Consider the following 72,089-nt stretch of genomic DNA (forward strand, 5'->3'; position numbering starts at 1 on the left):
CAATGATCAATAAACAGGCGGTTAGCTTGCAAGTGCTAGTCTTTCAGGGTCTGCATTACAAGCAACTGATAATGTTAGCCGGAATAATACAATAGACACCTATTTTCAGAACTTAGCAGCCATCAGCTAGCTGTAAGGCTAGTAGAATGGCTAGCCGTTAGCCATTCACGCAAGAGTCACACAAACACAAAGCCCTTCTCACCATTGCCCAGTAAACATGTAATCTGTTAAACCAACATTTTTGTAACAAATGGAAATAAATCATAACGTTAATCAAAATGCCACTGAAATATTAGCTAATCAACACAGAACGGCAAAGATCAGTTTATCTGATATGTTCCCCCGTATGACGCTTGCATAAATGATACTGTAGTGTCTCCCTGCAATCAACTAATCAAGAGACAATGACTCGCATCTGATGACAATGAGTTTCACCTGTGAGGCCAGAGGAGAGAGAGACATTCAAAAGGCAGTGAGCCTTTGACTCCTATGTTGCTGGTGGAGCGTTCTGCCTGTTCACGGCTGGTGACTCTCGGGACGGGGAGGGAGCGTTCGCAGCTGTTAGTGCTGCCGGCGCAGAAGACAGCTAGTGAGGTGGAGGTCTGCTGCTTGGTTGCTGTAGGAGGGGAGGTCAGCCGCCTCCTGTAGTTTAGGGATAGGGCTGGGCTATAGGAGTGTCACTGGCCGCCGCTCTCCAGCCGATCCTCAGCAGTGGCACACCGCCGCTAGCTGTTTCCATGCCACTCATCTGACTCTGCCCAGCGCCGCCGCTGAAGCGGGGAGTCGGCCGGCGCCACAAGCGTAGACCCCGGGGAGGGTCTCGCCACACCCGGCGAGTTGAGTAGCCCACAGACTTTAACCTACATGTTGTTTCAATGTTGACGTTTATGTCCTGTCTCTGTATTATTTTGTATTAGCTAGGTTCTTAATAAGGTTTTATGAATTGCATACACAGCCAGCTGTCTATGAGTGGAAGTAGTGGGGAGGGCCAGCCTGTTGGTGGGATTGGGGTGTGCGGTCTTCCTATTAGCCAAAGTGTGCAGTGACGTCACGTGTGTCTGCAGCGTTTCCAGTGCAGTGTTTGCAGTGCTTAAAGCTAGTCCATTCTATATCTAGCTCTCTAATGTGTGGGGTGTGTTACAGTTGCACCAACTATCCAGTGTGCAGTGTCTAAGCTAAACGGGTGTATATCTAGCCTACGCTTGCAGTGCTATAAAGTGTGCAGTGCTATAGACCACAACGTCCCAGCCAGTGTTGGGAAAGTTACTGAAAATTGGTAATTAGTTACAGTTACTAGTTACTTCTCTCAAAAGGTAATTTAATTACTTTAAAGTTACCAGTTACTTCAAAGTAATTAGTTACTAGGGAAAGTAACTTTTGCGTTACTTTTAAAAGTCCGGTTCGATTGTTATTAATGCACACATTATGTTAGTGTTGCTGTGCCACAGTGTGGCATTGAACATTCGCTTATTGGGGAGGCTTATAGCCTATCAAGGTCCTTAGCCTCTGGGGCTCTGGCTGCAGCTCTCTCCCTGGACTAGGTCTGAGGATCAGAAACTGGGTAATCCTCTGAAGTTGTCCGTTATTTTCATGTCCTAAAGTAACTAGTAACTAGCCCAGTTACTATTTTAGTAACTGTAACTGAGTTACTGAATTTGAAAAAGTAATTAGTTAGATTACTAGTTACTGAAAAAGGTAGTTAAGTTACAGTAACTAGTTACTTAGTAACTAGTTACTCCCAACACTGGTCCCAGCCCATTGGCTGTGTCAGCTTTCCTCCTGTTTTGACCATGACCTGGTTGCAATTGCCTTAACTTATTTTAGATAATAAAGTGACCTTTTTGTATTGCCCCCCTGTTTCCTGTGTGGGATTCTTTCAGCCTCTTTGATTGTGACATTGAGCCAATTACTGGTTTTATCCAGGTGGCGGCAGCATTTAACTGCCCGGGGACACCCCGGCATTCCGAAATGTCGGCACTCCGAAATACCGGCATTCCGACAAAATTGACGGAATGGAGATCTGTCTCGCCATTGCGAAAGAACCCTAACCCTAACCCAGGGGACCGGCTGGAGCTAACCTCTCCCAGCCCCCACGTCTAAACCTAACCTCTCCCACCCCCCATGCCTAAACCTAACCTCCTGCAGACCCTAACCCTAACCTCTCCCACCCCCCACGCCTAAACGTAACCTCCCCCAGAACCTAACCCTAAACCTAACCTCTCCCACACCTGTAGGCTAAATAACTCAAGATGCTATGTCGGAATGGCGGACCTAATATCTTTCGCAATGGCGAAACTGTTAGGATGATGTCATCATTCCTACCGTGATGTCATAGTTCACTCACTGATGATGTCATAACACAAGGTGATGTCATATTCGGGACCTATAAAGGTTTGGGTCTGCAGGTCCTCTGCAGTTGTTCATACTGTTAGGGTCGCTGTGAGACTGGTGGATTTACGTGCGGATAATTGATGGCCAAGACAAACTTGGTGAACTGAAGTCTCGATAAGTAGGAACGCTGTGGAACTTGATAGCTGGGTCTGCAAGGTTAGAAGGTTGGGAACTGTTGCAGAGTGTTGTCGCGAGGTTAGTCTAGTCTATGAACAACTGCAGAGGACCTGCAGACCCGAACCTTTATAGGTCCCGAATATGACATCACCTTGTGTTATGACATCATCAGTGAGTGAACTATGACATCACAGTAGGAATGATGACATCATCCTAACAGTACCCTCCCCTCTACGGACGCGTCCAATGAGACTATCAAGGATGATATCTGGAGAACAGAAATTCTGCAGACTCCGGTGGATCCTCTGGAGTCGGCCATCCCCCAGGGCACCATCCAAACATGGGAGACTGGAGACCATCAAAAGGGTCAATGTCACGGTCCAGTGGGGACCAACAAGAACTGTTCTCCTGACGCAACACCTCAAACTCCGCGGGCTCCGAAGGTGGGGAAGAAGGAGCCAAAGGAACTGCAGGGGCCGCCGTCTCCGAAGGCAGAGCCACAGGGGGCCGCTCCCCCTCCTCCTGAGCAGATCGTTGCCACAACCCAAACACTGGAGGTTCCCAGTGCAGCCATGCCTCTTGCTCCCACTGTGCCTGCTTCGCAGCAGCTGGTTGAGCCACAGCACGAACCCCTGCTAGGTGCTGCTGAGTATGGAGACGATTTCAAGGAGAGGCTCACAGGTTTCCTGCAGGCCGAAGGCATGACGGTGGATGACCTCCGAAGGTCATTCCCTACTGCTCCCGTGCCTCCTATTCCTTCTGCCACTGCATCTGCTTCCGAGCGCACCGTCGTTCCGGAGGTTTCCAGACCTGCTACCCCCCCAGCTACCGCGGCCGTTGCTTCTAGCCCTGCCTCTCAGCCGCCTCCAGCTCCTAAGCGCATACTCTGGGGGGGAGTTTGTGTCATCCCAGAGCAAAGGCAGCCACATCTGAACACCAGCAGCCATCTGTACCGTGATCAGACCGGCAGGGTTCGCATCACACCAGAAGAGAGGCAGCGCCGTTTGGACACCCGGAGCTGCCTGTACTGTGGTCGAGCTGGGCATTACCTCTCCTCCTGCTCCCGGCGTCCAGTAAGTGGGTCCACCACTCGCCGGCCCATGAGACTCTCAGCGGGTCAAGGCTCTAAGAGTTCAACCCCGAAACCCATACGGGTGGGCAGCGTTCACATGGCTGAGGCAGTGTCTCTCCAAGAGGGTTAAGGAGTTGGAGAAGACTGCCTACTGCAGTCTCTCCAAGAGGGTTAAGGAGTTGGAGATCACTGCCTACTGCCTGACTGTGCAGCCCAGTCCGACCAGCCCCGTCCCCCCGCAGGGGGCCTCCCAGTCTGCTGGCCCTGAGGCCCGACCTGTGGGCCTTCCCCTCGCCGAGTCCCAACCCGAACCCCAGCAGCAGCCAATTCCAGTTCTTGACCTGCACGTAGGTTCCCGTTTGACGCTGGGAGGTCCCCGTAGTGTCGTCAGCCTTCGGTCAGGAGCAGCCTCAAAGAAGGAAACTGTGGGTGTCCTACCCAAACTACAGGTCGGGAGGGTAGGCCTCGCTGAGTTGGAGCCCGGTCCTCAGCAGCAGTCTAAATGCAGGTCTAAGCGTCGACGTTCGGGTCCTGCTCAACACTGGGACTTATCGGGCCTTGGAGGAATTCGGTTCTCCTGCCGGCCTTTTGCCTAGGCCGCCATCCCCCTGTGGCTCTGCCTTCGGAGACGGCGGCATTGGTTGGGGCTCAACCTTTGGATTGTGCGGAGCCTTCTGGTGCTCCGCTCTCTGAGCTTGCGACACCCCCCCCCCCTGCAGTTCCTTTGGATCCTTCTTCCAAGTTTGGGGCCCCACCTTCGGAGCCCGCGGAGTTTGAGGTGTTGCATCAGGAGAACAGTTCTTGTTGGTCCCCACCGGACCGTGACATTGACCCTTTTGATGGTCTCCAGTCTCCCATGTTTGGATCGTGCCCCGGGGGATGGCCAACTCCAGAGGATCCACCAGAGTCTGCAGAATTTCTGTTCTCCAGATATCATCCTTGATGGTCTCATTGGACCAACTGTTTCCCTGCATCTAACCACCTGCTGAAGAGCACCTCCACTGTCTGCCTGCATCTAACCACCTGCTGAAGAGCACCTCCACTGTCTGCCTGCATCTAACCACCTGCTGAAGAGCACCTCCACTGTCTGCCTGCATCTAACCACCTGCTGAAGAGCACCTCCACTGTCTGCCTGCATCTAACCACCTGCTGAAGAGCACCTCCACTGTCTGCCTGCATCTAACCACCTGCTGAAGAGCACCTCCACTGTCTGCCTGCATCTAACCACCTGCTGAAGAGCACCTCCACCGGAGTCTGTGGCATTTCTGTTCTCCAGATGTCTTCTTTGAGGGTCTCATTGGACGCCGTCCGTAGAGGGGAGGGTACTGTTAGGATGATGTCATCATTCCTACTGTGATGTCATAGTTCACTCACTGATGATGTCATAACACAAGGTGATGTCATATTCGGGACCTATAAAGGTTCGGTTCTGCAGGTCCTCTGCAGTTGTTCATAGACTAGACTAACCTCACGACAACCCTCTGCAACAGTTCCCAGCTTTCGAACCTTGCAGACTCAGCTATCAAGTGCTTCAGCGTTCCTAGTTATCGAGACTTCAGTTACCAAGTGTGTCTTGGTCATCAGGTATCCGCGCGTAAATCCACCAGTCTCACAGCATGCCTAACAGAAACCTTTTTTGGAGATAAAAAAGGGCCGCCTCTCCGAAAGCATAGAAGTCAATGATCGGAATGCCGACACTTCGGCGAGAGGACCCCTAACTGCCCTATTTAAAGGTTTTATTACAATACTGTGAAGTGTGAATATAGCTCTCACAAGCATATTGTAGTCCTTTCTGTCTGATATTTTGGAGCTGTTACTTGAGAAATTGGCCGTTAACACCATTGAGATATAATATGTCTATGTCGATGTTAACACCGATACGCCCTTTTCTTGCATGCGTGGAGGTTATTACGCCAAGCTCCGTTAAAATCTGGCAATTTAATGTGTTACTGCTGATTGGTAAATATAGTTTATTGATAGAACATAGCTTAAGATTTTGCACTTGTACTTTTGATAGGGGGTAAACAAACGGCATGGGAGCCAATACTAGGAATAAATAAACAAGGAACCATTCTTAAAGTTTGAGATTATATCCAACTTAGTTCCACCTCTGCGCAGATTCCTCCGTAGTGGCTCTCCCCCCTCTCTCTCTCCTCCTCAGGTGTCCTTCACTGGCCTGACACCCCCGCCCGCCCACCGACGCCGACGCCACCGCAGCCCTCGATCCGATCGTATAAATAATAAAATAATAATAAATAACCTAATGAAGAGGCAAACAATCTTCTTATCACAGAAGAAGCTGGCTCCGATGAGACCATCTGCTCCAGGGAAACGTAGCAGTCAAACGTCACATTTTCCAGTCACACCAGGCCTCACTGAACACATTTGGTTCCCTAGGCAAGCTTCCCCTAACATTGAGAGGCAGCTGGATTCACGTGAGATCATGAAATCATGATCCCACGACAAATCCATCTTGTCACGCTTCAATCTTTTGGTTTGAATTTGAACCACCACCAGTGGTTAACACCAATCAGCATCCAGAAGCAGCTATGGGCGGGCTTTTGTGTGACAACAGCACTAGCGAGCCCATGATAGACAGACGGTTCATCCAATCACTTTGAAAGTGGCCGCCCTTTGAAACGGTTTCCCAACAACTCGTTCCCTGATGGTAATGTGATAACAAAAGATCTGGCAGTGTCAGGTTAAGCTTCTCCTTCCCATGTTCTCACTCTTATTATTATTAAATCTTGTTAGTTGTAGTTAGAAGCACATGGGAAAGATCAAAGCTGACAATGATTTTCACACCACTTCTGCTCGAGTTTCCACTGCTGAGAATTTTTTACCTTTGATGTGAAGCAGCAGATTTGGAGCGCTAAGACAGCATCCTGCAGAGCTGCGGTGGATGACTCACTTCCTGATGACTGAGAGAGAGAGAGAGAGAGAATGGGGTTCATTTTTAAAGCTATAGAGTGAATATGCTTATATCATATCATGAAAGTTTACAACCACAGACTAGACCTAGGGCATTCTGGGGAAGTATGGCTTTCCTACTGTAGGTATATTGACAATAAGGGGCAATTTCAGAACAGAAGTGCTTGCCACCCAAACACCAAAAAAAGCTATTGTTCATATTTACAAGTAAAAATGCAATTCTTCCAGAAATGTCAAAAGTTTTTGATAGCAATCACGACATGCATGTTTCTATTGTATTACTCAAGGTCTTGGGGCCCAATATCTTGGTACAGGCCATATCCCCTGTAGCTGCCCTTGGAATCATTCGACGCAGGAGAGTTTCTGACCGGTGCTTTAATTATTTTAATTGTCTCTTTGCACTGATGAGCACCGTGAAAACTATAAATGGAAAATACAGAACAAAGGACAAATGCTTAAATTTGACAGTTTCACAATGAAATGCATAATAAAAATAAACATGTCTTAATGTACAGTTTCAGTTTTTTTAAGTGTGTAGTATTTTAAGCATATTTAACACACTCCACAACATGACATTACTAAACAAAGTCACATTTTAGCCCAAATACAGACACATGACAATTTACTGCTGTTTGACCATGACATGTAGAATTACTGATCTCAAGTTAATTAGAAGCAACATTCTCTTTGAACAACACTCCAAAAACAAACCAAAAAACCACATGCTTCAAGCTTGACTCATAAACTGAGGGAACATACCTTGCTCCACTTTACCAAGGGTGCTATTATGTAGGAAACTCGTTGATATCGGCGTATTGTGAGACAGTAGCTTTGCCTGAATGAACCAACAACAACAATAGCAGATCTCTTTAGTAAGATAAATCAAATGGCACAATCGGTCACAATGCAACAACACAAAGCCAAGAATACAGTCAAAGGAAGCAAACTTACTCTGTAAACTCTTGGTGACAGCACTATAAAACAGTTAAAAGAGAAGAGAGGGGAAGGAAAGGCAAAAAGACGTGGCCATCTCGCTTCCCGCAAATTCTGCAACAGCGCGCTCTTCCGCTGACGTCACTGTGGCGACAACTGGTTGCTACGTCAACACTGGTTGTTGCTATGGCATTCTTAAAGCGACAGGACCTACTGTCGTTTACACTCCCACCAATCATGTTATGATGAATGAGTGTAGTTATGACCATAAAGACTACATGAATCATACATGATTTCCAGATGATAATGAATGTCTTAAGGCGGCACAATTAGTTTAGTTTGTAATGCCTACATGTTATTGCTTATTGATTTTGCAAATATTTACAGGTTTGGCAGAAGGGAATCACATAAGAGAATCATGGACTCTCGAGAAGGAGCACTAACTTTTGGATGGGCCGTTCAAGGATGGAAGGCTTGGAGGGTCTATCCACTTTCCTTGGTGCTTTCCGCTCTCCAACTTGTACCTTGACTCTGCGCACTAGGCCATCACCCTGTTCGACTGCTTCAACCACTCTCCCTAGTTGCCACTGGTTTCTTGGAAGAGTGTCGTCCTTGATGATGACAATGTCATTTACTTTGAGGTTGCGCCGGGGTGCATGCCACTTCTGCCGTGTAGAAATGTTCAGGAGGTATTCCCTCTTCCAGCGGCTCCAGAACTGTTCAATCAAATATTGCACCCGGCGCCATCATTTTGTTGCATACATATCTTCCTTCACAAATTTCCCAGGAGGTGGTAGAGCAACCTTAGACTTCATCAGGATGAGATGGTTGGGCGTCAAAGGCTCCAGTGATTTAGGATCGTTGATTCCATCTACATTTAGCGGACGGCTGTTAACGATAGCCATAGCTTCGTAGAACAGTGTTCTAAGTGAAGCGTCATCAAGTCTGCCTGGACATTGAGAGAAGGTGGCATTCAGCACGTTTCGCACAGTCCTGATTTGGCGTTCCCAGACGCCGCCAGCATGACTTGCTGAGGGAGCATTAAAGATGAATTCACATTGTTTATCAGCCAGGAAAACCTCAAGTTCCTCGGTGTTACATTGCTTGAGTGCTGCTTTGAACTCGTTCCTCGCTCCCACAAAGTTTGTGCCATGGTCACAGTGGAGTTGACGAACGGCCCCTCTGAGGCTAATGAAGCACCTTAAGGCATTGATAAAGGTGTCTGTTGACAGATCGTCGAGCATTTCGATGTGAACAGCTCGAGAGGAGAGGCAAGTTAGGATTAATCCATACCTCTTGTATTCTTTACGGGCTCTCTTGATGATAAATGGGCCAAACACATCCATACCGCAGTATGCGAACGGTGCTGAGGCTTCAACCCGTTCCTTCGGGAGCTCGGCCATTTGCTGTTCCTCTGCTGGTCGTCGGAGTTTTCTGCATCTCACGCAGTTGTGTATCAGCTTGGCAACAGATTTGCTCCCACCAATTATCCAAAATCCATTGGCTCTGAGCTCCATTTGAGTCTGACTTCGGCCTTGATGACAAATTCTGTCATGGTAGTGTAAGAGAATGAGCTTGGTGATGTGACAGCTTTTTGGAAGAATGAGCGGGTGTTTTAGTTCTTGACTCAGAGATGACTGCTTTAGCCTCCCGCCAACACGAAGGAGTCCCTTATCCACAAAAGGATCAAGGCGAAAAAGAGGACTAGTGCATGGAAGACTGCTTCCCTTTTGAAGTGTCTTCAGCTCTTGGGAAAAGGCTTCATGCTGGACAAGCTTGATTACCACCTCAGCCGCTCTTTCGCGTTCTTCGATACTCACAAGGTCACTGTGATGTTCTTGCTTGGATGCCAGCCTCTTAATTCTCGCAACAACCTTCAAGAGCCTTGTCCAAGAGGAGAATCTACTCAGACAGCTGAGGATGTCGATGCAGTCACTGGTCGTGGTCGCAGTTACCTGAACTGCTCGGACTTCAGGATCACCAACCAGTAGTTCAGTAGAGAAGGTAGGTCTTGGTTTCACTTCTCGCTCCCACAGGAACTTGGGTCCTGACATCCAGATTGTTGAAGAGATATCTGAGGCATGAAGACCTCTCGAGGCATGATCAGCTGGGTTTTCTGTTGTGTCAACATAATGCCACTGACTGGGATTTGTTATTTCTTTTATCAGTTGAAGGCGATTTGCGACAAATACATGGAACCTTCTTGCATCATTGTTGATGTATGCCAACACAACCTGAGAGTCTGTCCAAAAGAACTCCTCATCGATTTTCATTTCAAGTTCAGTTTTTAACATAGCACTTGTTCTGGCAGAGACTACAGCCGCCGAAAGTTCCAATCTTGGAATGCTTGTGATTTTTGTTGGAGCAACTCTTGCCTTAGCCATCACAAGGCTGCAGTGGACCTCATCATTGTCAGTTATGTACCTGATATAGGAACAAGTACCATAGCCGACAGTACTAGCATCCGAGAAGTGGTGCAGTTCTGTCCTCATGATGTTGTTGAAGTCTTGTGGGTGGTAGCATCTTGGTATTGTGACTTCCTTCAGTTTCTGGAGACCATCTTTCCACTCCTCCCACCGTGGGTATAAATCCTCAGGAAGTGGATCATCCCATCCAATGCCCATGCGACACAGTTCCTGTAGGATGAATTTCCCACGCAGGGTGAATGGGGAGACAAACCCCAGTGGGTCATACAGTGAGGCGATGACCGACAGAATGCCACGGCGAGTAGGAGGCTGGTCCTTCAAGTTGACGTTGAAGCTGAAGGTATCATTTTTTATTGACCATTGGATACCAAGTGCACGCTCTACAGGTGCTGCATCCAGACTGAGGTCAAGAGGTTTGGCAGTTGTTGCCCTTTCTGAAGGATCCACACAGTTGAGCACTTCTTCCTTGTTCGAGTTGAACTTATGCAGACGTAGACCTCCCTTTTTGCACAGTTTTTGTGCTTCAAAGATCAATTTCTTGGCTTCATTGACTGATGGCACGCTGGTGAGCCCGTCGTCTACATAGAAGTCCTTCTCCACAAAGGCTGATGCTGAAGGGTGGTCAGATTTGTGTTGCTGTGCCAGATACTTAAGGCCAAAGTTGGCACATCCAGGGGATGAGGCAGCGCCAAAAAGGTGAACTGCCATGCGATATTCTTGTGGCTCTGTTTCCAAGTCTGCGCCATCCCACCAGAGAAACCTCAGGTAGTTCCGTGCTCCAGGCGAAACAAAGAACTGGTGAAACATCTTTTCAATGTCGCAGATCACAGCCACATCTTCCTTCCGGAAACGACAAAGAACTCCCACTAGGGGGTTAATTAGGTCAGGGCCGGTTAGAAGAGTGTCGTTTAATGAAACACCACAGAACTTTGCTGAGCAATCGAAAACAACTCTTAGCTTGTCTGGCTTTTGCGGGTGGTATACACCGTGGTGGGGAATATACCACACAGTCTCTCCGTCAGGTGTTGTGGGGACTGGCTCTGCATCACCTCTTTTGATCATTTCCTCCATGAAGGTCTTATAGTGATCGTAATACTGTTTGTTGGCTTTCAGTTTCTTCTTCAGATGTTGCAGGCGAATAGTGGCCAATTTCTTGTTATTAGGTAGTGAGGGTGGAGTGCTACCTTTGAATGGGAGGGGCATCTCATAGTGCCCATCCTCCTTCTGCTTGATGTTGTCACTAAGGAGCTGTATGAAACGAACATCGTCTTGTGACACATAATTGTCCTCATAACTCTTCTCATTGAAGTCTGACTCTAGGATTTTGAGGACATCAGTGGCTAATGGGGCTGGTATTTGCTTCACTGCAACACGATGTACAAAGCTCTGGCTTCCCTGTCTATCAAGATGGGGATTAGATGACCCAGTTATGCTCCAGCCGAGCTCAGTTCTTTGTGCGAACGGTTTGTTCTCACCACCTGTAATGGCCTCCAAGGGTGCTAGTGCCGACGGGCAGTCATATCCGATCAGCAGTCCCACGTCGCAGTCTTGGAGTGGTGATAACTTGTCAGCCAAGTGTTTCAGGTGTGGCCACTGCAATGCTGTCTTGTCAGTTGGGATGTGAGATTTGTCAACTGGGATGAAGTCCCTAGTGTATGCTTGGCATAGCTGAATGTGGGTTTCAGAGTTGGCTCCTCTGACTTGTAGGCCACGGGCAATCTTACTTGGTATGATGGTACCAATAGCAGTCATTGTACTAAGCTTCAGTTGCACAGGTGGAGCAGTCACATTTAGCTCATTGAGTAGATCTTCCAAAATAAATGTAGAATCGCTCTGTGTGTCGAGTAGAGCATATGTGAGTATTTCTCTGTGTGGCTCTTCCACTGATGACAGAAACACTGGGACAATACTGGATGTGGAGGATTTAAATTGACTCACTGCGTGGGACATTACCTTGTGGACTTCTTGCTTTGCACAGTCTTCTTTGGGAGTGTGGCTTTTCTTAGATGCTTCCATAGACGCACTGCCTTTCTCTTCGTGCAGACAGGTTGGATGACGACGTCCACATGTGCCACAAGTGTGACGCCTTTTGCAGTCTTTGGTGACATGTCCCTTCCACAAGCAGCCAAAGCAGAGACGGTTTTCATGTATGAATGCCTTTTTGTCTTCAATAGATTTTGCTGCAAAAGTGGGGCACCTAGCCACACCATGCATTTCATCTTGACATGCTAGGCAGGGTGATTTTGGCTTAAAGTTGGTTGTTTTTGTTTGTGATCCTGAAGTGTGATTTTTTATTTGAGTACTTGTGTTTAGAGCCTTGGCTCTTTTGGGGAGCCTATCATCTGTGCTCTTGAGGTTCAACAAGAGTGGGGAGGCGATGGGGTTACAAGCTATCCGGGCTTCCTTTTGCATGAACTCTGTGAAGCGTGCAAAGCTTGGGTAGTCTCCAGATGCATCTAGCTCTCCCACAACAATTCGGCTCCATCTGTGTACAATCCAATCCGGTAACTTTTTAAGCAGCTTGTGATTTTCCTCACAGTCGTTTAGGATGGCTAATCCTTTGACATGAGGCATAGCCTCAACACAGCCTTTTAGGAAGTCTGAGAATTCCCGAAGTGCAAGAGGATAATTTCCTCCGATCTTGGGCCATTTCACAAGTCTGTCTCTGAAAGCCTTTTGTACGACAAACTGGTTTCCATATCTCTCCTGAAGCACTGTCCAGGCGCCCTGGTATGCATCTTCAGAGTTTCTGTAAAAGAATCCCTCCACAGCTTTACGTGCCTCTCCAGCAAGATAATTTTTAAGATAGAGCATCTTTTCACAAGCTGGGATGGGTTTATTGTCAATAAGGGCTATGAAGGACATCTTCCAATCTATAAATTTTAAGGGGTCACCAGTAAATGTTGTTGGTTCTGGGGGAGACAACCGGCTTATGCTTAGAGAGCTTGCAATAGCCTGAGCTAGGTTGACTGTATCCTGATTTGTTGATATTTCAGGGAATACTTGTTGAGGCTGGAATGACATAGCTTTTGGGTTTAGTGATATTTTGGATTTGGACTTTTGGTGAACAGAGTAAGTCTCATGATCAGTCTCTTTATCGTAATTCCAATCATCACCTTCAAGACTGCTGTAAACCCGTACTCTGGCTGCAGCTATGTCAACCTCCTTTTCTGCTTGTAGCACTTGTAACCTTGTCTTCTCCTCTTCCAGCCTTAGTTGCATCTGGGCCTCCTTTTGCCTCATTTCCGCCATCATTTTTGTTTCACTTAGTTTCCATTCATTCTCCAGTTTAGACAGTTTTGCTTGTTGAGCATGGATTTTCTGCATAGCTTTGGCCTGTTCAAGTTTTGCTGCAAGTTCGGCTTCTGCGTCTGCTCGTTTCTCAGAGACCGTGGAGGATTTCTTTGATAACTCTGAGTGGGCTTCGGATTTCTTTGATGAGTTTGAGATTATTGTCTCAGTATCTGTGCATCCAAAGATGGAGCTGTACTCATTCTTATTTAGTGTCATCCTCACCCTTTCTTTCTCGAGTTGATCATTATAGGCCTCTTCAATCGACTGTAGCCGTTTACTCACAAGATCACAGATTTCTACTGTCAGGATGATACAGGCATCCATTCTCTTTACAATGTCTGGAGTGTTGGCAGTGGCACGGTTGCGTTTAATGGACTCATAATGTTGATACACTAAGTCATGTTTGGCTTTAATGTTATGTTGGATTTCGACGAGGTCATTGTGTGAACAAAATGCCTTTAATTTTGTCCTGAATTCTCTTGCTATTTGTTTCCAGGAATTGTAAGTCTTGTTAAAGGCCTTCTCATGTTTTTTATTTTCCTGTTCATGCATCTCCAGGCCCTTCTGTGTTAAAGATCTCTCACGGGAGCTTGCTCTGATTTGTTGTGTGTCGGCAGAGTTGCTCGTTTCACGCTCGTGCGATGGCTTTTCCAAGGCTTTCTCATGTTCTTTAGCTTCCTGTTCATGTATCTCCTGGCTCTTCTCTGTTAAAGATGTCTCACAGGAGCTTGATCCGGTTTGTTGAGTGTCGGCAGGGTTGCTCGTTTCATGCTCATGCAATGACATTTTAACTGGTTTGTGTAACTGCTTAATTAACGGTGCGTCTGCTTTATATTTTCAAGTTTCAGTAAGCAGTAAATACCTTTAGCACTGAGCAACACAATTTCAGTCTGAAATTTACGGTTAGGATATTCAAAGATTTTAACAGAGATGTTAAATTAAAATTGTGAAGAGAAAACATGTAAATTATCAAGAATCAGACAATTTCCCCTTTGTGAAACGTTTTCAATATAGCAAGGTTCAGGAAATATGCCTTTATGAGATCATATTCTTCTCTGTCTTAAATGCTTAACACGTTCAGTGCCAGCGACGCCATATGGCGTCATTAGAAATTTACCGTACAGTGCCAGCGACGCCAAATGGCGTCATAACTCCAAATTGTTTTTTTGACGGGGGGGTGTCGATCTAAGCTTCTTACGTCGCCTCTAACAATATTGTAGCTATTGGAGGTCGATAACCTATTTTACAAACCCATTAGGTGGCGACAGCACTCTCCTGATCAGAGAAAAAGGAGCCAAACACACAGAAATAGTCACTGGGCAAAATGAGGAAATCGCATCGCATCCGTCCGTATGCATCGACGTGCCTCCATAAACGAGCACAACGCCAGCTGTGCCCCCAGCAGCAGCATCCGCTGTCACAACTGAGCACTTCCATGTACGCTGCAACAGCACATTCACATAATCAGCATTATTATTCCGAACTGGAAGCATGCCAGCCCGTGACAAACACACGCGGAACCAAAAAGCTGAATGTCGCGCACCATTCACTGTGTGTGCGCAGCAAACTCAGCAGAGACTGAGAGCCACCAGACACATAAGACACACCCAGGAGGCGTGTGCAGTTGAGGGGGGGGGGGGGGGGGAGCACGGAGAGCAGCAGAGCAGCATACACTTCACCCAGACAGACCCAGACATCAGAAAATTCGCTTCAGAGTCAGAGATGTGCTTGAAATGTTTAATTTCACAAAAGGCTCATTATCTCAGCTCGTAGAAAAAAAGGTAGGTTTTTCGTTCAATCAAGCTATCTTCTCCGGCTCATAACTAAAGAACGGAAAATGGGATCAATAAACTTTTTTTTGCAGGTGATAGAAGAGAGTCTCATCGTTATTTGTGCGTGTTCAGTGTTTACATAGTAATTATTAAAAAAATTATATGACTGTTTTAAAATGCATTGCGGCCTATGTGGCACAGCAAGCAACCTTTTGCCCAAGGGCCGTGGCACTGAAAGTGTTAAAGTGCTCTCAATGTAGGCTACTATATATATATATATATATTTTTTTTTAATGTTATCCAGCCTCACTGCATCTGTAACCTCTGTACTTTGGTGTGCAGTCCGTTTCAAATCTTCCCGGGGGATGGTAGAGGATCTTGCAACCATAGGCGACGATGGCACAGACGTGTTGGATGGCTCAGATGTCGGGTCAAGTTTTCACTGTAGCTGCCCTTGGAATCATTCGACGCAGGAGAGTTTCTGACGGGTGCTTTAATTATTTTAATTGTCTCTTTGCACTGATGAGCACCGTGAAAACTATAAATGGAAAATACAGAACAAAGGACAAATGCTTAAATTTGACAGTTTCACAATGAAATGCATAATAAAAATAAACATGTCTTAATGTACAGTTTCAGTGTTTTTAAGTGTGTAGTATTTTAAGCATATTTAACACACTCCACAACATGACATTACTAAACAAAGTCACATTTTAGCCCAAATACAGACACATGACAATTTACTGCTGTTTGACCATGACATGTAGAATTACTGATCTCAAGTTAATTAGAAGCAACATTCTCTTTGAACAACACTCCAAAAACAAACCAAAAAACCACATGCTTCAAGCTTGACTCATAAACTGAGGGAACATACCTTGCTCCACTTTACCAAGGGTGCTATTATGTAGGAAACTCGTTGATATCGGCGTATTGTGAGACAGTATAGCTTTGCCTGAATGAACCAACAACAACAATAGCAGATCTCTTTAGTAAGATAAATCAAATGGCACAATCGGTCACAATGCAACAACACACAGCCAAGAATACAGTCAAAGGAAGCAAACTTACTCTGTAAACTCTTGGTGACAGCACTATAAAACAGTTAAAAGAGAAGAGAGGGGAAGGAAAGGCAAAAAGACGTGGCCATCTCGCTTCCCGCAAATTCTGCAACAGCGCGCTCTTCCGCTGACGTCACTGTGGCGACAACTGGTTGCTACGTCAACACTGGTTGTTGCTATGGCATTCTTAAAGCGACAGGACCTACTGTCGTTTACATCCCCTATTTGCGCTTGTGCACCTGTTTGCCTGCCTTAAGACAGACAAGATAACAGTCCGCCTTTTGCATTTGTCGAGTTGTTATGCCGAGTTTTGTACCCCCGCCTGGCAGCAGGTAAACGCATCCCCACCTCACGTGAGCATAATTGTAATTATTAATACAGAAACATAAGTGTTTAAAAATTATATAATTGTTTGGGTAGACGTGACCTCCCCATTTTAAGTTAAAACTGCCCCAAAAATATTGTGAGGATGCAATACTCGCGGGGAAGCATAACTCATCACAACAACGGGCACAAGCGCAGATTAAATCTTTTATGCACGGCGCAAACGGGATTTGGGTGGTGCACCAGAATTATTCACAGGTGTGACCTGGCAATGCCTGGGTGTTACATCAATCAAACCAGATTTCCGTCTTGCTGTCCATTTGCGTGAGGCATGCTGTAATTCTCCCCATGCGTAATTTGGATAAGTGTAGGCCTATTGACTATGTATTATCCCCATCTCATAACGACACCATCACATCATATACCTGTTAAAAACATCTGAGTTTTGATGCAATTCAGGTTATTTGTTGACTGGGGTGGGACAATAGAAACGTGTTTGCAGCGGGTAAACGGCGGAGACAAAATAAAAGATTGGAGGATTTACAGTGGACTCAATTAAAACACGACTCGTGCCGAGGCTTGTGCCAGATCGGCTGTGATGCCAACGACCGTCCGGGTTATAGCAGGTGAAGGTGAATAGCCTATTGGTACAAGTTTTCTCAATTCACCAATTCACCAATTCACCATAACCCCTCCTTGTGATGTGATAAAAGCTTCTCAGTGAATTATAGTTGATTGCCTCACTGAATAATCTGCTGGTTACCCAATTTTAGCAGCAGAATTTGATGTCCTGGGGTGGCACGTCCGTGGTAATGATGTTTCTGCGCTGTGCAGTGTGGAGATTATTATTATTACCGCTTTTGCGAAGATATAGCCCTTGGTATTGTGGTATTTTGGAGGGATATCAGTTGGCCTGCACCAATAAGTAGCCTACAGTTTCCGTCAAAATACATGAAACACGAATTGTCCCCCTTTTTTATTTCATATAATAATATTGCATATTTTAATGATTTATTGACTGCCGAACTGGAAATGTCCCTGATTTTAATTTAGAGAGACCAAGAGATTGTATAATTGAGGGAGAGGGAGAGAGCGGTGGAGGTAGAGAGAGAGAGAGAGACTGTAAGAGAGAGAGGGGAGGGTTGACATACTGAGAAAGAATAGGCAGAGCCAAGCAAATAAGGTAGAGAGACACCAAGAAAGAGTGCAAGAAAAAGAGTGAAAGAGCTGCAAAGAGAGAGTACCAGAGAAAGAGTGGGGGGAGAGAGAGAGAAGCAAAAAGAGCAGAGAGAGAGAGAGGAAGTGAGTAGAGAGGGAGAGGAAGAGAAGACGAGAGCAGAGACATTTTGATGAGAACGAATGAGGCGTTCGTCCACCATCTTTGAGAAAGTAAATTTGAGAGAAGACAGACAGGTAGAGAGAGAGAGAGAGAGAGAGAGAGAGATACCCCATGATGAAGATCTGCAGCCTCTTCTTCACATTATTTGGTAAGTTGACTTTAACTCACTGACTGATGTGAAAATCAGAATCACATTTCACCTGTCAGTGTCTACCTGAGGCCTCTCTGCCCAGGGAGCAGTGTTGAGCAGTAAATTAGATACCGGGAGTTATACTTCGCACTGTTCACAGAGGCAACCACGTCGCCTCCTCGTCATGCACACCTAGGAGTTGATTATCCCCTATACAAGTTACTAGTTAGCGTATTGTTTGGTTATTCAAATATGTATATAGCCTACCTGTAGAGATGTTTGTGAAGAAGTATAAGAAAAAAAGATAGAAAAAAATACGTGCAATTTGAGCTGTGCAATTTGGAATGAGAAATTCACTGTACATTTAAATTGTTCTCATTGTTTGTTTACTGCCTTCTGCTCATGTCGTCACACCACACACACACACACACACACACACACACACACACACACACACACACAGGTCAGTAACCCTTCATGAGTACAAACAAGGGCAAATTCGGGCCAAGACCACGTGCGGCGTGTGGCAACCGTGGGGGCAGGCATCCCTGGGTGGGTTGTGGCTAGATGGGGTCCAGCCACGGATGGAGTGATGTGAAATTGTGGCAATTGTTATTATTCCATGTAATTTGTGTTACTGCTTGTATAGTGTCATGACAAAAGCATAGATACAACAGGGTGAGATAAAGGATACATCCCGCCAATATTCAAGTAGCGTCTAATTGTGTGCGTGTGCGTGTGTGTGTGTGTGTGTGTGTGCATGCGTGCGTGCGTGCATGCGTGTGTGTGAGTGAGAGTCTCCCCCTTCAATGATGATCACACAGGTAGCCTACCCAATAGGTTGCATGCGTTTCTGATCACCATTATTACTAGTTTTTAGGGCTTTATAGCATGAATGAAAGATGAATAGAGGGGGGCAGCTATCGTTTTTGTAAAAAACAAAAACAAAAAAACAATTAAATTAAAACAAGCATGCGTCTGTGCACATTTGGCATAGGTGGGAGAGGAGGGGATCATGGGGCACGCCTCGGTGCTGCAGACTGGGAAGTGAATACAGCGATGAATAGCTGTAGCCTACATGTTTCAGGTGCAATGTCACACCAAATGGCGCTTTTCGCCCCCCCCCAATCAAATCGGACAACTTTTTTTACTTTGCCCTCTGTCGCGCTCACTGCATTCACCGCAGCCAGCAACATGTTGCCACTCTCAATTTACTTTTGAAGTGATAATCAATGGCTCGTTTGTAACGTAATGTGGTGCTTTGCATTGACTGATTAAATTTGAGCATGCAGGGGATATGTGGGCAGATCCCCGTGCATAATCACTGTGGCAGCTGCGCTGCTGTAAAGCTGTGTTCACACGGAGATATTTTTCTCTCTGTCGCTCGATTCAACCCTTTGGAATCACTCTGTCGCTCTGTTTAAATCGCTCGTCAACAGGCACAATAATATTGACGGACATCTGGGGGCAACGTTACGCAATGTCATATTTGTCCACTACGATGGCTGATTAATAGTGGTTTTCTTTCAGTCCTTGGTGTTTAGCAGTGGGGCGACTCTACAGGTCCGTGTGTGTGTGTATGTAGGTGCGCTGCTTGTAATTCACGCTGCGTCCCAAGCGGGCAGGGTCAGGCGTATTGAAACACACCCCTTCGGGAAACGAGAGTGAAACTCATCGAGCGTCCACAAGAGTGAAAAGCGTCCTTTCCGTTCCTATGACTGACGACGTTGAATAAGTGGCGTGTTGACCAGCGTGCTATCACATGGTAAAAACAACGCCTCCTCCATATTGAGTGGCTATCCAATAATAGCAGATATTTTGAACAATGCCTCGCTAAGGCCTCTCACAACCAACCAACCAACCAACCAACCACACACACACTACAGTGCCCCGTCTAAACTAACCTCTCCCACATGTGTTGGGCTGTCCTCACTGCGGGTGGTCGGCATAGCGGGTGGACCCCACACGCCACACCTCTTCTTCACACATATGAAACAATGCACCGTTACTGATAACAAAAACACCAAAAGACAAAAATGTGTTATTTCCAGAGAAGGGTTTGTCTCTGTTATTTCCCTGCAAAAATATTTAGTTAGTTTAAATCAATGGGACGCTGCATAAAACAGTGATGTTAAATCATAAATAAAACAATCAGCTTAGAAAAGGAGAGTAGGCCTGAACTCTAGTTGAGAAATAAAAACCTCTCTCTCTCTGCTTAACTGTATCTCTCTCCCTCTTCCTCTCACTCAGGTGTTATAGCAGGTCAAAGGTTTGCACCTGAACTTCGTAGACCTACACGTGAACCTCGTACAACAGATGCAGGTACGGTGATGACTGACTGGATTAGTGGCTGAGTTCTCTTATCGATTTGTTGTTGTGTTGTTGTTGTTGTACTGTCACGTTGTGCCATCTCGTAGTGTTGTCCTGTTGTGTGTTGCCGTGTGCCTGTCCTGTTGGGATGTGTTTTGTCATCATGCAATCTGGGAACCCAGAGTCTATTTAGACTCTGGGACAGCCGTACCTTCCGCCCGGGACTTCTCCCTCCGCGCAGTGTTGTACCGGCGAATATAAGAGTTGTGGTCCTGAACGCTAGTGAATATCTAGCATTCAAAATAAAAGCGACGCAATGTATGTTTTTAAAAGGCACCGCTGCGCGGAAGTGGAAGTCCCGCACTGAAGATCGCCGCTGTACAGGAAGCCTAAAAAAAATGTACGGCTGTCCCAGAGTCTATTTACATGCTGAAATAGACTGGGTACCCAGATTGGTCATCATGTGGTGTGTTGAATTGTGTTGTTGGGCTGTAGTGCATTGTTCGATTGTGTTGGCGCATGTTGTTGTGTTGCGTTGCATTGTTGTATTCTATTTTGTGCAAAGAAAACATTTCTATACATTTATGTATATATAAATATATAAACATATATATATATATATATATATATATATATATACAGTATAGGCTACATAAAGTCATTAACAAGTAGATGACCCGTGCACAGCGCCGTCAGCCTTTAATTCCTCGTGCAGGTGCAGCAAAAATTTACAAAAAGTAAACAAACAATAAATAAAGGGTCAAAAAGTTGTTTGAGTTAACCTTGTGCTGTTTACACAGATTACATGGTATTGAAAATGCCATGGTAATGAAGATACTGTACATATTACAAGCAATAATACATTTAATAGTAGAAGAGAAATAAGCTATTACATTGAGTTGTGTGTTAGAACAGCCTAGGAATATAGACAATACCAATAGACCAGATTCTTCTAAAAGCCAAATACTGTATCATAAAACAATATGGCCCAGACTCTATTCAAAACAATATTTGGTTCAAACCAGCTTTAAGACTCGTCTTTTTTGCAGCTGTTGAGGCAGCAATAATCATTTGTTTCACTGCGCATGATAGTATAATATTTGGGTTATGACCAAAAAGCCAGAGGGGAGGGCAAAGTGGAAGATCTTTATCAACAAAATATACTAGTGAGGTTTCCATACCGAATTTCAAGCTGAGAGAGAGGCCGGCATATCTGTATTACCTGATCAGCCCGTGACGTCAGTCAAGCCCAAGCGTGACGTCAGTCATGACATCAGTTGTCCTCAGTTCATGACGTCAGTCAGTTCAGTATATATAGCGAGGGTCCTAAATCACCCCCCACTCTGGTGGATCATAGGAGCAGCTGACATCGCAGCATTCATTCCCCTTGAAACATCCTCTGAAGCGTCATTTTACCCCACCCACCTCCCTAGTCCACCACCAACGAGTCTTGACTCCCAAAGAATCCCCCACGGGGGGGGGGGGGGGGGGGGGGGGTCTCTTCTAGCCCAAATAGATGCCGCCCTCTCACCTATAGAGGAGCGCCATCTTTCAAGGGAGTCATGCGCCAAAGTACTTGCCATGCTTGCCATCTGCTAAATAAAGTATCTTGTTAAACCTTACCAACCGGTCAGTGGCGTGTCCAGACTTTTTTGACCAGAGTAGTTATGTAGGATACGTACCCCTGAGTTCTATGTCAAAAATGTCAGGATTAGGGTGGCGTGTTTGGGACACCTCGTAATCGAAGGGGGCGTGGCTTCTAACTTTTGTACAAAGTCCAAATTTCAGGTGGCCTAATATGGGACACTTCCTCATTTGTCTGTGTTTATCGCTTTTGTACAAAAATGGCTAAATTCAGCTGCGTGTGTAGTGCACTTCCTCTTTTTAGCCATATCAGTATAGACCAGTTTGTAGGCTTTTGTAATGTTTTTTTTTCACGACTTAATTTCCAGCGTAGCAACAACCCACAGCAGCCCGTGAGGCAACGCGCTTCCTGTTTCATGCATCTAACAGTCACGACTGAGTCTGCGAGCCCACAAATTGATTAAATGACGAAATTCAAACTGTTTTGTGTTTAGGGGCATTGTAACAAACTGCTATCATTTATCAGACAGGCCCAGTTTGTGTGATGTTGAAATGGCCGTCACGATTTATTTTTCAGCGTAACATTTTTGATCACGACCAAATACAATTTGGTCATTTTAGGAACTGAAACTACTATTTGTTAACACCGGCGACCATTTGTTTGTACCCACGTGAACTACATTGCTTTACATTGTAAAATGTTGGCACCATAGGTGACATGGAGGTTTCGTTTAATCATTAAATATGTAGGGTTCCCAGGAGCGCACTCCCCAAGTTGGAAGTCGATCAAATGAATGGCTATCGAGTTAAATGAAGTCAATCGGATGAATGTTACTCGAGATAAATTGCTTTTTGTGTTGCCAGTAGGTGGCGCAATGTAAAATTGCAAGAAATTCAGCACTGCACTAAGTTGAGTTGCCAGCAACACACTTCCCAAGTTTGAAGTGAATCGGATGAACGGTTGTCAAGATGAACCGCCTTTGTGTTGCCAGTAGGAGGTGCTGTGCCAAATGGCACAGAATTCGACACTGCTCTATGCCGCATTCCTTGCAGCGCACTCCCCAAGTTTGAAGTCGATCAGATGAATGGCTATATGGAGATAAACCGCTTTTTGTGTTGCCAGTAGGTGGCGCTATGCTGAATTGCACGGCATTCAACTCCCTGCACTCCGTTGGGTCCCCCTAAGTGTACTCCCTGAGTTTGAAGTCGATTGGATGAACGGTTCTCAAGAAAAAACACTTTTTGTGTTGCCAGTAGGTGGCGCTATGCTAAATTGCACAAAATTCGGCACTGCACTGTGTCGAGTTCCCAGCAGCGCATTCCCCAAATTTGAAGTCGATCGGGCAAACTGTTCTTTAGATACACCGCTTTTGTTGCCAGTAGGTGGCGCTATGCCCAATTGACCTATCGCTATTGTCCCGCCCCGAACGCAGATGAGCAAATCACAGCGCCTGTAGCTCCACAATACACTCGGACAACCTGAGCCGAGAGAAGCATAGAGAAGCATAAGAAACAATTCTCCTGGTTTTATGATGTTTCATACAGTTAGGGTTAGGGTTAGGGAAAAAAAAATCCTTGTTAGGAAAAAAATGGTCAAATGATGTGCATGGGGATAAATGGAACATTACAAGGTATCCTGGGAGGCCAGGCAATGGATAATAAGTAACTAGTAAACGTAGATCCACTCACATCCACAATGATGCTGCTGTTTTGGACGTTATATCTGCAATCGTGGTGACAGCTAGATGAGTCTTCTCCCTCATTTGTCTTCCGTAATCCAAAGGTATCATGGAATCATCATGCTATTCAGACAGTCAGCAAAATAAATGCTGAATTATGCAAGTTTCCAGCCATTACGTTATGCACACAATGGAGTTGGTTGAAGAGGAGGCGCATTGATTGATGTGATTAAAACATAGCCAGACACCAGTCAAACCCTAACACGAGGGAATTAATCTTGTTCCCCAAATAAATGTGAGGTAGTCTAAAGAGAAAACATGATGGAAAAAGTGGTCTGCTGTAGGATGCCTCTCCTGATCTGCTACACCCATGCGTGCGTGTTGTTGTCTCGCTATGAAAAACATCAACACTATTAATTTAACGTTTCTTGATTATACAGAGGTAGGCCTACGTACATAAAATAGAGTGCCAGGTGCCACTCTTCAATTCAGCATATATATAGAGAGGTTACTCAAGTAAATAAAATGTAAATTCTGGATGTCAGTCGCCTGTTATCCCCACTGGTTATCTCACTGTCTTCCTTCGTTAAAAGTACATGTTTGGTTAAAGATTTGCTAAAGCCATTTCATGCACTTATCATATTTATTTTTATCGATAGCTTTAAATGTTGTACATCGCCCTCCATGGCATAGTGAAGTACTTTATGGTGGCTTCTAGACAATATCAGGCCTCTTGGAATATACTGTAACTTTGACAGTGACGGTGTCCATTTATTCTAGTCAGCGTGCTCTGTGTTTGGCCGAGTGAGCACGGGGGGTGGGGCTTAGCGATAGGTCAATTGCACGAAAATAGGGGCACTGCACTGCACAATAGGGCACACTCCCAAAGTTTGAAGTCAATCCCACCAACGGTTCTCGATGGCATGCAGCAGATGATGCTCATCCATAAGCAGTGGTGGAAATGGCCAGGTTTTACTGTGGGAACCCTACTTACTTATTTCTGAATGCGTGACTCATTATAACCTACCATTATAGCCACATATAAATCTCTTAGAAATCTGACTTAACTAATCACTGAGCTCTACTGATTATTTCCCCTTGATTTTATTCATGACAGACTTGATGACACGTGAATATTAATGCTGCTTATTCAGCTTACAAATTATGTTCAGCTACTATTCTCTGCTCCTTTCATGCTGCCCTCTCTCCGCTGCAGCAATGTTTACTTTACACCAACCCCCCCCCCCCCCATTAGCACCATTCACTCTCAATGACCCTACTTACATCAATGTTTACTTTTCTCACTTACTGTCACAGAGCGACCCACCCAGATGAGCTGGGGGTTGAAGGAGCGCAGAATTGAACACAAATGTTCAAATATTGAACGTGTTTCGTGTCCGAATTGCACGAAAACAGGGCACTGCACTCCGTCAGGTCCGCCTCAGCGCACTCCCCAAGTTTGAAGTCGATCCAACCAATGGTTCTCGAGATACGCAAAGGACAGAGAGACAGACAGAGAGACAGACAGTTCAAAAGGCCCGCAAAACCGGCAGCCTTGCCACAGAAATTGCTTTCACACACAGCCAAGGAGCACCGCCACATTCCCGTCCTGGGGTGTTAGTCCAGGCAAAGTAGCGTTTTACGACAAACTAATTGTAAAATAATTTTTTGCAGCTTAGATCATTTCTATGAGGTGTCTAGAACAACATACTAAAAGTCCTAAGAAGTCCTAGTTGAGGAAATATGTTTAATTCTCATCAATCCAAGATGTGTGCCAGTAAGGCCAGACAACAATACACCCCAATGGGGCTATTTTTTTCCTTTACTCCTATCAAAATAAAACTTTATACAATGAAAGTATCCATGAAAAGTAAAATCTTTTGTATTACAAGTTTCTTTGAAAATTAATTTGAATATGCAAATGAGCTATACACTAATCGAATATAGGCTACCCAAAATATACCCGCATAGGAGTAAAGGAAAAAATGAAGCCTATCACAATCAAACCTCACACAGTGAAAGTATACATGAAAAGGAACTTTTTTGTTTTACAAGTTTCTTGGAAAAATCTATTTTAAATATGCAAATGAGCTCAACACCAGGCCTAATTGACTTGTCCAATAAGCCATAAAGTCACAAGTAAAACAGGGGCCAAATAACTAACACATTCATGTCTATTCAGTAAGTTAACCTATGCATAAACAAGATAAATTTGAAGTCACTGGCCACACTTACCTGGGTCACTTGCCACAAAAAGACTTATATTGACCTTAAGAATTGATTGCACAATCTTACCTCCAGTTGCTTTCTATTTTTTTTTTTTTTTTTTGCGAACAAGCCTAACCTAATGACATGACAGAAAGTCAGAATAGCCATCTTAGTCATTAGTAACGTGGTGAGATTACATTTTGGGTTGGTAGATTTACAAATAATTGGTATTGTTGGTAAGATTACGAAATAACAGGCAGAAGTCATTCTTACCAACTAAACGATTCACTCTCACACAGAAGACAGATGAAAAACCAGATAGACACACTTTCCAGACATTCGCTACTTATAGCCATTTATATACACCCTGTTTTCACCAAAAAGGTCTCTCTGAGAAGACAAACAGGAGAAAAGGCCATTTTTGTAAAGCACACAATCTCAGGCAGAACTCGCTCTCAATTCTTTTATTTTGAACTGTATTGACATCAGACATGTAAATATTATTCGTTATGACGGAAAAAAAAAAATATATATATATATATACATGAAGTGCTTTTTTACATTCAACAATACAGTTTACTCAGTGTGAGTGAGTGTGCAGACAGACAGACAGACAGACAGACAGACAGACACACACACACACACACACACACACACACACACACACACACACACACACACACACACACACACACACACACACACACAGAGAGAGAGTTCTGTCCACAGCTGCTGCTGGATCGCACCTCCTTCCCCCGCAAATTAGCATAGGAGGGGAACACCCATCTGGTCTGAGATCAGCGTCTAGCCTCCTCTGCCTCTGCATCGGTTTCCTCCTCTCGTTCGGGCTGGAACGAATGCTGCGACACAGGAACGGGTCCGGCTTGGCTTTGGGACCAGGCGCTGGAACCGGATCGATCATGTTCGTCACGGGTTTGACTACCGCGAACAAATCAATCCAGGTTCGCCCTGCAGCAAGGCGACCAGTGCAGCGCGCCGAGGGGCGTTTCAATGGCGTTTCTCCTCTGCACAAGGAAGCACGTTTCTCTGTTTTTCCTCCTGCTCATTTCAAACAACAGCTGCGGTATGTGTTTGATCGCGTGTTGTCGGCTTGACTTTGAGGCTAGGGACCTGATAACATGTCACAGGCTGGGGAAGTCTTTGAACTACGCGCTGCACTAATAAAAACAAAAACACGTCAAACACGTCATTGGCCCTCTGGGCTATTCCTGATAACACGTCAAAGACGTCTTTGGCCATGAATGAGTTAACCTTAAACCTAACCAAAAATCCACACAAAAAACATTTTCCATTTAACAATTTTAGAGTCGAAATTGTGAAATAGAAATGTTTTTAGGCTGTGGACAAATGTTTCTACTTTAAAAAAAAAAGGAGACTGGGTTGCATTTTGTGGCAAAATGCATGAATTACTGACTCAACCTGTTGCTGCAACAGTCTCAGTATAAACAAGCAGCACCACCCAGTGACCTAATCTGTTACTGCAACCAAACAATGTTCCAAAAGCATTGCAAACATATTTGAGACTGTTCCAGGTTCTGCATCTGAAATGTGTTCAAGCTGGTCCATGTGACTCAAGACACAGTCAGGCACTTCTCACAACTAAAAATCATGCATGATGTTAAATTGCCCCTCACACACTCATAGACCACTAGTGTGCACGTGAAATGTGCCTCTACAAGCACACATCCTCATCATTTAGTATGAATTATGAGAAAAGTAATAAATAAAAAAAGGCTATTTCCCCCCAGGTGAATGCAATATGAAGTGTGGCAGTTTAGCCTAATAATTGTCCATTTTCCTGTTGCTGCCACAGCTGGTCTGAAGTCCTACAGACAGTAAACCAGCAGGTAGCCTCCTATAGGAGGCTCAGACCAGAGATGAAGTAGTCTACAGGCAGTAAACCAGCGGGTAGCCTCCTATAGGAGGCTCAGACCAGAGATGAAGTGGTCTACAGGCAGTAAACCAGCAGGTAGACTACTGTAGGAGGACTCAGACCAGAGATGAAGTGGTCTACAAGCAGTAAACCAGCAGGTAGCCTCCTGTAGGAGGCTCAGACCAGAGATGAAGTGGTCTACAGGCAGTAAACCAGCAGGTAGCCTACTGTAGGAGGCTCAGACCAGAGATGAAGTGGTCTACAGGCAGTAAACCAGCAGGTAGCCTACTGTAGGAGGCTCAGACCAGAGATGAAGTGGTCTACAGGCGGTAAACCAGCAGGTAGCCTCCTATAGGAGGCTCAGACCAGAGATGAAGTGGTCTACAGGCAGTAAACCAGCAGGTAGCCTCCTATAGGAGGCTCAGACCAGAGATGAAGTGGTCTACAGACAGTAAACCAGCAGGTAGCCTACTGTATGAAGCTCAGACCAGAGATTAGTTAGTCAGTTAGTGACCTTTATTTAACCAGGAAGAAAAACCCATTGAGATTCAGAATCTCTTTTGCAAGGGGGTCCTGGCCAGGACAGCAGCACAAATAGTTTCACATAATATACATGTGAGAGGGAAAAAAAAGCAAAAACAAAAACAACATAAAACCAGTTACAGAACTGAGTGCAAGCCACATCAGTACATCATAAGCATCACCGTTCAGTATTAGGACATGTGCATTGACTACTCAAATACTCCTTAATTCTAGTTTTAAACTGCTCCATACTTGGTAGATAATCCAGTTTAAAATCACTCTGTAATTTAGACCAGGACGAGGGTGCAAATGCTTTAAAAGCACTTTCACCAAAAAACGTCCTCGTCCGAGGAATGACGTACACAATCTGGCCATCGGACCGGAGATTACTCCTGGTGGTGATTTTAGGAATCAAGAGGGAACATAAGTAAGGAGGCAAGTCACACAGAATGATGCTTTTATCCAAAGCGACTTACAATAACACATTTTTGTCAGCAATAGAGCAATCAACTATGGAGCACAGTCTATGACAACTACAACTTCTGAAGGAACAGTGGTACAAGTTTAGTTTAGGTTAGTAGTTGTTGTTTTTTAGAAAGAGAGAGTGATGCAGTGATGACGAGTACGAAAACCTGAGTCTGTTACAAATCTAAATGCTGCATCATACACTGAATCCAGCATTTTCAGAGAAGAAAGATTTGCATGCATGTATAAGATAGTCCAGTATCGACAGAAACGTTGCCTGTATAAGACTTTTTCTCGCACTAAAGGAGAAACAACCCTTGTTTCTATAAAAGAAACCCAGTTTCACCCGGAGTTTCTTTGTAAGACACAATATGGTGTTTAAAAGACACATTTTCTTCCAAGTAAAAACCCACGTATTTGTAGACAGAAACTCTTATTTAGTGTAACAATCTGACAGCCATCCTCTGTCTTCTTTGATTTTGAAAAGCACATAATTTTAGTCTTGTCAGAATTTAGCACAAGTCTCAATTGATGAAGATTATTCTGAATAACTTCAAAGGCAAATTGCAGATGTTCTGTGGCACTTGCTAATGATTGAAGCAGAACAATGCAAAATGGATGAAGTGGTACAGCACAACTTCATTCAATAGTCGAGTACTGGAAAGGACAATAACTCACAGGGAAATAGAAAACAGTAGAACATAACAGAAAAGAATAGACACCACTTAAGAAATACCGATGTATTATGTATCAAAATAGCATTATGTATTAGTAGTATTAAATAATCTTTTTAATACCTTGAAATATCTACAATGTGTTGAGATGACTTCACTTTTCCAATGCAAGTAAACCTGTTTTAACATCACTAGTTCTGCTCCGCCCCCTCTGACACTGCCAAAACACACGCTCACATTTGAAATCTCACAGCTTCCATTCGTTTTGTCTTTGCAGAAGAAACACTCTACGGGAAACTAGGGGGCAGTGTTGTCCTCAAGCCAGACTTGTCCTCTGTGAGTAGCTCCATTGCTGCCGTAGAGTGGCACCATGGACCTGACATCGCCATGCAGTGGAATGGGCCGAATCAGCCGATAGATTCCTACCGTCAATTCAAAGGTAAACTGAGACACAGGGTGATTTAAGCTCAGATTTAACAGGGGGAGGGAGGGACAAGTTGTTCTCTCTTCAATATAACAGGAGGACTATGGAACTGTCAGTCAGCCGTCAACAAAACTGAAATAATTTCCGCCCATGCTCTCTCTCAATCCCTCCACTTCCTTGCCCTCACTGAAACTTGGATATTACCAGAAAACACTGCCACTCCTGCTGCTCTCTCTTCGGCCTTTAGTTTCTCTCACACACCTAGGACCTCCGGGAGAGGCGGTGGCACGGGTCTCCTCATTTCTTCTGAATGGTCATACACAGTTTCACCTCCCTCACACCTTTCCATCTCCTCCTTTGAATCCCACTCTGTCACTGTTTCCCTACCTACCAAACTCACCATCATCACTATCTACCGCCCGCCTGGACAGCTCGGTTCGTTCCTGGAGGAAATGGATACTCTCCTCTCCCTCTACCCCGAGGACGGCTCCCCCCTCATACTTGTCGGCGATTTTAATGTCCAGGCGGCAACTCTGCATTCTCCCTCCTTCATTAACTTCTTTGCATCCTTTGACCTCTCCCTCTCTCCTTCTCCCCCCACTCACAATGCTGGAAACCTGCTCGATCTCATTTTCACCCGCTCCTGCCATACCTCCACCCTCTCTGTTACCCCCCTCCCTGTATCAGATCACTACTTCATTACGTTCTCCCTCCCTATCTCCCTTCCCACCGTCCATCCATCTCCGACTCATTCTATTACCACCCGTCCCAACCTTCAGACTCTCCCACCTACGTCCCTCTCCTCTGCTGCCCTCTCTCTCCTTCCCTCTCCTGCTCAATTCTCTCTCCTATCCACGGATGATGCCTCCAACACCCTCCTATCCTCTCTCTCCTCTGCCCTTGATTCACTCTGTCCACTCATCACTAAACCTGCCCGGCCCTCTCCCCCCGCTCCATGGCTCACTGAACCTCTCCGCACCCACCGCTCAGAACTTCGTGCTGCAGAAAGAACTTGGAAAAAGTCTCTCAACCCCCACGATCTCACAACTTATCAACATATCCTCTCCAATTTCACCTCTGCTGTTTCTACTTCAAAAACCTCCTTTTTCACTTCTTTAATCCAATCCTCCGCCTCCAACCCCAGCAAACTATTCTCCACCTTCTCTTCCCTCCTTAACCCCCCACCCCCTCCCCCTCCCTCTGCCATTTCTGCCGATGACTTTCTATCTCACTTCACCAAGAAGGTTTACGACATCAGTTCCTCCTTCCCCTCACTCATCTCTCCTATCTCCAATCCAGTTCATCCACCCCCTACTCCCGGTCTGTCCACCTTCTCCCCCCTTTCCCCTGAAGATGTACTTCAACTCATCACTTCCAACTGCGCCACCTCCTGCCCCCTGGACCCGATCCCTTCCGCCCTCCTACAGTCCATCTCCCCTGACCTATCCCCATTCCTCACCACATTCATTAACTCCTCTCTTTCCTCTGGTCGATTCCCAACCATCTTAAAGACTGCCATTGTAAAACCTTTACTTAAAAAACCATCCCTCGACCCTACTGCCATCTACAACTACCGTCCTGTCTCTCTCCTCTCTTTCCTCTCCAAAACCATCGAACGTGCCGTCTCCAGTCAACTTTCCACTTATCTCTCCCATCACAATCTGTCTGACCCTCTCCAATCTGGTTTCAAACCCGCTCACTCAACCGAAACTGCTCTTCTCGCTGTCACTGAGGCACTTCACTCCGCCATGGCTTCATCCCTCTCCTCTGTTCTCATACTCCTGGATCTATCTGCTGCTTTCGACACTGTTAACCACCAAATCCTTCTTTCCACCCTTTCTGACTTGGGTGTCACCGGGTCTGCACTCTCCTGGTTCTCCTCCTATCTTTCCGATCGCTCCTACAGGGTTTCTTGGAGAGGCTCCCTTTCTACTCCTTGCACCCTTTCCACTCGTGTTCCTCAGGGTTCTGTTCTAGGTCCTTTCCTGTTCCTCCTCTACATGGGTTCACTTGGTCACGTCATTTCATCTCACGGTTTTTCCTATCACTCCTATGCCGACGACACACAGCTTTACCTTTCCTTCCCCCCCTCTGATACTTCAATTGGGTCACGGATCTCTGCCTGCCTGAAAGACGTTGGTGTCTGGATGGCGGATCACCACCTCAAACTCAACCCTGGAAAAACCGAGATCATCTTCCTCCCTGCCAAAGAATCCCCCCTGACTGACCTCTCCATATCCATTGACAACCACACCGTAACTCCATCTCAAACAGCTAAAAACCTGGGAGTGATCCTTGACCACCAACTCACCTTCTCTGCCTACATTGCCGCAACAGCATGCTCCTGCCGGTTCTCCCTCTTCAATATTCATATACGCCCATTTCTCACCAGAGAAGCAACACAAATTCTGGTACAGGCACTGGTATTGTCACGCATTGACTACTGCAACGTCCTTTTGGCAGGCCTCCCTGCCTCTGAAATACTTCCTCTTCAGCTCATTCAGAACACAGCAGCCCGTCTGGTCTACAATTTACCTAGATTTTCCCATGTCACCCCCCTTTTCCGAGAGCTTCACTGGCTTCCCATCCTAGCATGCATCAAATTCAAAACTCTGGCACTAGCTTTCAAGGCCGTTCACCAAACAGCCCCCTCGTACTTACAGTCTATGGTCACTTTTCAAACCTCTCACCGCCCACTCCGCCCCTCCACTAGTGCAGGACGTCTCGCCCCTCCCCTGCTACGTGGGCTCAGAAGCCGCTCTCGGTCGAGACTTTTCTCCTACCTGGCCCCAAAATGGTGGAATGAACTTCCCCCGGACATCAGGACTGCTGCATCACTCCCCATTTTCCGCAGAAAACTTAAAACTTATCTCTTCAGACTTTATATTGACTCTTCCTGAATTCCCTCCCTTCCCTCTGCCTGCTTTCCATGTGTTTTCAATTGAATTTTCTGTTTCTTATATGATTGCTCCTTTAACTGTTCTCACCTTTAAAGGATGGGTTTTCCGTGGGGAATATGAATATATATTAAATCTCACGCCCCTAAGGTTTTCGAATCCGTTGAAATTTTTGAAATTGGATATTCACTGCCAGAGATATCAAGCATCTCTCACATATTTTTTGGGCCAGCCGACGCGTTTCGCGTCATCTGGCCCAAGTCCGCCTTGCGGAAGTCGTGCACCTATGAACTACAACTGTTGTTGGCCATGGTCCCGCCTCTAGAGGTCCTCCACGCCCCTTCAGAGGCCTTGACCAAAACAAAAACGCAGCCATCTTTTCAACCGCCTAGCCTGCTGTAGCTAATATTAGCTTCCCATAGTTCCTTGCAAAGAGACCATTATCTCGGGAACGGAAGCACTAATCGACACGGGACTGGCGGCATTGGAAAGCTCGTCAAATTTTACATCTAGTAGTAGGTGGGTTGAAGTAACGAAATCAACGCTGAGCAATGTACCCGTTTTTACACATTTTTACAGAAAATAGTTACAACATCAGATGCGCGTAACTCCTACGAAAATGCCTTAAAATGCATGAAATTTTTTTTATGAAGACATCTCCCGACATATATACTACCGTTTACATTTGGTGCAATTTGGAGGCAATTTTATTTTCGATTTATTTCTTGTTCTTTGTATATTTTATTGTCGAAGCCTTCTTCTTCTTCTTCTTTGAGTTTTATGGCGGTTGGCAAACATATATGTGCATTACCGCCACCTACTGGAGTTTGATATCAGCCAAATGCCTGAGGGGTGGGCATAAAAACGAAGGCCACGCGAGCCCAGTGCATTGTGGGAAATGTAGTATTTCGAGTCCCCGCACCCGCACCTCCCCCCCACCACCCCCCCCCCACACACAGAGTGGATTTCGGTTGATATCTCTGTGAGTAAACCTCCAATTTCAAAAATTTCAACGGATTCGAAAACCTTAGGGACGTGAGATTTAATATATATTCATATTCCCCACGGAAAACCCATCCTTTAATCTCCCCTTTTATATTGGCTTCTCATATTTTTACTACTGTCTTTCTATTTGATCTATTCATGTTATTGTGTGCTGTATATGATCATGATGTAAGTCGCTTTGGATAAAGGCGTCTGCTAAATACCAATAAAGTAAAGTAAAGTAAAGATGTATGCTGAATGGTGCTGTGGTTTTTATGCCTGCGCCGGTGATGGCCATGGCTGGATGCATGATGTTTTCAGGTTGTACGTACGTCTGTCTGTATGTACATCCGTTCCTTGCTCGTTAATGCAATATCTCAGGAACGCCTTGATGGAAATTTCTTCCAATTTGGCTCAAACATCCTCTTGGAATCAAGGAGGAACTGAGTGGATTTGGGTGGTCAAAGTTCAAGGTCACTGTGACCTCACGTCCATCCGTTCCATCAAGGAAGGGGGGGGGGGGTAGGTAAAAGGGGCCATAGCTAGGGATAGAAAAGTTGTAGAGAGCCTTGATTCGAGGGGTGGGTAGGAGAAGTGGCTAGGGCCTAGTCACTCCTCCTCCCACCACCCACACCCCACCCACAGTGGTGGGGGCTAGGGAAAAGGGACCATAGAGTACTGCAGGGATCATGTATTTTTGTAGACTTACCCAGAAGTCACTGCACTTCCTGGTTCGTAGGTGTAAAAGGCAATGAGATTTTTGCATGGGGATTTCGGTTGAATGCATGAAATAAGTTCAATCATTAGAGACTAAGAAGGTTCAAATACACTTTAATGATACAATAAACATTTTAAGGTTTGGCATATGACTCCCTGACTCCGCCCCTCCTGAGATGGCGAGAGGAGGGCATCAGCAGTGCATAATTTAGAAAATTCCCCCATAGGGAATTCTTCAGGAGTCATGATGGTGGTGGGAGGGGAGGAGGTGGGGCGAAACAAGTGCTTCAAGGCAATCACGGCCAACTGTGGCGACAACACAAATGTGGGTAGCCTAACAACAGAGTAAAAACAATAACTTCAAATACACTCAACCGTGATTGGCTCAGCAGAAAAGCGGGGGAAAGGGATTGGCTTGAGCTGATTGGTTATTACTAGAGGGGGGAAGCGTGGGTGACTGTGAATGGATGGGGAAAGTAGGCTATGAATGAAAGGGGGCATGAATAACAAAGTATGGTGTGATGTGGATGAGCAGGGAATTGGCTGCAGAGGTAACCTTCATGATTGACATTAGTCTAAACCTTTGTTGATGCTTGACTCACGCTGAACGTGAGCTCATGCCTCCGTTCACACCAGACACTCTCCTTTCCTCAGTGCCGGGCTCGGAGCTGCTCCACCGGCCCCCTCCATTTACTTCCTGCATGGCAGCTTCAAGCTTCACGCATTAGTGTCCGTTCACACTATACGCCGAAGCAACGCTCAACCTGCTCAACCTACGCTGAACCCACAAGTTTCATTTAGGCGTCCTTGTTAACAGGCGAAGCCGTTCACACCAGCCACACGCATGTCAGACTAATGCCATGCTCAAGTCTTGCTCACGCGATCGTTCAGGATTCAGTCCTATTTTCCAAGCGTGGCGCGTGTGTGGGTGGTGTGAACGGCTTCGCCTGTTAACAAATGAAACTTGTGGGTTCAGCGTAGGTTGAGCTTAGGTTGAGCGTTGCTTCGGCGTCCTGTGTGAACAGCCAATTACGCTTGGAAAATAGGACTGAATTCTAAACAATTGCATGAGCAAGGCTTGAGCAAGGCTTGAGCAAGGCACGCGTGCGGCTGATGTGAACGGCTTCGCCTGTTTTTCTAAATTAAACTTGTGGGTTCAGTGTAGGTTGAGCGTTGATTCGGCGTATGGTGTGAACTTCACATCTGTGGTTAAGAAAAGTGTATGAAACAGTGAAGTTTGTGTTCAGCAAGATAATCTTTACAAATAAGGACCACTTTTATGACCTTTGATGCATAAATGCATTTTTTAAGAAAACACTTCAAAAGTCATGAAAGTAGCCTACTCATTTTTTGTGAACATTATCTTGTGGGAAAAGCGATCTAGGTCAATACTGCACCAATTTCAAAGATTTCTGCTCACATGACTTAGTTATACATAAACAAATATGAAAAAAGGGATGTATGATGCAGGTTGAAAAATACAGAAATAGCTAGCTACCCCTAACTATGTTATTGCATATTTGAAGATCGTGGTGACCTGAACACTTCAACTGGAGAGATGAGGATCAGAGGATTGGCCAGAGGAGACAGTGGATTGTACACAGCACAGATCAACAACGTCAACGAGAACAGACAGATTCAACTCAAAGTCATCTGTAAGTGTTTTATTTTGGCAGTTTGACCATTTTTAAGTGGGTGTTGTGGACTTGGGTCTTGTTCTCCCCTGAATTTCCATAGGGACAACCAGCAAAAATCATGGATGTCAGCCGACATTACTGTTTTTCAGAGGGTGTAGCAGGTTCACTTTTAAAGATAGTGTAAGAAAACTGGTATCATATGAAACTAAAAGACCTAAGGCAGGGATTCTCAAAGTTAAGAATGCCATGGCCCACTTTCAAATCTGAAAATCTTCCGGGGCGGCCCACCCAACCCTTTAACTCATTGAGTGCCAAGGACGAGTATGTTCGTCAATTCGTTTAGTAACGTAGAGTGCCAAGGACGAGTATGTTCGTCAATTGCGTTTTTTGACGGTGGGACGTGGATCAAAGCCAGATCCATCTCCTGTGAAAGTATGGTGGATGTTGAATGTGTAAAAGCTATTTTAGGGACCCATTAGGTGGCGACAGTGCTCTCCAGATTAGAGAAAGGCGAGGAAAAAAGAGAGAAGAAGTCATGGGGAAACGGAAATTGCATCGATATGCATGAAGCATAACGTTAGCTGTGCCTGTGAACAGCAGTCAATCTGCTGCCACAATTGAGCCCCTCCGTCACCGCTGCGATAGCCCCTCCATATGATTTAGTTGCCAACACCAGCGTCTTTCTGAAAAGTTACATTATTCTCAGCTGGGAGCCGGCGACAGGCTGTGAAAAAGCGGGGTGCAGCGCACTTTTCAGTGCAGCGCAAACGCAGACAGAGCAAACGCAGCAGAGCCCCAGAGACACTCCCACGGAGGAGGAGGAGGGGGGTGGGGCACGCAGGGCACTACAGCATACAACCATTGACAGTAAACACAGACCCAGACAGCAGGCTCGATGCACAGAGACAGGCAAACAAGCTAGAATATCTGATGCCCACCAGCAGTAAACCAAGACCAGCAAGAAGGTGTAGGGTCTGCGCACGCAGGGGCCAGCGCTGCTGGTTGCAGCTAAAAAATATTATTTGGCCAAACAAAATTCCTTTGTTTTCACTGTTTTATTGAAGGAAATTATTTTTGAGATGTCATTACATCAGAAAATATTAGCTTCAGAGACAATGATGTGCTTGAAATGCTTAATTTCACAAAAGGCTGAATATCTCAGATTCTAAATTGAAACGTGTGTTTTTGCTGAAATCAACCTATCTTCTCCGGCTGATAACTAAAGAACGGAAAATGATATCAATAAACTTTTTTTTGCAGATGATAGAAGAGAGTCTCATCGTTCTTTGTGCGTGTTCGGTGTTTACATAGTAATATCACACAATATTCTGTGGGCCTCGAGAAATCACTGAAAATGCTCTGAAACTCTGGCACTGGCAGCGTCCGTTCTCCAAATGTGGCTGGCACTCAATGAGTTAATCACAACTCTGATCAGCACACACGACTGAGATGATGTATTTCCCTATATATTTTTATTTAATTAACAGAGCATGTGAACTTGCTCATAAGGGAAATTAATAATCCATCCACATACAAAAATTGAGGCAAAATACCCAAAAGCCAGATTGCCAAACATTTTATCTCCCTTACTCATCAAAAATATTTGCATGCATAACACATTTGTTGAAACAAAATGTGATGAGCAACAACAGAATAAATCAATCCACAAGCTATTAATTTAGGCTGTGCTCCTTATCTGTAAAGGGCAGACGTGTGGGTAGCCATTGAACCAATTTTCATTCAGATAAACTGAGCTGAGAGGTCAAGTTTAACCTACCATTGGTACCAAGCATGTTATGGACCAATGGATACCTTAGGTCTTCTAGTTTCTTCTGATAACAGGATCTTCACTGTAGCTTTAAAAAATGACCCTGCTACAGCCATTTGATGGCCCGCGAAAATCATGAGTGTTGGCAGACCACTTGCGGCCCACCTGCAGTACTTCCACAGCCCACTAGTTTGGGAATCACTGACATAAGGCATCCATTGGTACCCTGTCATGCTAGCTTGTCAGGAAGGGGGCTAAATCGTGCTCCAAAGTTAGTCAAGATTTTGGCAAGGGAAACCTCGCTTTGACCTCTCACCTCAAGATATCTGAATGAGAATGGTTCCATGGGTACCCACGAGTCTCCCATTTACAGATATCCCCACTTTATGCTAATCATCAAATCACTTTTTGCATGCAGTATAAATTATATTTTTCGCCTATTCTATTTTAATATTTCTGCATACTGGGGTCTCTAAACCATCTTGGAATTGCATAATTTAGGTATGACTGGAAAGCGGAGACTCTTGTGTATTCAATTGTATTCATGTGTGATGATGTTAGTCTCCATAGACCTATTGTGACTTCTAGGAGGAGAATCACAGCCTCATGAAACTATAACTACAAACTAGAGTACCTCGGGCATTCATGGGATGTATGGCCTTTCTAGGTATATTGACAATAAGGAGGGTTTTGAACAATTTCCAGAACCTAATTGCTTGCCAATCAACAAAAAATGCATGAATTCTGAGCATTTCCATCAATCCCTGAGTGGTCAAAAACCGAAAACAATTGACCCCCCCCCAACCCCCCCTTCACACACACACACACACACACACACACACACACACACACACACACACACACACACACACACACACACACACACACACACACACACACACACACACACACACACAAACTTTTAGGGGGGGGCTTTGTTGTCCACACTTATGTCCACACTTATGTCCATACTATATTTCTTTAATCTAGCAATAGTTTGACTTAAAATGCAAAGCTAACAGTATGAAAGCAAAGCTAATGCTAACATCAACACAACTTGCTTTTACATTATAACTTTTATGTTAGTCACAGTAGAAAACAATACACAAACTTGTATTTACTTTTAAGGTCATAAAAGTCCAGACCAATCTCCATCACAGAGACACTGGATTAACGAGCTTGTGTCTTACTGTACTCCAGAGAAGATATTGTATAATGTAAGAAAGAAACCTGCAACCTTCCAGAAAATTTGGGGGCCCTTTATCGATATGCTACCGTCTCTAAGAACAGGTGACCATAGCTAATTAGCATCTCTACCTGGACCAAACCTAATTTTAGTGAATGCTAGAAAATGTTTGTATGTATGTATGTATGTATGTATGTATGTATGTATGTATGTATATATGTAGAGATCCATACGAGGGAGATGGGTGGGGGGAGGGATGGGGTTGGGATTTATTTGTTTATTTTGTTTGTTTTGTCTTGTTTTATTTTACGCAATGTGCGTGTGCTCAAGCAGAGATGTTTATGGATCTGTAATATTGTCAACGAATGAGCAACTGTACGAAAAATAAAATAAATCTTGAAAAAAAAAAAAAAATCCAGACCATATAACTGCTCACACTGTAAATAAATAGCAGTCCACTTCATGTTTTGGTACAGTTGTATTCACATGCATTCTGTCCCCGGGCACGCCTGGACCGTTCCGCAGACCACCTTTTTAATTGGATGTGGGAACAGAACGCAATGTTCACACTAATCAAACGAACCAGAGTTTGGGGCCATACTGGGGTCAAGTGTGCTTGGAAACAGGGCCGTGCAGAGGGGCAGGGGCTCAAAAGTTTTAAAGGGGTACAACACGGGCACGGGGTGGTTTCACTGTTGCTGACCCGCCAGTCAGTCAGAGATCGGCAGCTACGCAGTGGGCAGGATGGCGAAGGCATGACCTGCCCATCTCTGCCTCTGATTGGCGCGGGAGACAAGGCGAGACGCAGCCAAGCGAATGTGATTGGATCAACAATGTTTGACGCTAGGCCAATCAGAGGCAGAGAAGGGCGGGTCATGACTTCGCCATCCTGGGACAAAAATATTGCACTGTCCGGACATTTTATTTATTGATATATTGTTATTTATTGTTATAAGTTCTTCTTGCCTTCACTGTTAAAAAATAAATACAAATACAAATAAATTCCCCTCCCAAAAAGGGCACTTTTGGCATCAGGGGAAAACGGGCAGGTGCTCGGGCACCCCTAGCACCCCCCTCTGCACGTGCCTGCTCAGAAACAGGCCTGGGTCCCTGATGTCAAACCACTGTATTGTTTTAACATTGGTTGTGCCCAAATCCCCCCTTCATGTCACATAATGTTACAAGTTTGTTAATGTCAAGTGCACATTAGGCTTATGTGGAAAAACAGTCTGTGAGTCTTACTGTCTGTCTCTCTTTCTAGCTGTCTGCATTGAGACAGAGAAATCAAGAAAAAAAACTGCGTGTGATTGATCCTGACTGCAACGGCCTTTTTCTCCTCTTCTCTCCATCAACAACAGCTCCTGTCTCTAAACCCACCATCTCTACAAGCTGTCAACCTGATTTGTCCTCCTGTGCTCTCTGGTGTAACGCAATCATCACAGATGCTGATCCAGTCAGTTACACCTGGTTGAAAGACGACACGAAGAAGATTCAGTCACCCAGAGAGCAAATAATTACAAAGGTACAGTAGTGATGAAGTGTTGGTCCAACTCTCTTCCTGTCCATGTGTGAGTTAGTTAATGTCCACTTGTAATATCAGGGGACTAAACAATGCATTACTTTACAGGAATAAACCAGAATCATTTGTTCAGCTTGCTTCACATATTCATTACACTACACTAGGGTTAGGGTTAGCGTTCGTGGTTTTTGTGGTGATCCTGTGTTAGTGAGAATGGAAGTGGAAAAAGTCTGGTTGACTTTAACCACCTGTACTGTATTTGTGAGAAATGAGTGGTACCAATGAATCAAATGTGGATTAAAACAAACCAAAAAAGTTAAAGCCACAGGACGATAATCACCAGGTTCCTTAGGACACGTTTTCTTCTTTGGAAGAGGTGTTATATGTGAAGTCTTCCACTTTGTAGAAATTATATGAGTGTCCATGGAACACTGAAACATAGGCTGCCACACAGGTGCAAGCTCAACTGCAAACGTTTTCAGAATAAAGCCACTGAGATGATCTGGTCCTGTGGCTTTCCTCTGATTCAAATGTCTAAACGTGTTCCTCACCTGCTCAACTGAAACATCAATTCTATCAGACTGCACAGGTAGGACTGAGCTGATGATATTTCCAGCATGATCTGAATTGTTCCCTTTATCAAACCTAGCGAAGAAACTGTTCAACTGATTTGTAAAATCGGCCTCAGTATCTGCCACCAATGCTTTCCGGGTGGTTGACAGTCCAGTCATGCCTTTCATGGTGTCCCATAACTATTTTTGCTTTTAAAAACCTTTTGTAGTTGTAGCTTACTCTTTGCTCTTTGCATCTTGTAGTTTCCCCTTTAAATCTTTTCTATATGCTTTAATTCTCCTATGTCCTTGTTCCTGAAGGCAATTTTCCTCAAATGTATAATGTTTTACATCGTTATGTACATGTTACTTGGATATATTTTTGATCTCCTTCGTTGGTATCACTGACTGTACACAAAAGTCTATGTAGTTTGTTGTTACTGTAGATGTCTCATCCAAGCAGTCATGATGAAACTCCTCCCACATAGTACAGTCAAAGCATGCCTTAATTTCTTTTATAATATAGAAGAAATCAGGTGACCACACTCTGATTATTTTTCTCTCTGGTTTGTTGCTCTTCAGTTTATAAGTTGGTACAAGATGGACCATATTATGAGCTAGTTATTGGTGGTCTTATCCTTGACACATATGCTCCCTCCATGTTTACAAAGCATTTATCCAAAAGTTTATTCTTCCTTGTTTCACCCTTCACATACTGCTTAAATCCTGGCATTGTTATGTCCAGTTTGCATTGGTTCATGTCTCCAACCACAATTGCTGGGGCTCTGGATGTTGTTGCTGCAGCGTGTTCAACAGTAGCTGCTGCTCGCGTCACGTTGCCACTGGGAGGTGTGTAGACAACAAACAGCAGCACGCATCCAAATTCCCTCTGCAAATAGAAGGGTCTCAAAGTCAGGTACAAGATCTCAACGTCTTTATCACAAAACCTGCTGTTCACGGTGTACTGACGGCACCACCGATCGTTAATATATATATACAGATCCTGCCACCCCTGCTTTTACAGGAGATTATTTCTCTGTCTGCTCTCACCAAAGTGAAGCCGTCTATTTTACAGGCAGAGTCCGGTATTGCAGAGTGTAAGTTTCCGTGTAGGACAGCAATGATGCCTCCCGGAAGTCTGAACAGTACCTCGTATGAGCGCAGATCTCATCCATTTTGTTGTTTATTGACCGCAGGTTTGTGAGGATCACAGATGGAAGTGGTGGCCTTGTGTGCCTTGCTCACAGTCGTCTCCGCCTCTCCTTCCTCGTTTCTTTCACCGGCCTGGTCTTATCAACTCTGGTGGGATGTGGATAGGAGCCCTGGTGTCAGCATGGACCACAGTCCTGTGCAGGCAGTCCCCTGAGTTGCAGAATATCTTGCTTCAAGCAAGGTTTCTCTGCTGTATACGAGTGCATGCAGGGCGAATATCCCCCACTCGTCTGTGTCCACTCCACACGCCGATCCATATTCCAGCGTGTCTGTTGCACTTGCAACTACAGTCCCCATACCAGAAGACAAATAATCCACCACTTGTACATAAACATATTAGACGACATTCAACATAAAACAAAGAGAGAAACAGAACACCTGTACACAGTTCACAGCCGTGCCGCACACCGGAAGTCAAAACCTTTACGTTTCTTGATGCTTTAAGCTGCTGGAGTGTCCTTGAGCAAGACACTGAACTCCTTCCAGCTTCAGGGAACTGCTCTGCAGCTGAGCCTCACATCTCCTTTAACCAAAGGGTGAAGACATCAAGTAAACAGTATCTGATTTATAGGTGGATTTGAACTATATGGAGTTCAGCTGTAAGGTGGAGAACCCAGTCAGTGAGGAGGTCAGCCAACCCATCAGCAACCCACTCATCCCCAGTGAGTTACCTCACTTTAACAACACATTACATGTTACATCTCTAAGATGACTTCCTTACATTTTGTCGGTGTGATCTCAACCTACCTTTAGAAATAAAACATCTAAGACTTTCTATGCACACAGAAGGCTTATTTCTCCCACATTTTGTTCACAAATGTGTTTAAATTTGTTTTAGTGAGCACTATAATCCATTGCCCTGACAGCTGTCAGGGTTTCCTAATAATCTCTCTGGGCAACGCTGGCGTAATCAAACGCGAACCAGTGTTTAGTATCTTCACACACAAGGACCACTTTTACGAGTTTTGAAGCTTTTACGTGCCGTTAAAAGGGCGGCTAGCTAGCAAACGGCTAAATGAGACTACACTTTTGAGTCGATGGGGATATATACGTCAATAACATCACCACTTCAAAGGACAAACACGGAAATTATCTTTCCCTCACCTGGTTCAGCCCCGTTCAGCCCGGGGTAATCAGTGCACACATCAACAAAAGTCCAGGTTGAGTGCTGACGTGACGTGGAAGCTGTTATGTTCTGAAAGCTAATACATTCCAGGCCAATAGGTGGCACTGTAGAACTGTTAAGAAAGAGACGAGTAGAAGAAGAAGCAGGAAGTGTTGTACTGTAATATGGAGAACACACAGTAAAGAGACCTCTGAAAAGCTACTCTCCGTCTTGTGCTTACTTAATGCAAATACACAACAGAAGCCTATGCGACAGTGTGTAGTTCTGGATTAGCTTAGCTCGAGCTTTTTACTTCTAGGGCTCGCATTTACGCTACAAAACTCATGGAAGTGGTCCTCATGTGTGAAGATTATCCGACGGAACTCTGGTTCCACTACGCCACATTTACTGCAAACGCTTGCTACGGTAAGATTTTACTAACGCATTTGCTATATTGTACATTTGTAGATTTGTCATTTAAGAAAAAAGAAATCACCCAGAAACAAACTCACACACTCCGATAATCTTTCCATAAATATTTGCGAACATGAATAACTCTTGTAGAGAACCAAGTCTCCATCATGGGGGTATCATCGAGAACACATTGCACTAAACGAACTATCATAGACTGTATCTTGCATCTTTTAAACCCAGCAGAGATTTCCTTTCCAGTGGAAACATTAATGAAACACAAAATGAAACGGAGAAAAGTGCTTATGTCTGCTTCAATGATATTGTGCATAGAGCTTAGATAACTCTTGGTTGTAGCTTTGAGATGTACAGACTGCAGAAAGAGTGTTCATGTTCAACAATCTAGACTAAAATGTCTAACATCATTATGCTATAATGAATTGTGCTTTAGGGAAAGTGGGGCGGTCTAATGCAGGTCTACTCCTACCAAAACTGCTCTGGTGTGACTTTATATTTGTTGTGTTTCTGTGCAGATACAGCTGCAAATCGCAGATACAGATGGGGAGATATTCTTGCTATCACCATCAGCAGCCTCTTCCTCATCCTCGGGCTTATGCTCTTTTGGTTTAAACGCGATAGAGGTACAGTCAAGTTGTTTTTCCAAATAGCACCTTCATAGGGAAGTTGATCACAAAATCTCTCATTGGTGTACTGAGGGAGAAATATAAATGTTCACATATGAATTTTCCAGCAACATGCAGAACTAGCCCATACAGTACATTAGATAATGTCCATGTGTTCTCAAAGCTAGTTTTAACATTTCACATGTATGCCGCTGAAACATAATATCACAAGGGCAAACAAAGCCTTTGTTAAAAGAGGAATTAATTTCCTACCCTGCTGTGCAGATTGATAAGCAAGCTGAGAACATGTGAGATTATAAACCTGATTTTCATTTCACTTTTTTCATTCTACAGAAAATATAGATTCACTGGATGATGACGAAGTCCAAATATTATCAGGTTATGCAATATTTTACTAATGCATTTTCTGTATATTGTACATTTGTAGATTTGTCATTTATGGGAAAAAATCACCCAGAAACAAACTCACCCAGGGTATTCCAATAATCTTTCCATAAATATTTGCGAACATGAGTAATATAACTCTTCTAGATAACCAAGTCTCCATCATGGGGGTATCGTCGAGAAAACAACACATTGCACTAAACAAACAGAAAATATAGATTCACTGGTTGATGAAGTCCAAATATGACCAAGTTATGCATACTGATATTATTATAACTGATGTAAAAATATAAAGGGTGCAGCAGTTTCATTTTACTGGTCATGACTGTTCATTCTTTACATATATTGTGATAGGTGAAAGGATGGTGGTCATTGAATCGAGGCAAGCACAGGCTTCAGTTCTACAAAACATTCACCCAGCAAAGAAAAAACCAGCAGACACACAGACAGGTCAGGTTTGTTTGTCTCTCACTGTAGATAACTTAACACCAATGAAACACATTGATATTAAGACTGAATAATAAATACATCTTCATATTTAAGTATTGTATTGCTAATAAAGGTTAAAGAGGACCCACAACCACAACATTTCTTAATTCTGGATAGTTTAGAAACCGTGTGTTGAAAGCAGGAGGCTATATTCACGTTGATCTTTACTGGACTGTTCCATTCAGATTCAGAATGATTTCAAACTAAGCCTGACTGAATGATTTATCCTCTTTCAGCACTCTTAAGCAGACTGGTAGTTGAGTCTTTTATCATTTACATATAATTATCATTCTATATTTCAGGTTTGGAGGACAGGTCAGATGGGGAAGAGTCTCTTCTTGACACCCTTCCCAGGCCTCAGTCTTTGGGCCCTCTGGCCCAACATGGTCAGAATACGGCTGAGGACAACACCAGCGAACAAGAAGAAGCAGATGCAAACTCAGACCAGGCCGCAGTAACACCTACAGAGGAAGAGCTCCCACAAACTGATTCACCAAGCTTTGAGAAGATAAATGAAACAGTCTCAGTTGGTGAATCAGAGGGATCTAGTGAGGAGAAAGAGTCAGATCGGCAGTTGTCCTCCACTCCTGAACAACCTGCTTTGAAAGTGACACCACCTGAACCAGATTCAAAGTCATCACAGGAGGAAGCAAACGCTCAGCCAGATGCTACAGAATCTAACCAGCGAGAAATGGACAGACGATTTTCTGAACATCAGTCAGACACAGAAAGTGACTTGGAGGGAGTAAGTGAGTTGTCAAATCTGCCTCTACACTCCACCCAGCAGCATCAGAGCCCCACACAGATGATACCAGACAACACCAACACCACCTTTCCAATGCAGGCAGTTTCAAACTCAGAAGAACCCTCTTTGGATAGCCGTGACCCAAACATGACAAATCCTGAACAAAAGAGCGAAACCAAGAGTGACTCAGATGAGTCTGGGGGCCATTCACAGACTGACTTCTACACCGCAGAAGCAGAACCAGTTGAAGGTGCGAGCCAGCATGAGCTACAACCTACTGATGAGAAACACAAGGCCCAGTCAGACCCAAATGAAGAGGAACCAGGTGAAGAGAGCCTGAGTGAGGATGAAGAAGAGCGAGTCAAAACTACTGAAAGTGAAATCGCTGCACAGGAAAAATATGAGGAAGAAGCACATAGTGGTACTGAAACTACAAAGGTGACGGAGCAGGAGACAAAAATGGAGATGGATCTAGATGAGAAAGATAAGCAGTTAAAGAGTGATAACAATGGGGAGGATGTGAAAGACAATCTAAAGAAAGACCAGAGGTTAAACAAGGAGGTGCCACTTCCTGAAAAAGTTGGGCCCTCAGGCATGTATCAGCACATTGACCCTCATTCTGGGAGGCTAATTGATCATGATTTCAGCAATATCATCGTCTACCAGGACAATTCTCCCCCTTCCAGAACAATTCAACATATCTCTTCTCTGCAGGAGATGGAACATGGTTACGAACAGCAGAGACAGGTCAGAGCTCGCCACCTGTCAACCACAGACACCGCGCCAGCCCATTCTCACCACCTCCAGGACTCCCCCATCAGCACTGAAAAAAGAGAAAGCCCAGCAGAAGATGCATTTGAAAGTTGGAACCCAGTTGTTGCTAGCCCTCCATGTCCACCAATCAGCCCAGTGGATCTGCAGGGCTCTCCCATCAGCACTGAAGGAGACACAGTGAAATATCCATGCAGGTATGTGCGTTTTGACTCAGTAAGTGAGTCAGGAGAAAGACATGATGCCCCAGAGAAAATGTTGCCACAGGACTCAGCCAACAACCCCTCAACCACAGACACCCCGCCAGGCCATTCTCACCTCCAGAGCTCCCCTAGCAGCACTGAAGAAAGCCCAGCAGAAGATGCATGCAAGAAACGTATGTCAGAAATGGAGCCAGCAAGCAACTCTGATGCTCCAGAGGAAATGTTACCACAGGCCAAAGCTGATATCATTTTACAAGACAGCTATGAGAGGTTTGAGCCTATTACTGTTGATGAAAATGAGGAAACCTACACGTTTCAATGCAGCAACCCAGGCCTGTATAAGTGCAGTGTGACAGGCCTAGTGTTTAACATGGAGAGAGAAGGAGATGTGGTGTACACGGTTATCCCTTGGAACCGGGGGCTACTAGCCCACCATAGTAAGACGCCTGCAGGACCGCTGTTTGATATAAAATGCCACCAGCAGTTGGTCTCTCAACTTCATCTGCCACACTGTGAGATCCACTCTGCAGGTGCACGTGAATTCTTGTCAGTTGCCCATCTGACAGACAAGGGAATTGCCTTCATCCTTCCCAATAAGATAACAGAAACTCATGTTATTATAAACAATATCACTGGAATTTCTGGTGGTGGTATTGTCAAGGATGAAACCTCGCCCCCTGCCCTAAGCCAGGCATTGGTGTTGCTGTTCTACAACCCCCCAGTTGAACCTGATCTCAGATCTGTGCTTAAAGTGTTGTTGCTTCCTAGAAACATTGTGCTCAGAGATTTGCTGAACAAAAGGAAGAATATAGTTGGAGGTGAGAGGTACATAGAGACATCCTCAGAGTGTAAACTACTTCTAGGCCAGGAGTACACACTGTCCACCTCTCCTGAAGATGACTCAATTCTAATACAGCCACTCGAGGCAGACTTTGACAGTGACAATTATGACAACCAAATCCCCAAGTTCCAGGTGTTTTTTAAAGAAATACTGAAAAATACATGTATTAAGCTGCTTCTAAAAAACAGTAACGATTCCGAGTGTGTCTGGGAAAGGGAAGTTCCTCTTCTATCAGCTGCTGTAAGAAAGTCAAGTCTCTCTTCAGATGAGAGGCTGTTGAACATACAGAGCAACTTCATCAAGAGAGTATCAGGACCTACGCTCCAAAGTCTGCTGGACAAGCTTTTGGGAAAGAGGGTGATAACTGAGGCTGAGTCGGAGTCAGCGAGGGAGATGCAACATAGAAGGGCCAAGGCGGGATTTGTCATCGACACAGTAAGGAATAAAGGGGACACTGCGAGTACAGAGATGATCACATTTCTCTGTGAGGAAGACCCACTTCTTAGTGAGACTCTTGGATTGAGTTGAAAGAACACAAAACAAAGACAGGGTAGGGTAATGTATGTTGATCTGGTGGTTACAGAAATGATTGTCCTGTAACTTCCCTGCAACAGTCAATGCATCCCCCAGACAAAGTGCCCTTGAGCAAGGCATTGAACCTACAGTATACATTGCTCGACCATGTGCTCTGTGTATCTGTAAAGGTGTGCGCGTTTGTGTCCATACACACAAAGATGTGAAGTGAAGATAATAGTCCATTCCACTTGGCTTGATTATGGAGATTGAAATATTTCAAGAGATAACATCAGATTCTTAATGTATCTGATGCAGCTTTTAGAGAACTGAAATATAATTGGTATGTGACTATAATGTATGTGTCCTGATGAAAAAAACATCACTAGGATCTTTATAACTACAGTAGGTGAGAACACATGAGAAATACATCTTATTAACTTGGGCTTGGCAGATTTGTGAGGGGGCTATAGCCCCCCCTTGCCTTGATGTAGCGCCGGAATACATATTTATTTTATTGTTGCATTACTGTTGAACCAGAACCCCCTTTGACAGGACTGCCCCTTTTTCTTTTGTCCTGATCACTTTGAAGGCACCATAGACCGTGAAGTCATGCAGGATCCCACTAACTGTACTTCTTGACAAGACACACAGCCTATGCTGCCTCTGATTGGCTTGCCCTGAGATTCTTACCCTAACCTTAACCAATCCAAGCGCAAGACACACAGCCTATGCTGCCTCTGATTGACTTGCCCTGAGATTCCTACCCTAACCTTAACCAATCCTAGTCAAGTTTTTACTGTTTATTATCTGATAAAAACAAAACCCAGAAGAACCCAGATTTGTTAACAATAACAAAAATATAACATTGAATGTATTGGGTGTCAAAAAACTCAATTAAGAGGCATATTTTTGCTGGCATTGCACTTTTTGTAGGCTATTATATTTTATTTCATATATCACACATTGTCAATTTAATGCTTTATTTTACAAAGTATTTTGAACTACTTTTTCTGCATAGCTTAACACTGGAGATGAGATATATAGGGTCACTGGCGATTTTACGTTGGTGCACTAGATGCACGTGCACCCCCCTGTGGGGAGATGAAAAAAAGAAATTTCTACATTTAAACGATTTAAACAAAATCTAATCGAATATGTGTCATAGATATCTACATTTCATTGTATTCAACATTATTCATTGCATTTTTCTCGTTTCATTGTGTTTCTGAATAAAATAAATCTGTACTTGACCTCTCAACTCAACTCACTCATATGTTTTCATCATTGTAAAGCCACAGCATAGTGAAGAGGATATTAATGTGATGTGTGTAGTTCTTAGATAGATCTACTAGCCTTGCTATTCACTCTTGTTTTGAGTTGCTTGGTGGATTGGATGACTGCACTCTCCCACAGTAAAAAAGGAAAGAACAACACATATTGGCCATTTTTACACTTTATTAATTTGACACCGCCAGGGACCTCAGTAGCGTGTGGAAGATCCATATGCAGCCACAACAGCTTTACACCTTGGCACCGCAGATTAGGTGACAATCAGGTGCCAACACTTGAAGCTCAAAACAAGAGTGAACACCAACAGAAGAATATTGCAGGGGATTTTGGCACCTTTTTTTGGGGCGCTAGCCACACGGTTAACTGTGTTGCTCATTCCACGAGTGCATGATCCTTACAAGTTGTACCTCGTTGTAAAGGTGACTAATCAGTGTTTCCAACGATATAAAATACAATACCAATTGGTATTATTAAAGGGGAGAAATAATCGACCGAAATAACGTTTCCGAACTTTTTTTGAGGAGTACACGGTTCAGAGCGAAGGGTTATGACAGCAGAGACCTTGAGAGTAGCCTCCAGAAGGTCAGAAATGTGAAGACACATGTTAATGTCTAAAACCTCCTCTGATCACGACTTTAACATTGTTTGTGCTACTACCTTTTCTCCTGTGTCTATTAATCTGATCACAGCCATGGTATTCACCTTATGTAGAAGAGACAGTCTGGCTTGAGAGACTAACAAGAAGTGTGAACACAATTTGTGTTGAACTGATTGTGACTGTTTACACTTCCTGTGGCAGAGCTTATCCCCGCAGCCTGTTCCCAGTGAGTCACTATTCTCACAGTAGCAGCCGTGTAGATGGAAGCTTACTGAAAGTTGTTACCCAGAAAACATCACCCAGATATAGATATCAGATAGCATCACGTTGCCCCAAAGTTGTAATTTAAACAGTCCTTGTTACGTCCCTTAAATGTTACACTGTAACATAAGGAGTCCAGGAAAAAAGGGAGTGAAACTGAATTAAAGTTAACAAAAACAATGATTTATTTTAACATAAGTTGGTTGTAAAAAAAATAAGGAAGCACAAAGGTGTCAGGGTGGCCAAAGGCCAATCAGTTAACCTACAAATAAAATAAACTAGACTATAAACAAAAAGAAAAAACTACTCCTCCTTAAACCTACAAAAAAACAGGAGAAAAGGGGGAGTAAAGAAAAGGGCAACACACCCCTACAGGGCTTCCTTAATATTAACAATCAGTAAACAGGAATCAACAATGAATCAATGAACAAAAATCAATAACAAGAGTAGCTAAGGAGGCCAGTGAGTGTAAGCATGAAAAATAGTTAGGCTACATCTAACAAAAGGCCATAGGCAAAAGCTAAAGCTAAAGCAAGGCCAATGAGCTAATATAAATAGCTATAGCTTCAAAACACACACAATAAACAAGTGCTGGCTGTCAGGTGGCCAAAGGGCACTCAAAAAGAATAACCAAAAAGAGAGCTAGTAGCTGAAAGCAGCAAAAAGCTAATCAAAAAGAGCTACACAAGGCTATGTAAGAAACAGGGTTTCAAACACAACCAGCGGGCGCATGGCAGGCCAGTGTTAAACACATTAACCCCAGTGCCATCTTGGCACACTGGAGCTTATGTAGGGCATGCAGCTCTGAAGCAGCCAATCAGCAGTGACGACTCAGCCAATCGGCGTTGATGGCCAACCAGCTCCAGGTGAGGGCTCCTCACCTCAGCAGAAGGGATCATTGCAGCAGACAGAGAGAGTGAGGCAGGAAAAGAAACAGAAATAGAGCCACACACCAATGCCAGGCTTTGACAGAGGCTGTAACACCCCCTCCTCCCATTACAATTCACACAAAGTAAAACAGTCAATAGAATGTTACAATAGGCATAAGCCAGAAGCAGGGCCGTAGCTAGCTATGAGGATGGGGAGGTCCGGACCTCCCCTAATATTTCAGCCTGCAAAAAAAAATAAAAAAAAATTGCAGGCCAGGCCAGGCCACTCACTGAACAGCAGGCCAGGCGCCGCCTACTGGTTTACTAGTGGTTTTATTACTTTATTCAGGTTTAAAGTGGGTGCATCTCATTGTAAAATTGGACTTGGCCCAAATTGGGCTTCAAACGGCCCAAATCAGGCTTCAAACGGCCCAAATCTGGCTTTAAACGACCCAAATAGGGCTTCAAACGGCCCAAATCTGGCTTCAAACGGCCCAAATTGGGCTTCAAACGTCCCAAATTGAGCTTCAAACGCTGAATAATGACATCACAACAGTATAATCCTAATGTTGATTTAAAATGATATATTACTCTAAATATGGCTTAAAAAGGGGGGAAAAAAACCTTGCTGGACCTCCCCTATTTCGGAACCCTGGCTACGGCCCTGGCCAGAAGTGTAATACTATAACAAATAAATGAGGCCAAGGGCCGTAACAGTCCTATACACGCTATTTCATTTTTATATGTTAATATGACTTTCTGAAACTCCCTTGAACCATATATGGCAGTGTTCTGTCCAGATTTAACTATGTATGTTAGATTTAAAAACAAAAGTTCTCCACAACCCAGAGGTGAACACAGACCTGCCACACAGCAACACTGTAATTTACTGGATGAACTATCTCTTTGCTGAAGTTACTATCGGCATATTGCTGCTCTGCTGTTTTCAGCAACAAGTGTCATTATTTACCCACCGCCTCTGCACACCACAGGTACTTAAATGATGACACAGAAATATTTACTTCATGTATATTTATGGCATAAACATGTTTTTATATTTAAAAATGGACGTCAATCACATTTGTCACTTTGTGACGATGTTTGCTGGGTAATGTCAATAGTAAAGTAGTGATATGATAATGCAATGTAAATGAAATGCAAAGTTTTTCTTTTTTTCACGTGGGTAAATATTCATTTTCTCAGGAGGTACGGTTTTCTCAGGGTTTTCCATGATGGACACAACCTTGGCTCATCATAACCAACTGCCACGTTGTAGCTAAATTTGGTCTGAATTCCTTATCTTATGATGAAAGACAAACCAAGGGGGAAAAAATCCATAGCTTTATTTATAGCAGGGGTTTTCAAAGTGGGAGGCGGGCCTCCCCAGGGGGACTCCAAGCACTTTCAGGGGAGGCTCAGTGAATGGAAGTGAAAAAATAAGAGATAACATAGAATAGGCTTAATGTGTGTGTGATCTGGTTATAAGAGATAAAGTAGTTTTGTGGAATTTGACAGTTGTCCCCACTTTCCCAGAGTCATAAACAAATAAATGTCTTCAGACACACCTTTCTATATGGTGTAGCGGCTAAGCCTAGAACTTTAAGCCACTGAGGGGGCTACATATATGGTGACCTAAATGACACGCCGGCCAACAGCAGTGTCTGTAAATAAATCAGATTCCGACTCTAGTTTCTTGGTTTGATGAATGTGCCCACCGTTTAATGGTCTTCAACTATCAAGATAGGCAAGAATCCATACCGATGATGCAGTGTCATTCACCATAACAAACAATTATTCCATACACATACAGCACCAACCGTGGCATACGGTGGCGGTCAAAAACTGTATAGCTTCCCCATCTAGCAACACACCTGGAGCATGATTGCTACCCACCTCCCTAAGTAACCGGTGACTCCAAACAACCAATGACCCAAGGAGGCCACCTAGTGCTCAACGTTGAACATGCATAGGAAAACCATAAAATGGCTCCTACATTTGGTATGTATTTATGTATTTGGTGTAGTCTGAAGTATGTCAAACAGCAATATCAGGCTATCTTGGCTCAATTGTTGAGTGTCTATGGGATCAAATAACATAATCATGACCCCATAGGCATCCAGGAATTGAGCGAGGGCGGCACCTTTTTCCAAGCTCTGTCTGGGGGGAGGCCCACAGTCTCAGACTTTAAAGAACCCTGATTTATAGGCTACAGATCATTCATGTTCAGCATGTCTTTCCTAATGCCTTCCCTTAAGGCAAGTTGTTAAACATATATATTTGCAAGTAATTTAGAATAAGCATTAGCTTGACATTGGCTTTACAGCAACTTACTATAATTTGCATGCTTTTCTTTTCTTTTTCTGATTTCCCAACCATTTTCTCCCCAATTGCACTTGGCCAATTCCCCCTGCTGCCCCGGTCGCTTCCCCACCCCCTCTGCTGATCTGTGGAGAGCCGTAGACTAGCACCATGCTTCCTCAGATACATGTGAAGTTGCCAGACGCTTCTTCTAACCCGACAGCAGGGAGCGTCACCGGCAGGACGTAGCCCCGACCGACCAGAGGAGGCGGAGTGCAGCGACCTTCCATTTCCTGGTGGATTCTGTTTTTCCGTTGTGGATGTTCATGTTATTTATTTCTCACTCCTCTCATTTGAGACTACCTTTGGGATTTCACAAAGTCGCACATACTGTATCCCCTGCCCCCCCCCTCCCCCTTTTACTAATGGACCTCAGCTCTCCAAGATCAAAATGCTCCATTCGAGTCTCATCTCTAATGGTGTTTTTGCTGCTATCTAGTGGACAAAATGGAGGCAGGGACGTCTTACCTTCAGTCTATTTGTCAAATCTGAAGTCCAGAGGATACTTGTGAATTCTTATTAGATGATCTTTGCTCTCTTAACTTGTCCTGAACTTCTGTCCACAGACCGCCACCAACCACTGGTACTGGAAAATAAGAGGGAAGTGTCAGGAATAATTAAAATGTATTAGTTTTAAATGCTTGTTTTAAAAGTTTAAACTTAATTGTAGGGCTGGGAAATATATTGATATTATATCAATATCGTGATGTAAATCACCTTAGATTTGGGATATCGTAAGTGTTGTCTTTTCCTGTTGACTGTTAGCTGTTCTATTATTTGCTGGATTTTATACTGGACTCTTGATTTGCTCTGTCTTGACTTGCTGTTCTACATTTAGACTTGACTTTGATGACTTGGACTTGACTTTGTAATCTATTTAGACTTGACATTGATGACTTGGACTTGACTTGCTGTTCTACATTTAGACGACATTGATAACTTGGACTTGATATGGTAATCTATTTAGACTTGACATTGATGACTTGGACTTGACTTGGTAACCTACATTTAGACTTTACATTGATGACTTGGACTTGACTTGGTAACCTACATTTAGACTTTACATTGATGACTTGGACTTGACTTGGTAACCTACATTTAGACTTGACATTGATGACTTGGACTTGACTCGGTAATCTACATTTAGACTTGACATTGATGACTTGGACTTGACTCGGTAATCTACATTTAGACTTGACATTGATGACTTGGACTTGACTCGGTAACCTACATTTAGACTTGACATTGATGACTTGGACTTGACTTGGTAACCTACATTTAGACTTGACATTGATGACTTGGACTTGACTTGGTAACCTACATTTAGACTTGACATTGATGACTTGGACTTGACTTGGTAACCTACATTTACACTTGGGACTTGATTTGAGCCTCAAGACTTAAGACTGACTTGGGACTTGAGCGAAGTTGACCTGGTCGCAGCTCTGCAACAAAGAAATAAAAGGGAATAGTTATGTCCAATGAATGAAAGCCTTTGCTTATGTACGTCTTGTGAACTTTGCCCTTGCATATCATTTCTTGAAGCTCTCTGGGACTGTGATCGTTCTCAACATCCAGTCTCAGAAGCTGTCAAGTGTAAATCCTTCATAATGAATGAGTGTGGAGAACAATATTAAGACTTGTGTAATAATTGTAGATGTTCACTGGCGACACTGGAAACCCAGAAATATTGGGCATCGCCTCCAGAGTCTCGTCGTCTTCAGACCGATAGATGAAGGCTTCAGACAAACTGCCAACACGTCAGGAGTTACGTCACGTAAACATGGCTTATAAGTCAAAACAATCGGAAGCAGCTGTCCACATCCTGCAAGTTATTTTTCCTGCCCGCTTCACGTCCGGTGCGCAATTTGTTGCCTTCAGTGTATCACTGCCTTATGCTGCATTCACTTCTCACGGGAAAGACGTTCGACACAAGATTCCTACTAGAAAATACTGTTCAGATTTGAGCTTTGGCGATGGACTCTGATTTCTTTGAAAGTGGAGAGAATGACGTTTTCAAATCAAACAAATCCGTTTTCATCACACAAGTCCTGTTCACAGCTGAGCAGACACAGACTACCTGCTAGACCACATGGGCAAAATATGCCGGCGCCCCCTGTGTGGCCCGCGATGGAATTGAAAAAAGAAATAAAAAGAAATACAAAAATGTACAATGCACCTGAACGCAACATGCAAGATACCCGCTGAATAAGTTTCCAAATGTTCATGTCATTCTGGCCAATACTCCACTTCTGTTATAGCATTTCAGTCTGGAATATGGAATATCTTTCAATAATCTTTATGACTAAAATGCTAAAAGTAATTGCATGTGTAAGAAATGACTGTTCTACATTGAAGTAAACATTTAAATAATTAACTCGTTGGTTTTGGATTTATTTAACTTCAAGAGTGCATTTTTGTTTGTGTGACCCTCAACACAGGCTTTGAGAATCCCGGGCCACTTACTGATACTTATGCTTAAATTAACCCACTCATATTCTGGTTTATTTCAAGAAAAACATTTCGGCTAGTGGAAATTCTAATTGGCTGGTAACTTTAAAATCTAGCAGCCATATTGACAGGTGGTCAAAAAAGTTAATTTCAAGCCCTGCAGGGAGAGCAGGTGGTGACATAGGAGTGAGTGAGAAAAGGATCAAATATTGGTGGTTAAGACTGAATAATGACATCACAACTGTTAATTAAAAATTAGTTATTCCTCTAAACCTGGCTTCAAATGCGCCTAATTTTTCGCGCTGGCACCATTCGGCCCTCAGCAAAATCTGGTAACGAGAATTTTTTTTTGTGGCCCTCTCTATCATCAAAGTTGCCCATCCATGAGTTATGGCATGACAATATTTGTTCGACCCCTGGCAACAATCTGGGTTTCTCATGTGGCCCCCCATGAAAAATACCACCCCTGTGCTAGACTGTTCACAGCTGAGCAGACACAGACTACCTGCTAGACTGTTCACAGCTGAGCAGACACAGACTACCTGCTAGACATTTCAGTGTTTGATTTGCAGTCATTTAGATAAATCATCAGTAACTTTGTGTGTTCAGTGTTAAAAAAACAATGATCGGGGCAGACGACTTCAAAGTCGCTCTGATCCGGATTCGCTTATGACCTCAACACAGCACTGATTGGCCGGGAGCGACAGGTGGGCGGAGTTTAGCACTTTGGGGACGATCCTATTGGTTCCCCCGCGTCCGACCAGATCAATCAATCCCACAAAAATTAATTGGATCAATTTCAATTGGACCCAGGTTGTGGTTTCTAGGCCCTTTGTGTGTTTTCTTATCAAACGCAGTGTGTGTGTGTGTGTGTGTGTGTGTGTGTGTGTGTGTGTGTGTGTGTGTGTGTGTGTGTGTGTGCGTGTGCGCGTGTGTGTGTGATCATTTCTCATCATGCATGCCTCATTTTAGACAGGAAGTGAATCTTAAGTGCTGAATAGACAAAGTAGGTTTTTGAACTAAACTGGGCTGCTTTCCTAAAAGGCATCTGAGGGAAGATGTACTGAAGACAGCCGGGGTGCATTCACTGTCAGTTCAGTTCACTGTCAGTTCAGTTCACTGTCACTTCACTGTCAGTTCAGTTCACTGTCAGTTCAGTTCACTGGAAAAGTCAACAAACTGTGATGAGATGTGTTCCAGCAAACGACTGAATTTAAATTCTGTTTTCTGAATTTGTATGGAATGACTGAATTAATTGAAGTTGAAACTGAAAATCAAACTCATGATGCTCTTAGCAAGTTTGTATCCTATTAAAACCATTATTGCATTGAAAAGTAAAAAAAAAAACATTGAGTTTTCTTCAAGATATTAAATTGATACTGGACTCTTGATTTGCTCTGACTGGACTTGCTGTTCTATATTTAGACTTGAGACTTGACATCAATGACATGGTCGACTTGGTAATCTACATTGATTACAATGATTAATTGATTAGTCGATCGGAAATTAATCGACAACTACTTTGATAATCGTTTTGAGTATTATTATTTTTACAAGGTCAAAATTCTCTGATTCCAGCTTCCAAAAGTGAATATTTTCTGGTTTCTTTACTCCTCTATGACAGTAAACTGAGTAAATGTAATCTTAGGCTCTTTGGGAAACATTGAACAGCATTTTCTGACATTTTATAGACCAAACAGCTAATTGATTAACCAAGGAAATAATCGACAGACTAATCGATAATGAAAATAATTGTTAGTTTGCAACTCTAATTGAATAATTGCTCTTATGGTCAATGCTTGAAAGCCTTTTATTAGGAAAAAATGTCTTTGACCTTTGACCTTGGATTTTTTTCTTGAAGCTCTGGCACTGTGATCGTTCTCACCATCCAGTCTCAGAAGCTGTCAAGTGTAAATCCTTCATAATGAAACCTCCTCTGGCTGCCTCTCTCCCTCCAGATGCTTTTAGAAAAGTCAGGTCAGTGTTTTTGGTGAAGGAGCAGCAGTGTTGTGAAGACACGCTGTGTAGACATGTTTTAATGCTAACGATGATGTGTAAACGTGACGTGTGTTGATATGAAACATGTATGTTTGTGGGGACCGGGGCGCCCGGGGCATCCTGAGAGAATAAAACAAACGCACCCTGATTTGTATGAAGACGAAAGATGCGTTGAACTGTGAAAATAAAACAAATGCAATGACATCTTGAAACATCTGCTGTGTGTGAATCTGTTACTAAGCATCGATACACATTTATTATTTTAACATCTTACAACAATATGTGGCTGCAGCAATTATAGAGACACTGCGGAGCGTGTCATCATTCAGAAAACACGTCCAAAACGGGGGGAAACAAAAACTCCTGGTGTTCTCCTATGTCGCGTGCATGGTCGGGTGTTGCACACAAAGATCATAACACTCCAACTTACTTCCTTGACAGCTAAATCCACATTTTTCCTCTCGCCAATTCTCAATGGCTTCCTTATTTTGGTCGGCAGTACAAAAAACGTTATTTTTGTTATTTTATTATCACAAACAATAGAACTGAAAAACACAGGAAACACAAATCTCATAGTACATGTAGCATCACATCATCCCCTTTTTCACTGGTTCAATTCATGCAGGCTTCACAGACAAGGCTCACAACTCAACTTAACATACAATCAACCCAGAGAAGCACTATTATTAGGGATGCACCGATATGAAAATTTTGGCCGATGCCGATAACCGATATTAACTCATTCTCTGCCAGGGTCATTTCGGTCTGTGTGCTCCCAGTGCCAGGATTTTGAGCATATTTCCTGATCTTCCAGGACCCACAGAATATTCTATGCTAGGAATAAAATTACACAACATATCTCACAATAAAGCAGAGACTCTCTTCTTACCCCTTGTAAAAAACTGAAACTCTACCATGTTTCCTTGTTTAGTTACAAGCAGTGGAAGTTAGCTTGTTTTCACTAAAAATGCCATCCTTCGGAAGGGAAATATGAGAAAAAGAGGTTTTTAGTGAAGGACACCGTTTCAAGCAGAACTCTCTTTTGAGCCTTTTATTTTTTGCCTCAGTGACACAGACATAATAGTATTTGTTTTCCCAAAAAAATAAAAATAAAAAAAAGTTTTTACTGACTTCCTGGAACTTATTTACCAGATAGTCCAAGACTGGACGGACCAAATGAACCCTTATGCTCGCTCGCTCTCTCTCTCTCGCTCTCTCTCTCTCTCTCTCTCGCTCTCGCCCTCTCTCTCTCTCTCTCTCTCTCTCTCTCTCTCTCTCTCTCTCTCTCTCTCTCTCTCTCTCTCTCTCTCTCTCTCTCTCTCTCTCTCTCTCTCGAGTCTCACACACACGCACACAGGAATCACAGGCAGCTCAATGGCCGCAAATGCTGCTCAATGCACAAATGGCCGCTCATGATCGTCGGACTCTGTTTCGGACTCTGTTTACTGCTAAATGGGTGACTATACTATAAATACTAAACGTGATTTAGCGGGTTCCTTTCATCAGTTTGACTTAAAACAATGTCACAGGCTGGGAAAGGGTCTGATCTAATGTAAACAAGCAAAACATGAAAGTACGTCCGAGTACGTCCTTGGCACAGAACGCCATTGTTAAAAGTACGTCCGAGTACGTCTTTGGCAGAGAATGAGTTAACATTGCTGTTATGGCCGATAACCGATATTTACCGATGTCGATATGATCTGTATAAAACCACATTTTTATGATCATCACATTTTGTACATACTGAAAAACACAAAAGTTATGCATTTCTTTATTTGCAAAGCCTTTGGAAAAGCCCATAAATCATAGATTTACTGCATTATTTCATATCAATGTGACGAATTTGGCTGATAATGATAACCGATATTAACATTGCAACATCTGACCGATACCGATATGACCGATATGTTAAAAAATGACTAACATCGGCCGATACCGATATGATTGCCGATATATCGTGCATCCCTAACTATTATCATCACTCAGTCTCTCTATCTGTACTATTACCGGAGACCATTTCTCGTTGAATAAGCCTACATCTACAAAAAAACTTTAATTGGCGATTTTTTACATTTGTTGTCTGCACAGCCCCACTACACAACAACTTTTAGCTATGTTTAATTCAAGGAAAATGACATTGGTATATGGACGTGAATGGAGCGCTTTCCCCCGTGATGGGCGTGGCCTCTTTCATGCAGTGTCTCTATGCAACACTTTATAATCAGGAAGAACAGTGCAAACAAGACATTACTGTGAAACCGCTGAGCCAGCCTTGACATTCAACATTTTCCTTTCTGAATTATCTTTAATATCTTCTATTATCTGCCCTGAAAAACATGACACAAGCTGTCCAGTGATTTTAACTTGTTTCTAGAACTTCCCTAAGGCCCGCCCCTTTTTGCTCTGTGCTCCAATAACAGTTGGCAAGCTTGGCATGCGGCTATACAAGACACTGTACAGTAAGTCTATAGGAGGACTGTTCAAACCATGCCCTCTTAAAGAGGGCCTCAGACCTCAGCTAGACACTCCATTCAAACTTTAAATGGGTCATGGGTTTATACTCTTATTTTTTTAACTCTGTATTTTGAAATCAGCAAAGACACAGTAGGACAAACACACAGATATACATAGTAAAATAGAAAATACTTCTGTCAATTCTAACCAGGCCAGTAAATAATACTACTCGTCTTTTGACTTGTAAGCAGTCCATTTTGCCCAACGGCAGTCATGGGTCTTTGCCTTCGTTCTTAGATAATAAGTCAGCTTCTCCGTGGAGTATATTTCTTCTACAATGTCCATCCACTGACCTGCTCCTGCAGGGTCACTTTTCAACCAGTTCCTTGTGATGGCAGCTTTTCCCAGCAAGTATCACGATTTTGAAGAGGTAGAGGTCTAGCCTAGGTAAACCCAGCCCCCACGTGACCTGCTCTCTCAGTTCCCAGTCACTAGCATAGTGACTGAGAACAGGTCTGAGAGCAGGTCACGTGGGGGATGGGTTTACCCAGGCTAGTAGAGGTCCTCCTCATCTGATATCAAACCCAGGTACACAATCTGGGCTTCATTGGGGATCTCATAGCCTAAGATCTCCTGCAGGATCTGAGTACAGTGCACTCCTCTTATAGTGATCACTTTGGGACGGGTCAAATTGATCACTATAAGCAGATGATCATTATAACAGATTTTTTCTTTTTCTTTAATTCTCATGCTGATTACAATCTAATTGACATTACATGAATACAGTATACATTTCAATCGAGAGAGTCCAGTCGGTAGGATTTAACAAACTTTATTTAGCAATCGGCATGCATGGCAAATACTTTGGCGCATGACTCCATTAGCCAGTGGCGCTGCTCTTGAGGCAAGAGGAGGGCATCTGCATAGGCTAGGAGATCCCCCCCCCGTGGGGGATCAAGAGTCACGACTCGTTGGTGGCGGACTGGGGAGGTGGGTGGGGCAAAACAACGCTTCGGAGGACGGCTTCAGGGGAGATGGACTGCCGTGAAGCTAGCTGCTGCTATGATCGGCCAGAGAGAGAGAGGTGACGTAGAACCCTTGCTATATATATGAGAATTAACTGACGTCATATCTGACGACATTACAGACGTCACTAGGACTTTGACTGACCACGTCATACTAGAACTTGACTGACGTCAGGGGGTGATCGGATTAGATTATGCGCGAATGGCCTTCTGCTTGAAATTTGTTCTGGAGACCTCACATAAAGTAAAGGAATGTTATTGACTTTAAAAATCCATACAGTAACTTAGGTCTCCAGCTGTTTCAAACACAGCGGTCTCACATAGACAGAGACGCCGCCATCTCTCCACAGACAGAGATGCCGCGATCTCTCCATATACAGACAGACATGTATCGCTGCTGTATCTCGTTGGCTCATTTTTGGCAGTTTGTAAGTTTGTAAGTAAAAATATAATACAATTATAGTACTTAAAAAAATCCATTGTTCTCAGGCGGGACAAGGCCAAAAGTATTAGTGGATGGTATCGATTAGCTTGATTGCGATTGTATATATATACTGTATATATATAAAAAGAAAAAAAAATATATATACAGTATATACTGTATGTATGTATGTATGTACATACATACATACATACATACATACATACATACACACTATATATAAATATATATATATGTATATATATATATATATATATATATATATTTTTTTTTTTGGGAGAGTTGGGCACAATGAAAAAAAAATGTGCTTAGGGCTGCATACAGTACACCTATTATGCAAACACACACACACATTATGTAAACATAACTGTAAGATATATTACAACCACTTCAAATCATCAATCATTTCATTCTATAGCAGACTCTAGAAAGAAAAAAAATGAAAATAAAGTTGTGATGTCAACTACACAAAGTGTGTTGTCAATACCACATCTCGGCATCCCAAGTTTTTGTTATTGTCAGGATCTCCCATTTATTTATGCCAGCACTTTTTGGCCTATCCTTCATAATCATCCTCTCCTGTAAATAATGTTTGAGAAATGATATAAAGGACTTCAAACTTAATTTTGGAGTGTGTGTCAAATATATAAACTTTGCCAAGCAGCACAACGATATTCAATAACATATTTTTATCATATTGATAAGCCCAAATAATATTAAGAGGGGTAATGGTAAAAGCACAGCTTGTCAGACAACAAGTTTGCCACCTGCGCTGCCAAAAGGATGCAACAACTGGACAAAACCAAAATAAATGCATATGTCCTCTTCTTCTTCAACACTTAGTATATATGCCTTTTGACGCATTTTCTAAAAACAATCACGTCTAAAAACACGTTCCAAAAGTCATAAAAGTTATTCACGTTTGTGAAGATTCTCCTGCTGAGCCCAAATTGGCGCTCCCATAAACTTTTGGTAACCACAGACCTTATTTTATGCATTTAAGTGAATTCTAAAACCCCATTGACTTTTCCCCTGATGAACCCAAGCATTACTTCCGGACTCATTCCTGTACTTTATTCCCCATATTTTAGAATTAAGCAGTTATATACGAAAATCTCCATTAACATCCACAATATTACAAAGTAAATATTATGTGTGGCAGGGTGACCCAAACCGGTGGGTCCCGTCCACTAACTTAAACACACCAGGTGCTCTAGGTTAATCAATTTGGTCTGCCCCTATAAGTAGCCTCCAAACAGACACTGGAGTAAGGCTGGCTTCTCTGATGTCTTTCGCTCCAAACCTCCATTGGAGGAAGGTATGTAGTGATCATTGCTTTTGATTGGCACACATTGCATTTCTCCTTGTGTTTATGAAGTTGTTTATTCCTTAGACCGGCTACCGTGTAGACTCCTGGGTTTGGCTGCAAGCAGGGTTATTCCTACTGTAGCCTATGCTACCTGCATTGGTGAGTGCAGGTCACATTTCACATCTCCACACAACCCAGCTTGCCATTGACCAATGTGCTGTTTTCTTGCTGCTTCAAGCCATTGGTCCTGTAGGCTGAGCAGGCTAACTGTGTATCTGTGCTGGGTCTGGGTATAAGGAGATGTATCTCTATGCTAACTTCATTGGTAAGTGTAGCAATTGGCTAAAAGCATATCAAATGATTCTGTTTGTCTGTGGCTAATTGTGCCTTTTCTTTTGGACAGAACATAAGCTGCTGTTCTGCCCTTCTACTGCTGTATAAGTGTACCTTCATTTAGTAAAAGATTGAATTGTTTAACTGTCCAGAACTAATATTTCCCTCTTTGTGCCCCGCATAGGCCTGGCCACTGGAGTGGGTGGGGATTAGACTGGTGTGAGCTACGGGCCCTCCATACCTGCCTCTTCCTTCTACATGTATATTGCATGCGTGTTGAGTGTACCTTTTGCAGTGTGCCTTGTTTAAGCACCTTATGCACCAAGCACTTTAATTGTGTGTGTGTTTATTGTACACGCTTGGTGTGGTAGGTACTTTTACTCTTAAAGCTTTCTCGTATTTTACTCTTATCCAGTCAATCCCTCTCACTTTAGTTCCAGTGTCTGATTGAGTCTCGCTTTCCAGAGGTTTGGTGAGCGGCGCCAGTGCCCCTTGCTTTTACAATTCCCCCTTACTAGTTTGGACATTTTAAAGGTGCATTTCATTGTTTTTTGCAACTTAGCGGTTTTTAGTTTGTGATGACGTGTTCCTTTGACGTTCAGGACTAGGCCAGATCACATGGTGATTTGGGGATGATTTAGACGTCTACGCGGGAACGTCAAGCTGACGTCGAAATATGACCGTTACCATGAATGGGCATGTTCAGTTATTCTGCTATGTAAACAGTGTATATTCAGCAACTTTATACATAAAGCTATAATTGTGTCCAGATTAACAATTTTATGCTACATTTTCAAAAAATATAATACCACCCTGTGTGGGATTTGAACTCGGGATCTACAACTTACAGGCCGGCTATTCTACCGCTACGCTAACTATTTGCTGAAATATTTGGCTGTAGGTTGGAGTAATATAGCCTATTGTATCAAAACATGGACCCCTTGTTATTTTTATACCAGTATAACATCCAGTCGGGACAGTTTTATTAAAAACGATAGCTAATTTAATTCAAAACTGAATCTGGAAGAATCATTGAGGGTCCCCTCAAAATTTACAAGTGTCACTTGTGTGTACGTTTGTTTGCCAATGCTCCTGCACACACAAACAGGCTATGAGACACGGATAATACATAGCCTACCGTACAGTATACGATAGGATTATGGTAGAAACTTGTTTTTTATTTAAAACGTTGGCGTCAAGTCTGACGGTCCCTAAGCACTTGGCTCACCGCCCGCAGCACATAGAGACCAATGTTATTTGTCCAGCTCGGAGGATCGTTCATTTAGGTGAAAATGAGGTTGTAGCTCGTTGTCTACCTTACTAAGATGGGGAGGCGTCGTGTGTGCAGTACACGCTTCGTTTATGAGCTATTGATCCGGGAAGTGCGAATCTGTCAATATATTTCCAACTTTACCGAACTTTTGTGGATCGCACATGTAACAGTTTACTATCTGTGTAAGCAGAACCCCGAAACACATGCTACAGCATGCAACTCCCAACTCAAATATTTACGCCTCGCAGTGTATTTTCTCTCTTTCAAAACAATCTGGCAACACGATATGCAAGTGAGACAATTGCAGGATTCGCCCGCAATTCATCTCCTCGTAGTCCCACCTCCACGAATAAACAGTTTGTTAATCAGCAGATGTCCACAACTGCTGATCACTCGGATTTTGGATAAAAAATAGCCCAGGCTGAGAAATACGTGATTGATTGCAGCCATTTAGTTATCCTCATGGATATTTCAGTGGTGAGTGAAATTAGTTGGATAGTGATACTTGGGCCAGATCTGACTCGTCATGATATGACTTGAGCTGGCCCCGATTGGGCTCTCTCGATTCGTCCGGGTCCGTCCGTGCTTGCTGGGCTTCAGAGGATAAGATCAAAATCCATGACAGACCCATATAATCGGCTCTCTGGAGTCACTCACCATTCATATAAGATCGCCATATGAAAAATAGATTGCAGTCAACTGAGAATAGAACAAGAAAAACATTCGTGGCTCTGTAGGCTACATAATTAAATTAAGCCTACTTACCACTTTATGTCTTAACAGCTCAACGATGCGTGGAGAAATATGATCACTATTAATCACCGCAGCGCATATCATAAACGAGTGAGGGTGATATTCTCCTACATGCCAGAAAAGCCTATACATATAATATAGATATGGGATAAATATGGGATAGCCCCAATACTAAATATGCAGGCTACTCTTGCATGTTTCAGCTAACTGTGTCCTGTAGGCTGTATGCCAATATATGAGCAAAAATAGGCTAGTTTTTATCAATGAAAAGTATGCCCGCATCGTCTCAATTCAGTTCAGCAGTTTTGGTAACCCTTTATTTTACAGGTACCCCAGTTACATATGAACTATTTGTAATTACACATGAACACCAAATGTAATTACACAGTAATTACCAATAGGTATAAATGAAGTTCATATGTAGTTACATTGTAACAGACCTGTAAAGTGGAGTGAGTCTATTCAACTGTAGTTCATATGTAGTTACATTGTAACAGACCTGTAAAATGGAGTGAGTCTGTTCAACTGTAGTTCATATGTAGTTACATGGTACCGGACCTGTAAAGTGGAGTGAGTCTATTCAACTGTAGGTCATATGTAGTTACATGGTACCGGACCTGTAAAGTGGAGTTAGTATATTCATGTAGTTACATGGTACCGGACCTGTAAAGTGGAGTGAGTCTATTTAACTGTAGTTCATATGTAGTTACATGGTACCGGACCTGTAAAGAAGCTCTGGGCTGGGACAGAGATTGCTAAAACCCAGTGGTGGATTCAAACCATTGAACTTCTGATTGCAAAGCAAGCGGCTTTAACCACTCAGCCACGAGGGCTTTCCAAATTTCATGGTGGAGTTTGAGAGGATAACTGTATGTCAGTCAGTTCAATCAGGAGAGGCAAGTTGGTAGGATTAGACAAACTTTATTTAACAATCGGCGTGCATGGCAAATGCTTTGGCGCTTGACTCCATTGGCCAGTGGCGCTGCTCTTGAGGCAGAGGAGGGCGCCTGCATGGGCCATTGGCCAGTGGCGCTGCTCTTGAGGCAGAGGAGGGCGCCTGCATGGGGCGCTTGACTCCATTGGCCAGTGGCGCTGCTCTTGAGGCAGAGGAGGGCGCCTGCATGGGCTAGGAGATCCCCCCCCCGTGGGGGATCAGGAGTCAAGACTCGTTGGTGGCGGACTGGGGAGGTGGGTGGGGCAAAACAACGCTTCGGAGGCCGGCTTCAAGGGAGATGGACTGCCGTGAGCTGCTGCTGCTATGATCGGCCAGAGAGAGAGAGGTGACGTAGAACCCTTGCTATATATATGAGGATTAACTGACGTCATGTTTGACGTCGTAGCAGACGTCATACTAGGATTTTTGACTGACCACGTTATGCTAGAACTTGACTGACGTCAGGGGATGATCGGATTATGCGTGAGTGGCCTTCTTCTTGAACTATGGTCTGGAGACCTCACTTCAATCAGGAGAGGCCAGTTGGTAGGATTAGACAAACTTTATTTAACAATCGGCGTGCATGGCAAATGCTTTGGCGCTTGACTCCATTGGCCAGTGGCGCTGCTCTTGAGGCAGAAGAGGGCGCCTGCATGGGCTAGGAGATCCCCCAAAAGGAAGATCTGATTACCGGAGGTTAATTGAGATCTGCAGGCGCCAGTAGTTGATTGCACTTTTCCGGCCTTCGACCTTTTTAGCGACTTACAGCTATTTGCGGCTGGCACTCCCAACTTGGTCGGGCCTTCGATCTTGCTTTTCCTGCCTTCGACCTTTTTAGCGACTTACAGCTATTTGCGGCTGGCGCTCCCAACTCGGTCGGGCACCTCGCGATAGCGCTTCCCAGCTTGGCCTACCTGGCCGCCTTGGCGCTTCGCGATTGTACTTTCCGGCCTTCGACCTTTTTAGCGGCTTACGGCTATTTGCGGCCGGCGCTCCCAACTCGGTCGGGCCTTCGATCTTGGTACATTAAAATTTAGCTTGGCGCTTCCCGGCTTGGCCTACTAGGCTGCCTTGGCGCGACTACCCTGACTTTCTGCTCTCTCTTTCTCTATCCCCCCCCAAAAATGAGCCGGGGAGTTTACTGCGCCTTGCTGGCGCCATGCTTCGGGGAGCCACCACCAACGAGACATTTTCTTCATCGGCACGGAAGTCCGGGACATTGTTTGTTGCCATGCTCACCGATTTAAGGGAGGAGGGTTCTTTGGGCCGCCAGTATGGCCGCCTGCTCCGGGCGGATGTAGCTGGAGAATGCCGATGACGACCAGCGGCCCATTTGCTGGAGGGAGGCGGAGGACACTCCTTGCTCGGCGGCCGAGGTGGCCGCTCCGATCCTGAAGGAGTGGCTGGAGTAGTTCTTTGTCGGGAGGTTGCATTGCTGGAGCGTCTGCTTGAGGTGCAGGGTGAACCAGGATCTTGTCATGTGGTGACAAGGTGCGATGAGGAACAGGGGGGCCGAGGGGCCGGTCCGAGGCCTGAGCCTGACGCAGTGAGAGACTGATTCCACCTAGATGCAGTACGGAGAGGCACAGGAAATCATTCCTGCCTGTGGCCATTAGTCTATTTAATGCCTCTCTTAAAGAGCACCTCGGAGACGCTCAGTCTCCCTGAGACTGAGCCAGCCGGTAGGTTAACTGTGCCTGGCTGAGCCACGTGTGGCGTATAGGGCAAGCCGACTTAATATAGTCCAGGGTGCAATAATGATAATTGACACGGAATGTATACTTACCTGACGTATTTTGTATTTTGCTACTTAGACATTCCACTTATTTTTGCTTCTAGCGCATTTACTAGTTATTCTATGCTATGTTGTGTTTTTTTTTTGTTTTTTTTGCTTATTGCTTAATATTGCATTTGCGTTGCATTTACTACTGTTTATTTTATTTTAAGCTATGTGTGTACTGTGAGCGAGCTACTGTAACCTGTCCCGATTTCCCCTCGGGGGTCATTAAGTCATTCTGATTCTGCTTCTGAAGAAATGCCAGAGGCATTTTACTTTGAAATTCGTTAAGAACAGGAAGTGGTGTATTAAGACCGGGTAGCTTAACACGGAAAGACGTCAGCATTCCCTGGGCCGTCTGGCTTCGGTCCGAAGTTATGCAGTAACACTCATTCTAGCTGATGCTCAGACAAGCTCCGTGGGCCAGGGGTGTTAGAATGGCCCCTTGCGTGGTTATTATTATTATTGTTGTAATTATTATTATTATAATTATTATTATTATTATTGTGACTCCCGCTGGCCATTTGCCAGGAAGCGATTTCCGCTTAGGCGTCGGAAATAGGCAGGCTGAGATGCCCGCTGGGTAGAATAGTCAGATCACAGGCCAAATAACTTGTCAGTCAGCTTCGCTTTATTTAGTCAAAGCACGAGGGACACCTACGGTACATGTGGTGTTTTCAGAGCAATGTAAGACAGTATTTCTGTTTGGTGGGGCGGGCCGTTGCGGGCAGACGGAGTATTAAAGAGATGAGAATACGTCTGATTATAGGCATTATAGGCAAAACACAAGGATCCCTAGTACAGTTTAGTAGTGCACGAGTGCTCGAGAAAGCGCACAAGGTAATCAATGACTCCACGCATGTCCTTCATGTCTGTTTTGACTTAATGCCATCAGGAAAGCGCTTTAGACAGCCTGCCTGCGAAACAAGCAGAAGGAAGTTTGGTTTGGTTCCAGAGGCCATTCGACTGGTGAACAGCCACAGTACGAGAAGTGGTCAGTTTATCTAGACTAGGTCTGTACCTTGACCTTTTGATTTGAACCCTTGAACAAGTCTAATATGCACTTGGATTGTATTGACTGAAATTAATTTGTATTGATCTGACACCTATATTCCTTTGTGGTGTTGGATACACTGTAATCAGGGATCTTGCTTTATCAGTGTCATTTATTGTATTTATTGTCTTGTTTTTTTTTTTTTTTTTTTTTGTATTGTTTTTGGATGTGTAGTACAGCTTGTTTGCAGTATTCGTGCCTTAAATTGCCCTTTGCGGGACTAATAAAGTTTTTTTTTTTTTTTAATTGATTTTACTGGACTGGTAGATTGCCCGTTTAGATGCTGAAGTACTGATACTTTCCTCATGGGTCCTTTCGCGTCCACGGGTGACTGGTCCTCCGGGGTATGCTCGGTGTGCTGTGGTCGTCAACCCCGTCCTTGGTAGAGCAGGTAGCTCTTGAGAGAGGCGGGCAGGGGCAGTCCGTGGATTCCGCTCAGGCGGTCCCTTCCTAGAGCCGCCCGCACAGAGCGCCTGCACGGGTCCATCAGAGGGAGGGGATCCGGATCGAGTCCGTTTATGTACCGGATTCGTATTTCCTTCGACCTTCGACCTTTTGGCGGCTTATAGCTCTTTGCGGCAGGCACTCTCGACTTTTGGCGACTTACAGCTATTTGCGGCAGGCACTCTCGACTTTTGGCGACTTACAGCTCTTTGCGGCAGGCACTCTCGACTTTTGGCGACTTACAGCTCTTTGCGGCAGGCACTCTCGACCTTTTGGCGACTTACAGCTCTTTGCGGCAGGCACTCTCGACTTTTGGCGACTTACGCTGAGTCTGGTATTATGAAGGTGTCGTCGGGCTCCAGGAAGGCGGGGTAGGTTCTGCCCGCGTGGTTCTTGCCGTCGTGGTAGTTTACACCGGCCCAGGTCCCAGCCCCCATTTTTTTTTTTTTTTTTTTTTAAGATTGTTGTTCAAATGAACCCCCTCAGATCGGCTAAAGTTAAGAAATTATCATTGTCATCATCACGGAAGCTTCCTAATTTAATTTATCAGTCACCATCAGTCACGTGGGGTCACTGGGGGCCCAGAGGTAGAAGATAAACAAACTCAGCTGCGTGTAACAGCAAAGATAATTGAGAATGAGAAGGCAAGAGTATATAGTGCCTTTTTGAAAACAGCGCTGCGGCCATTTTGGCCTGGAATACGGCTCCTTGCTGGGGCAGGAGCTTAGTCTCCAAAATGGCGGATTGGCTGTGTGCTGTCGCATCTTTACAATAAAAGGTCTCTGGTTACCGTAAACCTCCGTTTCACAAACACAACAACAAGGAGAGAGACAGCTACTTTTCACGCTCTGTTTTGGATTAAGAGGATGTCCTGAAGTGTGACAGTGGATTAAAGACTTGATGACAAAACGTCATGTGATCTGGTGGATTATAGTCTTCGTGACAGAAAGAACAGGACACCCGATGGATCAACGTTACATGGATGCGGGTTTTACTGCCGAGTGTGACCCTCTGCTCAACTGCATGTAACGTCAAACCTCTATCGTCCATGTATTCCTGGGAGTGCTTATTCCCCTCGTGAATGGACCACCTTACGTCGCTGGATTTGGAAGGGAAAGCAAACTGCACTACGCTTCAGCTGTCGCCGCCAGAATGAACCGTTCGCCCCATGGACCTCTCGGTCTGCCCGGAGTGCCCGAGATGCTACGGCAACTCCAGCTTCAGCGCTTCTCCAAGCCGGTTCCCGACCAGGAAGTACGTGGCGTCTCGCGGCGGCTCCCGGCTCTCGGGGCAGCCGCCTCCACTGGTCTTCGCCCGCGGCCTCTCGCACGTCCGCGCCGAGCGGCCTCTCCCTCCGGCACGCTCGCACGCGTTTTTGGGCGTCCACGGCGCGGCGCTTCGTCCTCTGTTATACACGGCCGTCGCAGTGGCGCGCCCCGTGCCACGGGAACGCGCGCTGGGCCTTCTCGTCGGGGCCGTGCTGGCAGCCCGTGGTCCGGTCGCTTCGCCAACGTCCTCGTCAGACACCTCGGAAGGCAAGTACGCTCCGTGGCCGGTCCGGGACAGGGGACCGATGTCTAAGCTGCCGTCACGGTCCGTGGGCTGCTCCGGCTCGGAACTCGACATGCCAGGAATGGGAATATCCACGGGTGGAGAAGGCCCGTGGGTGCTGATTCGGTCTGCGGATCTGGTGCAAAACAACGCTTCGGAGGCCGGCTTCAAGGGAGATGGACTGCCGTGAGCTGCTGCTGCTATGATCGGCCAGAGAGAGAGAGGTGACGTAGAACCCTTGCTATATATATGAGGATTAACTGACGTCATGTTTGACGTCGTAGCAGACGTCATACTAGGATTTTTGACTGACCACGTTATGCTAGAACTTGACTGACGTCAGGGGATGATCGGATTATGCGTGAGTGGCCTTCTTCTTGAACTATGGTCTGGAGACCTCACATGTAGTTGTCACTTCTTAGCTTTGTTATTATAAACAGAGACTTGGGGAAAATATTGATTGTTATAATATTGAAAATATTTATTTTTAGTAGTAGATATGATTTTGTCCAGAATTCCCATACAAAAATTAAAATAAAAGTATTGTAGGTATAGAGGTAACAGTGAATCTATAATCAAAATAGCCATTCTTCTACATTCTAATTGTTAGCTTATTGTAAATGAGTCATTTTCCCCATCAATTTCCCAATTTCTCAATTAGTTGGGGATCCAGTCGATGCCCCTGTGGTCACCAGACCCCTGGATCATCTCTCCCCAAAGTCTACCCCCTCCCCCCAAGTCTATAAATCCCCCCGATGTGAAGCATAAGGGGGAACTCCCCCCAA

The sequence above is a fragment of the Poromitra crassiceps genome, assembly GCF_964638095.1.
Source record: "Poromitra crassiceps genome assembly, chromosome: 7".
NCBI classification, from domain to species: domain Eukaryota; kingdom Metazoa; phylum Chordata; class Actinopteri; order Beryciformes; family Melamphaidae; genus Poromitra; species Poromitra crassiceps.